A 72,089-nucleotide genomic window follows, 5' to 3' on the forward strand; every position below is an offset into this window, starting at 1 on the left:
GCCTTTGATTTTATAACAATTTCAGAATAAAAATTATTTTGTAAAATATATATTTTGTATAAAATAAAAAATATTTAGTACAGTATTTGCTTTACAGTAAACTAAAACTTCTATAACTTTTTTACACTTTCAGTTTTTGAAGTGCTTTCACCGCATTCATGAATTACAAGTTCGGATAGTGCATGTTCACGTCTATATGCTCAAAAAGGGGGTGACAGTTAAGGGGTTAAAAATTCTGCGCAAAGTTGTGCAGAGTTGACGTTCGTCAATCACATCATTTCGTCACACGGGTCAAAGTGTAAAACTCCGCCTTAAACAAACTTGCGCTATATATCATCATCATTACAACTAAAATCTCGCTTTTCGCCTGTCATTTAGCTGTATTCGCAGTGTTTTTGAAGTAAGGCCGTGTCTGAAGAGTCTCTGCACTAGAGGAAGCGCACTGGTAAGTGCTCTGTCATGGATGTGACTGTGTTTGTCTCGCCATGTGTTCGGAAGCGTGCATGAAGTGCCGGTGTCTGCTGTAAATCTACATCTCAGATCCATTAATGTATGTGCGACTGAATGTTCAGAGGACCGTGGCGTGTCTGCATTGTAGTCCTGACGATTGTAGTCCTAATAGTTAGTACAGAATTTTTCTGAGAGTCTGGGATCAATCCTGAAAAATCTCAGTGGGAATTTTTATGGGGATTCCAACATAATAACACCAACACTAGTTCTTCTACACACTTAGTTCCCAAAAAGACTGTGAAGGTTAGCAATAATTGGTCAAGAAGGACATCAGGGTAAAGCTTCCCCTTAATTATTTAGATTAAATTGTAATATTTAAATATTAAAACACACATGCATGTCGCATACTCTCTTGTGCAGGTATTGTTTCGAATAAGTACTTCATGACCGTTAAAAAAAGGTATGTTCTATATATATATATATATATATATATATATATATATATATATATATATATATATATATATATATATATATATATATATATATATATATATATTTTTTTTTTTTTATTATTATTTTATTATTATTATTATTATTGCAATTGCAAACAATTCAAAGATGACATTAATGAAATACAACTTTTTAAGAACATAAGGAAAGGCAGGAACAGAACAAAAAAGAAAAGAGGATAAAAAAACAAGTATTAATCACATAACATGAAAGATCTCTTCATATCTTTTCAAAGAAGATTTTTTTTAAACATTTTTTGTTATTAATTAGTCTTAGTGATTTGATTAAATGTTCTACTTCACATAAGAAGTCTATAAACGTGGGTATTTTCTTAAGAAACCTTTGTTTGTGAAACTAGGATTTTGCCACAAGGATAAGAAAGTTAACAGTAAAGATTTGTTTTGGTTTTCATAATAGCAAACATCATCCTTAATGTGTAAATTACAGTTCATATTAACTTAATAGGGACTCAAATCTTTCCAGAAAAGTGATGAAACATTGCATGAGAAAAATAAAAGACAAATATCATCACTTTCTTTTTTACAGAAGGTGCATATATCAGCTACATCACAAAATTTCGACACAAGAGCATTACAAGGGTATATATTATGCAAAATTTTAACAGGTTTAACAGGTAATTTACCAGTGGAGTAAATACTTTTCATCAAAAAAGAGAGGCACCTACCCTATTAAATATATTATTAGGAATAAAATACCACAATCTGACCCAAGCAAACATTTTTTTTTTATCCAATTAAGTTTAGTATCATCAAAATTTAGGACTTAAAGACCCCCATCACTCCTTTTGTTTGCTAAAACATATTTTTTCAATTTGTGAGATTTATTACTCCAAATAAAATCAAGAAAAATCTTGTCTATATTTTTGGAGTTGTGATTATCTACCGCTAAAGATAGGGAAGGGAACACAAATCTGGATAATCCTTCTGTTTTGGATAAGAAAACTCTGCCTAAAATTGATAAATCTCTTTGGAGCCAATTAATAAAAATATATTTTGTTTTCAATAACCGTTGAGAAAAAATCAGAAACTGTCTACCAATTACATTTTTCATTATATGAATCCCCAAATATTTCATTTAGTGTTTATTTGGTATATTTTCAATTTCAGTTTCTACAGTGTCAAATAAGCAAATAATTTCACACTCTGATAAATGAAGTTTGAGTCCAGAAGCGTTAGAGAAGGCATTAATTGTAGTTAAGACTGGAGAAACTTGCTCTTTATCCTTCAAGAATTGGGGTTACAAGGGGGCGGAATTTTGAAAATATTCCAATTTGGAAACTCTTAGATCAAAATCTCAATAATGGGTAGAATATTTGTAATTCCAGTCATCATTTAAGAAACGGGCGTCTCAACCCCTGTGATGTGTGGCAGCAGCAGCGCGAGGCCTCGGGAGAATGACCAAGCAGACACAGATCAAGTGTGGTACAAAGCATTCTCAGATTTATTCCGGAAGAAGGGTCATATTTATAGACATAGGTCAAACAACAATCTCCAGGATGGCTTGAGCATGCAATCATACGACTTAAGAATCAAACCTTACCATGTATGGCATTTCAAGAAATATAATAACAAATAAGAAATGTATGTGCGTAAATGTGTGTGTGTCTTCAACTTCTGGTTGTGTGTGAGAGTGTCGGTGTGGTCAAGGACTGCTACTGTTTGTTTTGTCTAGGTAGGTACATGAGCTGCACAATGGAAAATTCCCAAGACACAGAGAAAGTCAAAAAGTGAAGCCCAAGAAATAAGAAATGATTTAACAGAAACTTAACAGGAATATATGGAAATTTGTAGGAATTTACGGGAATTAATTGGAAATTTATATACATTTATAATATTTATATAAACGTATTATATAAATAATATATAAACATTTTGTTTGGTCATAACATGTAATAACAGTTATTTATTTTTCGCATTCAATTAATTCTAATTAAGTACATATGTAAAAAATATATTTTTATTGCAGCAATTGTTATGTGTTATTTATTTCAGTGTCACGTGATCCTTCAGAAATCATTCTAATATGCTGATTTGATACTCAGTTATTATCAATTTTGGAAACAGTTGTGCTGCTGAATATTTTTTTGGAACCTGTGATGCTTTTTTCTATGGAAGCCCGTTTCCGCCACTAAAAAAAAAAATAAAAAAAAAAATAAAAAGATGAATTGCGACTTTTTATCTCAGAATTCTGACTTTTTAACTCGCAATTGTGAGATATAAACATGCAATTGCGAGTTAAAAAGTCAGAATTCTGAGATAAAAAGTCGCAATTCATCTTTTTTTTTTTTTTTATTGGCTTTTTTTATTGGCTTTTACGGGCTTCCATAATTTTCAGGATTCACTTATTAATAAAAAGTTAAAAAGAACAGAATTTATTCAAAACAGAACAATATCACTTTAATATCACTTTTTATCAATTTCACACATCTTTGCTGAATTAAAGTATTAATTTCTTTCAAAAAAAGAAAGAAAAAAATTACATTTTGAATGGTAGTGTATATTGTTACAAAAGATTTCTATTTTAAATAAATGCTGTTCTTTACATTTTTATTCATCAAAGAATCCTGAATAAAGTATCACAAGTTATAAAATAATATTAAGCAGCACAACTGTTTCCAACATTGATAATAAATCATCATATCAGAATGATTTCTGAAGGATCATGTGACACTGAAGACTGGAGTAATGATGCTGAAAATCCAGCTTTGATCACAGGAATAAATTATATTTTTATGTATATCAGAATAGAAAACCATTATTTTAAATTGTAGTTATGTTTCACAATATTATTGTTTTTTCTGTATTTTTGATCAAATGTGCATGTTATGGAATGCACATTTCATGCAGGGGGTGTGGCCTCAATATCCCTGCAGTAAGTAGTGTGCTGTGTGACTGTGATTGAGGAATGTGCAGGGGAAAAATTCAACTAAAATTGCATTAAATATGGTTGTTTTAACCAAAATTACGCTGCAAGAAGGTTTTTTCAACTACATTTAAGTACCCTGTTATAGGCTAACCTGCAATTTTGCAAATTCCCTGTTTATTCCCATTAATTCCCGCTAAATTCCCATATATTCCCGTTAATTCCCATATATTCCCGTTAATTCCCATATATTCCCATGGAAAGTTTCCAGCTTTGAAAATTCCCAGAATTTTACAACCCAATCAAGAATAAAGTAGTATCATCTGCTAATTGTGAGATTTGATAAAGATATTCAGGCCAGCAAAGTTATTATTGTGCAAAATATCTATAGATAATGTTTCTACAACAAATAAAAATAAAAATGCGCTCAAAGGACAACCCTGATGTATTCCATGAAGAATGGGAAACCTTGGTCATGTACGTGAATTTAAAATTATACAACTATCTATTTCTTTGTACAACATTTGAACAATATTTATGAATTTTGAGGGAAAACCAAAAGCCTCTAAAGAGTTTAGAAGGAACTGGTGATTTACAGTGTCGAAGGCCTTATAAAAATCAAAGAATAAGATGATTGCATCAGACTTGATTTCATCTCTAACTAGTGTAAATAGCATTTGCCAACAAGGAACGCTATTTGCACTTAGTGTAAATACACTCCAAGTATTCTTATAAAATTCTTTATACCTCCCCTTAGCATTTGAAATGTTGTATTGTATTTATATTGATTGTTTTGTTATTTTCTTCAATAAAAAAGGGAAAAAACAAAAAAACAAATCTACTCCCATGGCCTCATGGGATAGTAAAGGCTACATCCGAAATCGCATGCTTCCCTACCATATAGTAGGCGAAAAACATTATGTGACAAAAAAGTAGTAAATCTGAATTTACAGTTCTCACAATAGAGTACACAAAAAGTACACAGATGACCTACTACTTCCTACTAGGTACTTTTTGCCTACTCTCTTATGAGTACTGTGAATTCAGACATGCTTCTTTTATCAGATACTGTTTTCGCCTACTATATAGCAGGGAAGGGTGCGATTTCGGATACAGCCTATAATTATTGTAATTACTGTAATTATTTTTATATGCTTGTGAAAGCATGTGGCATTTAATTGGCATATTGAGGTTTGGTAGCATCTCTTTTCCAGGGTCAGTGAGAATGGACAGCTCTGGTGACCCCAGTGGGCCTCCACGGACGCCGCAGATAGGGGGAGCCAGAGGGTTGCCGATGGGCCGCCGGCTGCCCGCGTCCATCTCTCCGGGACGCCTGCCCACAATGCGCTCCAGAGACCTCACGCTAGGAGGCGTCAAAAAGGTTACCATTCATAGCTGAACATGGTAGTCACTACTAGACATTTCAGATTTGATTTCAAGTGTGTTGTCCTTTCTCCTGCAGAAAACCTTCACCCCCAATATTATCGGTCGAAAATCAAAAGAGGAGTAAGTGACGGACTCTTTTATAATTAGTGTCTACTTACCATCAATTCATCATCATTGTTGATGTGATGAGAGCGTCACTGTTACTTACAAGTAATGCTTTGCCACAGATTAAAATCTGATGAAGTAAAGAGACGAGATAAGAAGGATGTGGATCGAGGTCGGCAGCGGGACAGCCGAGGCAGGGGCCGAGGTCGCCCTGAGGTCATCCAGTCTCATTCTATTTTTGAGCAGGGTCCTGCTGAGATGATGGCCAGGAGGAAAGGTAAAGATGATGTGAGAAATCGTTAGGCCGACTGCTGTGATTTGAGTCCTCCTCACAGCTTTGAGAGGTTTACTGCTTTTAAACGTCAGCAGCAACAGTGATTGTTGATGAATAATTATGTTGACTACTACAGCAATAATAATCACAATCAACAGTTCTTCTGCTAATAATATTCTTAATTAGCCTAAAAGCAACATAACATTCAGATACCTTCAAATATCTGTGACACTGGGGAGTTAAAATAATGAGCAGTAATTTATTCTGATGTTCAGTCACAAAATTATGTGCACCACCATTCATTTGAGGTTGGTAAGATTTTATGTTTTTTAAAGTCTTTTATGCTCACCAAGGCTGATTTAAAAAAAAAAAAAAAAAAAAAACAGTAAAAACTGTAATATTGTTAAATATTATTATTATTATAATTTAAAATAACTGTTTTTTTATGCAAATATATTGTAAACTGTAATTTATTCCTGTGATCAAAGCTGAATTTTCAGCATCATTACACCAGTCTTCAGTGTCACATGATCCTTCAGAAATCATTCTGATATGATGATTTGCTGCTCAAGAAACATTTCTGATTACTTTCAGTGATGAAAACAGTTGTGCTGCTTCATATTTCTGTGAAAACTGTGATACATTTTTTTTCCAGGATTCTGAATATAAAGTTCAAAAGTTCATTAAAATCTTTACTGTCAATTTTGATCAATTTAATGCACCCTTGGTGAAGATAAGTATTAGTAATGTTTAGTAATGGTAATGTTTAAAGCAACAACAAAAAAATGTAATATTTTTGTGGAAAGCGTGATACTTTTTTCAGAATTCTTTGATGATGAATAGAAAGTTCAAAAGAACGTCATTTATTCAAAAAATGAATATTTTGTAACATTTTTAAATTTCAATTTAATCTTTGCTCAAAAGTATTAATATCCTAAAAAAGAAAAATCTTACTGACTGCAAGCTTTTTGAATGCTCATGTAAATATACAATAAGTTTTAATGTTCATGGAAAACCTGGAATTATTAGGGAATTTTATAATTCTTTTCAGGCTTGAAAATCATGAAAGTAACTAAAATCTTTAAAAAAACGTGAAAAAGTATTTCATTGGACACAAATTGCTCTTCAAGAGTGAATTCTCTATAAAATGATGTTAAATGCTAATACAGTTATCAGTCCATGTAATATGGTACGTTTGACTCCAGAAGCCGAATATTTCAGGAATGTGGTGGAGAAATTTAAGAACTAAAACAGCCATATTGATCATTCCGTAATCAAAATTAGGGCTGGGACAATACATCGATCCTCGAAACAATGAATCTGGATCGATTCTGATATTTTCTCTCTCGAATCGATTCTGAGCTTAGTTTTAACAGCAGATGGCGCTCTAGGCTATTTTTTAACCACACACTCAAATGCTCATGAAGAAGTGTACTAGAGAGCACTCATGTAAGTGGTTAAATATACTTGCACCTCAGCTCAGAATGCTTTTATGATGTGAGATTAATGAATGTTGCGATCCTATCAGATTTATGATAGCAACCTGATTCGTAACAAAGCACTGTTCGCCAGAGGAGAACTGGCCCCCCGACTAAGCCTGGTTTCTCCCAAGGTTCTTTTTTCTCCATTTTAACAACTATTTGCCACTTGTTTGCCACCTGATGTCACCTGTTGGAGTTTGGGTTCCTTGCCGCTGTCGCCTTTGGCTTGCTTGGTTGGGGACACTTGACATTTGACTTGACATTTGATATTCAACAGTATTCTTGACATTTATTCAACAGTGCTTTGATCTGCCTGCATTGACACTATTCTTGAAGAGCTGCTGTGCAGCAAAAACTATGTACCAGTTATCAATGTAAAGCTGCTTTGATACAATCTGCATTGTAAAAAGCGCTATATAAATAAAGGTGACTTGACTTGACTAATGTAAACACAGCCCATTGCAAACACCCTTGTAATTCACTTCAACCTTTTCCAACTTGAACTCGAGGTTTAAATGGTGTGTGTGTAAAGGAACTGGAAGCAAGCAGAGTACGAGTGTTTCTAAAGCACGCAGCGTCATCTGCTGTTAAAAACTAAGCTCAGAATCGATTCGAGAGAGGATTGCGATACATCGGAAAATATCAGAATCGCTCCAGGTTCTTTGTATCGATGTATTGTCCCAGCCCTAATCAAAATGTTGGGATTAGTGTTAATATCTAGGGCAGGGGTCGGCAACCCAAAATGTTCAAAGAGCCATATTGGACCAAAAAAACAAAAAACAAATCTGTCTGGAGCCGCAAAAAATTAAAAGCCTTATATAAGCCTTATATGAAGGCAACACAGGCTGTAAGTGTATATTAGCTATATTAGCCTATCAAAATGACTAAGTAGGCTACAAATACATAATGAGGTATTCCCGAGGTATATATTTAAAAACTGCTGAAAGCTACAGAAAAAAGAAGCAAATGGATCGGTGCAATTCACAGAAACAGCTGGACTCCAGCAGAGAAACATGGATTTGCAGTTATCATTTTGTGTCAAATTGTCGGATTTTGAGGTAAAATCATTCCATATATATTGTATTGTTATATATTATGTTGACAAATCATCTAATAAATATTTTCCATCTTATATTCTGCATAATTGTGTGTTTTAAAATAAACACTGACAAAAACTATAGGCTACTATAAAACTATATGTTTTAGGGATGGGCAATATGACGATATAACATTGATATAAGTGATTACGCGGATTTAAACCTACCTATATTGTAGTTATTCACAGGCAGATTTGCTTTATGTATTTCCCCGGCGTCAAATCAGGCACATATAAATGTCAGGAAACACGACTCCTGGCTACATGTCAATATCCATGGATTAGGTTTATTTGACAAGTTGTAAGAAACACTTTCGAGTCCAACCTTTAGTGTAATTCGTTTGTTTTTACTCGCGTTTTCGCAGTTTCCTCTATTAAATCCAGTCATGCAGCAGGTTCTTTTGCCAATCAGTCCAGCTGAGGGAGCGTGTTCCGGCGGGAAAGTGATGTCGATGGCTATGACGCAAATTTTCGTTGACAGAAATGTTGAAATTTAATATTTAGTGTACACACATTTTTACAGCATTGGAAAACGTTAAGAATGTTTGTGTCATGTTTGTCCTCCTACAGAAACCATATGAAAACAAAAAAATATATTTTTTCCATTTTCATACATTTTTTAAAAAGCTCCAGGGAGCCACTAGGGGGGCGCTAAAGAGCCGCATGCGGCTCTAGAGCCGCGGGTTGCCGACCTCCGATCTAGGGTGTTTACAAGTCTGTTCAGTGATTTATAAAAGAGTTTAATGTTAAATATAATTCACATTTTCTTGTCTTTTTGTCTCTGCACTGTCTATTATTTTTTCTATATTTGATCAGGTGTATACGATGACACCAGAGAAACAGCCAACACTGGCCCGTCACCCATCATCAACATCAAAAAGGAGAGAGAGACCGAAGAGGAGACTAAAGAAATCCTGCGCAAACTTGAGAGGGACAATGTATGTTTTCAAAAACACAAATGGCAGCTTATTAACTAGGAATTAAAAAAATCAAACCTGTACCTGGTCATATTACAGCCCAAAATCAAAAGGAAGAAATAAGAAATTCAGTTTTACTTTTAGAAAATAAAGCTTATTTTAAGTCCATTAAGCATTGAGACATTAGTTTTAATAATTAATCATATTTTTCATCTGAATTCTCATTACTGCATTGCAAAAAATGGTGCATCTGAAATCGCATACTGAGTAGGTACTACATTTGAATTTGCGACCGTTAAAAATGTGCATTCTATATAATATGAAAATAGATAGTATGAATGAAATTCGGACGTACTACATCCGCCATGTTTTCATTGTCATGTGACTTACCGGTGTCAGTTGCGTCGCTTCACTGCCATTCACAAATCCTCTTAAATGAATTAATTAACCTTTTTTGTATTTTGATTTTAATGTGAAATATGACCTGGGTCATGTTTTTATGTGATTCTCTCAAATGCAAATATTGCCAATTGCTTAAATGAGAAAATTATGTCAAGTCTTTGTTGTGTGTCACCCACAAGACTTTGGTTGTGTTGTAGTTTGTGGATGACCCACACCTGAGAGGTGAGAGAGGAAGCTGTCCTGTGCAGCTGCCGCTGGCCGTGTCTGGATGGGTCTTCAAACAGGAGTTCAGTGAGAAGACCCCGTCAGATCCTGAACCAATCAGCACTGGAGCTGAAGTCAAGGGTAGGAGCGACCGCACAAACTAGCACCTGTCTTAAGGTGCGGTCTAGTGGTCGACTAATGTTGATTTGTTTGTGGCCAATGCTGTTTGCTGTATGTGCAGATGTAAAGCCGATATATATTATCACACTATTTAATTTAAAGGTCGTAAAAACACATGCATATTAATTGCTGAAATTAAATAATTTACTTTACATATTTACTAAATTAGAAATTATTTAAAAATGAATATTTAAAAAATAATTTAAACTTGATAAAAATATTACTTTTATATATTATTTTTTATATATATATATATATATATATATATATATATATATAAAAAATATATATATATATATATAATATAAAGCCTATGATGCAATCATAGAAAAGATTGCTCTAATTCACAAATGAATCATTCTGTGTGACTTGCAAACAGATTAAATAATCATCTTGCTCATGAATCGGACACTTTTTTGTTACTTTTTGTACTTTGTTATTGTCAACCACTGATGACTATACCTGTAGACAAGAAATTTGGGGGCTCGTCCGGGATATTCCCAAGAAATTGAGAATCACATGAGTTTTTAGTTGGGCATTGAGGGATTTATTAGGAAAATGTGATTCTATCGTAGTTTATGCGCATGGATTCTAATTAAATGAAAACATTATCCGCCTCAATTGAGCACATAAGCTTTTTATGCACATTTTTTAGTATTTCACTTCACGTCTTTCTTTCTCTGTCCAGCAACCTTGAGTTTGGGAAAGGCACTTTATAAATAAAACATTATTATTATTATTATTATTATTATTATTATTATTATTATTATTATTATTAATTGTAATGAATGCCAAGTGTGGTAAACACTTGGCATTCATTACACAGAATTGAAGAGTGACACAACTTTCTCTTATCATCCATCCCACCTCGTCTTCCCTCAGTCAAGCAGGAGCCATTGGATATTCCTGAAGCAAAGAAGGCGGAGCCTACGTTCAGACTGCCACCCTTGCCCAAACCTGATTTGCTGCCTGATTTACTGGAGGTGTGGAATCACTGCAAAGAGGAGGAGCTTCTCTTCATGCAGCTCCCTGATTCGCTGCCAGGCCAGCCGCCCACCAGTGACGTCCGGCCCACCAAAACAGAGGTGCAGTCCAGTGATGGACAGACCATGATGCAGAAGACCGAGACACAGGTGGCCACTAGCTAGGTTTTGGGTCACATGGCCATGTGAGTTTTTGCATATGCTCATGTTTTTTGTTCTCCTGTGTGTGTGTGTGTGTGTCAGGAGGAGTCACAAGAAGAGAACAGCTGTTGTCTCAAGGATCTGCAGGAGGGTTTGGTGGGAAAGATGCTCGTAAGGAAGTCGGGCAAAGTGCAGCTGATTCTGGGTAACGTCACCCTGGATGTGGCCCTGGGAACGCCCTGCGCCTTCCTGCAGGTCAGTTACACACACAGTAGGTCTAGTGTATGTAGATTTTCAATGGCTATGTTTTCATCAAAGTTGCGAATTTAACTTAAGCGCAACATTGGAATATTGCTTAAAGCATTTGCAAATAAAGCAGCTTCCTGGGAAATTGGTGCCAAATTTCTGTAATAAAAATGAAAGTTGCTGCAATCAGGGAAGTTTTTTCATACATCATTAATGACTTAGAGCGGCAGACGAAACTTATTAAACGCTGTCATGTTCTCTTGCGTTCGGATGCTGGTGTTTGTGAACACAATCATGAGAGGGATTTAAACCAAATCAATCTGATGACAGGCTTTGGCTCCAGCGTTTCAGAACCACCAAACCAACATTTGAGATGCTGCGATGCGATTGGTCTGCTGGTTAGTCCAGTTATATCCTCTGTTGAGGCAAAGTCACATGAGTTTTTAGTTGGGCAATGAGGGATTTATTAGGAAAATGTGATTCTATCGTAGTTTATGCGCATGGATTCTAATTAAATGAAAACATTATCTGCCTCAATTTTTTTAGTATTTCACTATTCAGTGTTTCTTTCTCTGTCCAGCAACCTTGAGTTTGGGAAAGGCACTTTATAAATAAAACATTATTATTATTATTATTATTATTATTAATTGATTTGCATTTGGAGTTTCCATCCATCATTTTTTAATATGATATCCCAATATTTGCATGAAAGTAGGTGGATAGAAACAGCTATTCATTGTAAAATGCCTGATAAGGTGTGGTCAGTGCCAGTCCCTATGACTAAAACGGCATGGGGAACAATTGCAAAATGTCTGATTGCATGAAAATGAAATTTATCCCATGATTTACTCACCCTCAAGCCATCCTAGGTGTATATATACTGTATATATATCTATCTTCTCTCAGACAAACACAATCTGAGTTATTTTTAGAAATAATAGGTTTTTGTTAGAAAAATATACATATTTAAAACTTTATAAACTAAAATAACTGGCTTCCACCAGATGACCATATGCATACTGCACAAGTTGACTTGTGCCATGGATCATGGAATGGACTAAAAGAAAGAGGTGCCGTGGTTTGCAGACCTTCGCACACTGGATAAGAAGCGGCATTATAATTGCACCAAATTCTTCTTAATGTACTACATATTATAAAGACTTCATCCTAGTCTGTAAGATTGTACATCTTAATATTAGAAACAGTACTAGGCTAATAGTATTAGTTAAATGCCTGATATTTTTTTAAGCTTAATTTATGACTTTATTTTTTTTTTTTTTAGAATAGAGATCACTGTTCTTCCATTCTGAAAACAAAACATTAGACAAACAAAATATGTAGGCTAATTTACTTGAGTTTATGACAAAATGATTTATTTAATCTTATTTAATTTAATCTTATTTTATTTAAAAGTCTATTTATAAATGTCTAAAATGTTATAAATGACTAAAAAATATTTATTAATATAAATGAATTTATTATAAAAATATTTATTAATATAAATGAATTTATTATAAAAATATTTATTAATATAAATTAATTTATTATAAAAAAATCGTTTGAAATAAATGAATGCGTTTTTGAATGAATCTCTTTAAAGGGTTAGTTCACCCAAAAATGAAAATTCTGTCATTTATTACTCACCCTCATGTCGTTCCACACCCATAAGACCTTCGTTCATCTTCAGAACACAAATTAAGATATTTTTGATGAAATCCGATGGCTCAGTGAGGCCTGCATAGCCAGCAATGACATTTCCTCTCTCAAGATCTATTAATGTACTAAAAACATATTTAAATCAGTTCATGTGAGTACAGTGGTTCAATATTAATATTATAAAGCCACGAGAATATTTTTGGTGCGCCAAAAAAAACAAAATAACGACTTATATAGTGATGGCCGATTTCAAAACACTGCTTCAGGAAGCTTCGTAGCATAATGAATCAGCGTGTCGAATCTGCGGTTCGGAGCGCCAAAGTCACGTGATTTCAGCAGTTTGGCGGTTTGACACGCGATCCGAATCATGATTCGACACGACATGAGGGTGAGTAACAAATGACATTATTTTAATTTTTGGGTGAACTAACCCTTTAATGATTCAGTGATATATCAAATACATTTTAACAGTCACTGGTCGCCACCTAATATAACTTATCTTTATTTGAAGCGTAACATTAGTTTCAAAGGTCAATTACTCATTTTGATCGCGGCTGCAGCGACATCAGAGTCTATATCTGGACTACAAACTTTTATCCCAGTACTTTCATTATTATTTAATGTTTGCAACACAGATATGTAGCCTACTGTGTAGTTGAAAAGACATAGTTTCAAGCATAAAGCTTACAAGATGAGGATCAGCAGAGGCGTGAAAGCAGTTCCCGGGCGGCCCCTCTGCTTCTGCAATCCATGACTCGCGCCAAAGGAGTAACCTCTGACGCGATGTATTAAATAGGATGTAGGAGTGCTGTAAGCTTAGACGCCTCTCACGGTTCAAACAAATATGGCTGAGCAACAAACTCAAGCTCCTCTTCTCTTATATCGAAATCCTCCAACATTTCTCTTGATGGTTTTAGACTTCTAATTCATGACCGGTGTTTTGTTTTGATCTGTCCTTCTGTGTTCATCATAACGTAATGCGTCGGGTCACTGTTTCGCCGCAAATCGATGTGTACGGCAAAGCTAGTTATTATAGTTAATAAAGTTTTAAATATGGATATTTTTCTCTTAAACCCATCACTTCTCTTCAGAAGGCCTTTATTAACCCCCTGGAGCCATATGGATTACTTTCATGATGGATTTTTTTTGGGGGCTTCAAAACATGTCATAATAAAAAAACATAATAAAAGCTCCCTGAGATGATACGAGAGACCAGACATAATAAAGTTCTCACGCTATTCAGTTCAACCTACAATGCAAAAACTGTGTTTTCACATTAATCCACTTCTAAAAGCTTGAGGACAAAGTAAAGGGGGAAAACATGCATTTTCATGATTAGTGCATATCTGATCTGAATGTTTGTTTGGGAAGCACTGCCAGCTGCTGGGGTGAAGATGTTATGACATCATTTCTGGACCCAAATTTCAAAGGCCCAACCCTGTACTTAAATTGGTGACACAAACACCATATAAGCACATGACCAATATATCTCATCATGGGACTTTCTGTACACACAATCTATACACTATCTAGCTTCTGATCACATGCTTTTCTTGTGTATTTCTATTATTCTCTCTGTGTTTGTAGGAACTGGTCTCCGTGAATACCGAGGGCAGAAGGGGAGACCTGTCTGTGCTGGGACACGTTAAACACAAGCTGGTTTGTTCACCGGACTTCCAGGCTCTTCTGGAAAACAGAGTTTGAGGAGCGGCTGCTGGAATCGCCAGTGTTTCACTCGAGTGCTGTATATGCCTTTTGTGAGGAAATATTCCCACGTACTGTCAAGGATGGAGAACTCGGAGTGAATGAACGGAAATTATTTATATATGCAAGAAAATTTATTTAGAAGAATTTATCAGTTGTCATTCAGGAGACACTATTACACATGTAAATATCGTGGGTTAGAATAAATAATTCATTTATAAAAATCTGAGTTTGAGTTTGAAGCCTTAAGTTAATAAAAAAAAAAAGTGCCATAAATACCAATTTTTTTTTCTTTTCTTTTTGATTAATTTATTGAATCAGCCCTCTAATGGTGGATTGGCACCTTTCAAAAACATTAAACTTTGACTACATGTAGCAGATATTGTTTTCTTAGGAAAAGGGTGTTTTTGTGGCCATAATTTTGATACATTTTAGGACACAATTCCTCAAAAGTAAATATTCACTGTCTGGATCTCTTATATTGCTTCATGACTGTATTTCTGTGACATTAGGGGCTGTTATTGTTTAGACATCAAGTGCTGAGTGTGCTGTTTGTCATAAGTTGGCACTATGGTAAAATGTATTGTTTGAATAAAATACACTAGAATTAGACAATTAACCATTTAAGCCACAAATAGGTCATTTATACAGTATGATGGGGTGTTTATACTAACAGCAGTTGTTTTACTGGTTCTAGAAGGCATTTCTAACATTACTGGCAGTAGGGGTGTGCAATATGACCAAAATCTTATATCACAATATGAATAATTTTATTTAATGGTATCAATATACATCACAATATAGTTCTTTTTTGCTTTAAATGGGATTTTTATGATTTCAAACATTCCATTGAAATTTCATAATTCTTGTGACCATTTTCAATATCAAAAATTACTAGCTTAAGTAGGCTATAAAAATCTCAAGCTTACTGAAGACATAGAAACAGTATTTAAAAAAAAGAAAAGAAACGAATTACAAGCATATAGAAAAACAAACTACAATAGAACAAAGATACAAATGAAATAGACCTATCTGAAAAACTTCAGGCACTAGAAATAAGAAATACTACATAAATTGTATAAAGTAATCAAATGTACAAAAGCATTGCATAGTCTTCACTGTAAATTAAACACATTCTTATTAAAAGATTCAGTCAAGAGCAGTAAGAGATGTTCTCTATTTTGTTGTTTGATTAAGAAAATAGAGAAAATCAACAGACAGCAGCAGGTTTATTAGGCTGCTGTCACTTTAAGACCAAATGCACTGATCCAATATACTCGTGCATTTTCTTTCTCAACTGTTTTCGTTCACTTAAGACATGAATGGCTGTGTTTACAGGGGTGCTTGCAAAGATGGGTGTTTTGACACATACATATGTGTATTTAACCATTCAAGACAAATTAGGCTTCAAAAAGAACTTGGTTCTGTACTCGCATGCTCTATGAGCAGCAGCTTCATGTGTGCTCGTCTCTCAGTGCACGCAAATGGCGAATTGAGTTCTCTTTTGCTGCTTGCTGTGCTTCAGCAGTTTAAAATCAGTTATTTTTAAATTGCAATGCTTAAAAACAGATGTAAATGATAAGCTTTTGTGACCGCGCAGCACAGCAATGTCACATGAGCGTAATAGCGATAGAGACTATAGTCCAAAAATGATACCGGTTGACAAATTTCTATCAGTTAATCATATCTAACTGGCGATGTGCATTATTAAAAGTTGAATATCTGACCACAAATGAAATGTCATGCTGGTGAAACTCCATCTCACACTCTAAAAAATAAAACATTGGTTCAACAAAAAAAAAAAATATGTTAACGTTTTCGACTAGAATTTTTAACTTAAGCCAATTGGGAGAATTACATTAATTCAAAGCAATATTTTGAGTTGATCCAACATAATGTTTTAAGTAAGGTGAAGACGCTTTTTTGCCACAATAAAACGCATTTCTAAGTAACATGAACTTAATAATTGTCAACATGAATGCAGCTATTTAAGTTGATCCAACATAATGTTTTAAGTAAGGTGAAGACGCTTTTTTGCCACAATAAAACACATTTCTAAGTAACATGAACTTAATAATTGTCAACATGAATGCAACTATTTAAGTTGATCCAACATAATGTTTAAAGTAAGGTGAAGATGGTTTTTGGACACAATAAAACGCATTTCTAAGTAACATGAACTTACCAAGCACCGCTTGTCACCATGATGGTAAATCTCCAAAAACCCACATTAACAGAAACTCTTCTAAATTAGCATAACAAAACACTAATTACTGCTAAATCTCCCTTACCATTAATCTTGTGCAAAAAACATTATATAACACTTAATTTTAGCATTTACTCTCCCTTTCAAGTGCCATGGGCAAAGCATGATGGGAAATATAAATCCCAGCCCAGTTTCACTTAACTTAAGTTCGTCTAAATTAAAAGAAGTGTTCATACAACTCAAAACAATGAAACACGTTTACATGTCATCAGATTGTATTTTACATTAACAGAACTTAAAATTAAATACATTTTTGATTAACTGAAAATGTTAAACTATGACAAGTCATGATAGTATATCGAATCAATAGACATAATTTGTGTGTCATCCAAGCTCAATAAAATAACAATTACAAGTAAAAAGTCTAACAGCATTTCAGAACTTGATTTTTTATTTCACAACAATATATATATTTAAGTAATGACTTAAGGTCCCCTGAATTAGTTTTTAGAGTGCAGTGGCAGTTCCTTGGCTGGTTCTGAGCATTAACTTTAGTGTCAAAACATTGACATATGGCTTCTGCCCAACTTGAGTACAGGATGCACAGAATATCAGTACAATATGGCTTATTATTTTTATTAACGCTATTGTTAAATTGTTCATGCTCTCCATCATCTTACACTCACTTACAGCTGGCCTTTAAAGACAATTTTAATTTGGTAAGTGTTAAATATAATCTCTAACCACTCAAAATAAATTCCTATTGTTTATACTGTACATTATATTGTTATTCTGTAAATGGCTAAATTTGCTTCCTACATTAATTTTAACAGAAGTTGACACATTATGTTCTTGCTCCATCCATGTTAGAAATGCACACCCAACGAGAGTTGAGAACGAGATTTCATTGAGACTTTTCTTGGTTAAATAAAAAAATAAAACCCACAAGACACAAACAACAGTTTCTATATTATTTATAGATATATTATATGATTTATATATATTATTTTAATTGTTTAATCAAAATTATTGGATATTATTAGGGACATGTATAGAGTCTCTACTAAATTCTATGCCCTTCTGGAGCAGAGCTTGTTGGGATTCGTGGTCCCATTTGCATCAGAGAGTGAGGCAGAGCAAACACTCCACAGCAGCTTCACGAAGATATGACGTGGCTGGTCACAGATAAAGTTGTGTCCTTATTCTGGATGCTGCTGCTCCTGTTTAATGGCTTGAAATGGCTAAAAATATGTGTAATGCCAGCTGGGGCTTGTTGATAACATTACCTTCGTCAATTCCTGCCTCAATCCTTTCCTCTATGCATTTAACCACGGTCACTCCCAAACCCGCGGTAAGATCCAGCCGTCGAGCCACATAATACATAATCATGTAGGAAAAATTTGTAAAATAAGTTAAAAATGTTCCTCAAGTGGTAACATTTAAATTAACTGGTCTTGTTCAAGACAAAGAAATGTACAAACCCGATTCCAAAAAAGTTGGGACACTGTACAAATTGTGAATAAAAACAGAATGCAATGATGTGGAAGTTTCAAATTTCAATATTTTATTCAGAATACAACATAGATGACATATCAAATGTTTAAACTGAGAAAATGTATCATTTTAAGGGAAAAATAAGTTGATTTTAAATTTCATGGCATCAACACATCTCAAAAAAGTTGGGACAAGGCCATGTTTACCACTGTGTGGCATCCCCTCTTCGTTTTATAACAGTCTGCAAACGTCTGGGGACTGAGGAGACAAGTTGCTCAAGTTTAGGAATAGGAATGTTGTCCCATTCTTGTCTAATACAGGCCTCTAGTTGCTCAACTGTCTTAGGTCTTCTTTGTCGCATCTTCCTCTTTATGATGCGCCAAATGTTTTCTATGGGTGAAAGATCTGGACTGCAGGCTGGCCATTTCAGTACCCGGATCCTTCTTCTACGCAGCCATGATGTTGTAATTGATGCAGTATGTGGTCTGGCATTGTCATGTTGGAAAATGCAAGGTCTTCTCTGAAAGAGACGACGTCTGGATGGGAGCATATGTTGTTCTAGAACTTGGATATACCTTTCAGCATTGATGGTGCCTTTCCAGATGTGTAAGCTGTCCATGCCACACGCACTCATGCAACCCCATACCATCAGAGATGCAGGCTTCTGAACTGAGCGCTGATAACAACTTGGGTTGTCCTTGTCCTCTTTAGTCCGGATGACATGGTGTCCCAGTTTTCCAAAAAGAACTTCAAATTCTGATTCGTCTGACCACAGAACAGTTTTCCACTTTTCCGGCCTTGACATTTACGCACAGAGATTGTTCCAGATTCTCTGAATCTTTGGATGATATTATGCACTGTAGATGATGATAACTTCAAACTCTTTGCAATTTTTCTCTGAGAAACTCCCTTCTGATATTGCTCCACTATTTTTCGCCGCAGCATTGGGGGAATTGGTGATCCTCTGCCCATCTTGACTTCTGAGAGACACTGCCACTCTGAGAGGCTCTTTTTATACCCAATCATGTTGCCAATTGACCTAATAAGTTGCAAATTGGTCCTCCAGCTGTTCCTTATGTGTACATTTAACTTTTCCGGCCTCTTATTGCTACTTGTCCCAACTTTTTTGGAATGTGTAGCTCTCATGAAATCCAAAATGGGCCAATATTTGGCATGACATTTCAAAATGTCTCACTTTCAACATTTGATATGTTATCTATATTATATTGTGAATAAAATATAAGTTTATGAGATTTGTAAATTATTGCATTCCTTTTTTATTCACAATTTGTACAGTGTCCCAACTTTTTTGGAATCGGGTTTGTATATTGTATATGACTGAATCAGCCATTGGGTTTATAAAGGTCAATTCAAGAGAGATAACTGCACATAGTCTGACTGCATCGTGTTACTAAATTACATAACAAACATTTGTGGGGTTAAAGCTAATGAATACATGATGAATGAATAAATGTACATTGATTATAACCACTGAACAAACTGATATTTGATCATATTGTCAGTGATTCAGGAGAACAGAACAGAACCGCTGCATAAAATATGATTTAAAAGATCTGTGACTTCTCATTAAGGGATTGTTAACCTTAAAAACTTAAATCTTTGAACAGTAGTGTGTATTTGTATACGTAATGTATGTAATGTAGGTGGCTGAAGAGAATGCGCATGATGTGGGAATGGAAATCAGAATAGTCTTTAATAACTCTAAACAGAACACTCACTTTAATACAAAGAAACTGAGAACACACAGGGCTTAAATAGACGGGATGATTAACGTAACTTGGTAACTCAACGAATAACAATAGAAACAAAACATTAAAGGGAACACAGGAAAAACGGGAACAGAAGACTAAACCAAAACAGAACTACATGCAACAGTATACTGTATAAATATAAAAAAAGAATTACATATTTTTAACAGCTCTTGCACTACAGGTAGTCAAAACTGTCAATTATATATTTTATGAAATATATGAACATACATAATGGGGTCATGAAAATGCACTGCAGAACTGTGCAGCACTGTGCAATCATTTATTTATTGACTTCTTGGTACAGTAAATAACCGGTCTAATCATAAAGAGACCTATAAATACTCTGCTCGTTATTGTATTTTATGGCTCCTGCTGGTGTTTCAGGTTGATTTCCTGCTGTCGTCCTGTTGTGGCTGCTGCGGTGACTTTTTTCTCTGCCCTCAGCTATCAGATGAAGCCCTAAATACATGGATATAAAGAAAGATTTAATGTCAAATGTATCTTTGTCTTTTCGTTGAATGCACACTGCCTCTTAACTGATGTGTGACATTTGATTTTGAAATGTGATCATTTAAATTGTGGATGGGATTTTATGGTAAATGCTTTGTTCAGTTGAGTTATAATCTGACTTTGTAATAATGTCAAATTACAGTTTTTACATTAAAGTACATTTTAAGTCATATGTTTTAAAGAAGTACATTTAATTTGTGTTGACTAACATACTAAAGCACATGTACTTGTTTATAATTTTAACTGTTGTAGTATGTTATTCAATATTATATTAAAATTTAGTGTTAATATATTTCAAATCTACTAAATTACAACATCATACAAGAATGAAGGTTTGGTTGACGTCATTCAAGGCAGACGACACATCATAGAAGGAAACTTTTTTAAGAATAACGTGGACAAATTGTTTAACCCGACGGCCAGTCAGGAATGACAAGTTGCTTCAGAATATCTATCCATTCCTTCTAGGAGATATTCCTTCCAGAATATCCATCCATTCCTTCTAGGAGACTCATGCAGGTAAAAAAAAAAAGTTATAGCATCAAGTATCATCTAAGGAGTCACATCATTATTACATCTTCCAAGTATTGATTTTGATTGGGAGGAAATTCTGATTAATACATTAATACATTACAAGTAATGTGCGTTACGTAATCAGATTGTTATGTAATTGCAAATTACATAACAATCTGATTACGTAACGCACATTACTTGTAATGTATTACTTGTTACATCAGAAAGGTAATCTGATTACATAAAGCACATTACTTGTAATGCGTTACTTTACTCGTTACATAAAAAAGTAATCTGATTACATAATACACATTACTTGTAATGCGTTACTTGTTACATCAGAAAAGTAATCTGATTACATAATGCACATTACTTGTAATGCGTTACTTTACTCGTTACATCAGAAAAGTAATCTGATTACATAATACACATTACTTGTAATGCGTTACTTGTTACATCAGAAAAGTAATCTGATTACATAATACACATTACTTTACTTGTTACATCAGAAAAGTAATCTGATTACATAATGCACATTACTTGTAATGCGTTACTTTACACATTACATCAGAAAAGTAATCTGATTACATAATACACATTACTTGTAATGCGTTACTTTACTTGTTACATCAGAAAAGTAATCTGATTACATAATGCACATTACTTGTAATGCATTACTTTACTCGTTACATCAGAAAAGTAATCAAAATGTACATCAAAAAATAATGTACATTACTTGTAATGTGTTACTTGTTACATCAGATGATTGTTATGCACATTATTTTTAATGCATTACTTTACTTGTAGTGACTACATAATGCACATTACTTGTAATGCGTTACTTTTTATATGTTACATCAAAACATTAATCTGATTATGTAATGCACGTTACTTGTAATGCGTTACTTGTTGCATCAGAAAAACAATCTGATTACGTAATGCACATTACTTGTAATGCGTTACACCCAATAATGTTCATTTCAGATGAGATTGAAAACACCTAATTGCAAGTTTTTCCACAGTTTGAAAACATCAACAGATCAATGAAGATTTCAGTCTGAGGTTTTCTCAGAGAGAAGAGCTACAGTAGAAATGTGTCCATTTTGAACATACTCAGAATGATCAACTATTAAGGGTAAATCGACATACTCTGGTAGACTGAAGGGAGTGTGAGCATTTCATCAGTTAAGTTCTTTGATGGAATCACATCCTTATGTTCTGATATCAAAGATATTCAAAGTTCAACTTGTATGAAGTTCTTCTCTGTCTGTTGGTCAAACGGGAACAAACTCCATTGCGTTTGCAATAATTGAAGCAGTATTATACATTTTTTGTATATATTTTATAGTTTTCACATTATTTAATTTAACTCATTGGTTTGTGAAATATAGTAGTCCTGTGTTATTATTGTATTATGTTTAATACAGTATATCCTCAGTAAAAAAAAAGTCAAGTGGAAATATGAAAATCTCTTTGAAAAAACGTGTTTAAAAAAAGTTGTTTTTCATGCCCTAAATAGCAATAAAAACATATAAGAAAAAAAAAAAAAATCTTTTCTGAGGTTGTCATAGTTCATGCATGAAAGGACACTAAACACGGAGTCGAAAGGGTTTGTTTTGTTGTCAAGTTGACTTTAAATATGCATTGTAGGTAAATACGTTTTGTAACCGGTACCTACTTCCTATTGTAAACTACTGTGTAGCTACAGGTGGAAATGGCAAGTTGGTTTGCGTAAAGTACAACTGTGTTTGTGCAGAAGGAAAACAACGTCTTGAAGAAGAAGTGCAAATTCCAGCACCTGTTCACTCAAAAAGTCCTCAGGATTGAGTTCATTTGGAGACAGTAACCCTATAAAGCTCAAGCGTCACTGTATTACAGTTCGTGATCAACACTTGTGAGAACGTTTAGGAAAATACAAGTTCCTTAAACCTTCAGGAACCTCTGGTCTGATGTGTGGAGAATGCGGCTGATGAACTCGCCCAACACAGCGTTTTCCCAAACTAACTGGTGTGAGCGGTATTTACTGGTGTCAACCTTCATTTGTTTTGCTTCCTCCAGAAAGTACAAACCCCGCCCATCTCATGACTTCTCTCTAGCTTTCAGTTCGCACACACTATATGAAACAGATTACACAACTGAATAAGCACACACTGTCAGCTGTCTTCATGTCGCCACCGGGTCCGCGCGCAGTGAGGATGGGCTTCAGTGCGCTCGTGTGCGCGTGTGTTCTCGCGTTCTGCGGCGCTGCTCCGGTAAAACACCTGCAGAGGAACGAGCCTGAGAACAACAGACCGATCATCGGTAAACCGCTCGTCTTCATGCTATGTGTCAAACAGATGGACCGAGCTGTGCACTAAAGCATTGGACGCAAAATGTGATTCATTTCTCGTTTGGCTAACAATCTAAATGTGATCCTAACATATTAAACTTCATCTGTAGGTATTCTGACGCAAGAGGTTGACAGTGAGGCTATGAAAATATTTGGGAAGACCTACATCCCTTCATCATATGTGAAGTACATCGAATCCGGAGGAGCTAGAGTTGTGCCAATCAGGTAAGTCTAGTTCTGATTCGAGTCATTTCGAAAAGCGATTCATTGATTCGTTCAACTTATTACAGCAAAGTGTTCCCTTATGAAAAGAAGTACACTTTAGCACACTTTAAAAAAGATATTATGGAAATAATAAAATAATATACTTGCAGTAAGTGCAAACTTTTTCCAGACACTTAATTGGATTTTATTAAATGAAAATGTATTATAGTTTAAATAGGCCTATTAAATGCAGTTAGTTGAACTTAAAGTGTTAGTTCACCCAAAAATGAAAATAATGTAATTTACTCACCCTCATGCCGTTCCACACCCATAAGACCTTCGTTCATCTTCGGAACACAAATTAAGATATTTTTGATGAAATCCGATGGCTCAGTGAGGCCTGCATAGCCAGCAATGACATTTCCTCTCTCAAGATCCATTAATGAACTAAAAACATATTTAAATCAGTTCATGTGAGTACAGTGGTTCAATATTAATATTATAAAGCGATGAGAATATTTTTGGTGCGCCAAAAAAACTAAATAATGACTTATATAGTGATGGCCGATTTCAAAACACTGATTCAGGAAGCTTCAGAGCGTTATGAATCAGCATATCGATATGTCGAAATATGTTTTTAGTACATTAATGGATCTTGAGAGAGGAAATGTCATTTCTGGCTATGAAGGCCTCACTGAGCCATCGGATTTCATCAAAAATATCTCATTTGTGTTCCGAAAATGTACGAAGGTCTTATTTGTGTGGAACGGCATGAGGGTGAGTAGGCTAATAAATGACATTATTTTAATTTTTTGGTGAACTAATCCTTTAAGAGTGCCTTGTCAACTCATTTAAGTACTTATCTTAAGTACGTCTTTATATGAAATTTCATAATTCTGTTGTTTTTGAAATATGGTTCAAATGTAGGTATAGCTGAATGTACTATTACTGTAAATATAACACTGTATACATACTTTAGTATGTTAAAAGGTATGTATAAGGGAAAACATTTTTTGAAAATTGGCCGTTTATTTTAGTAATATTATTATTATATCTCCAATTACATTTTTTTTTATATATATATATATAAATATACTTATAAGATTTGAAGTGTACATTCAGGGTTCAGAGTCTCCATGCCATTTATGTTCATTATTAAGTCAGGAAATAATATACCAAATACGAATATACAAATAATTTCAGCCATAAATCAATAATGAAGACATGTACATTAAAAGAGAATCACACACTGTTGAACTTAATGAATGAAATCAGCAAATCAGTATCCAAAATGTGCTATTTAAACAATCATACTAATAAATATATGTTTTATGTTACAGGTTAAACCAGAGTTCAGCAGAACATGAACAAATCTTCAACTCAATAAATGGGTTTGTTCTCCATCTTTTGTCACAGTATTTTCAAACTAAACTCAAAATAAGGCTGTCACACCCAGAGTTCCTCATTTACCTGAAGTATTCGTACATGATCGTCATCTTCTCAAGATTTAGGTGTCTCGTAGCACTGAATACATGATTGCAGTAACCCAGATTTCACCAGTAATACCAGTTTATAAATGTTTATCTGAGCAGATCTGATTTTATACCCTAAATACAGTAATAACACCTCTCATCATGTCTGAACGAAGCTTACAGGAAGTAAACAAAAGCGAATACATAGACAAATTTTCCATCTGTCTGTCAATCAGTCTCATTCTCATCGGAGGCTCTGTGAACCTGGAGACATCTGACTTTGCTCACACAGCTGGGATTTACTTCAGACTTGCGCTTAAGGTTGGTGAATTACAGTATATGCCGTGTGTGTAAGTGAATGTGAGATGCTCCTCATGTCTTGAACAGTTAGTTGTCTTTTTTTCAATAGATTTCCTGATTCACCATCTTACGAACTAAAATGAAGGAAATGAACTACCAGAAGCAGGTTGTTAATCTTTTTTTTTTGTGCCGTTCTCAGGCACATGATGAGGGTGAGTACTTTCCCATCTGGGGAACATGCCTGGGATTTCAGCTGCTCACTGTGCTGGTGGCCGGAGAAAACCTGTTGAGTAAGACTACAGCAGAGAATGTCACTTATCCACTCAACTTCAGCGCAGGTACTTGTGCATACTGTAGATTTAAGGCCCATTTACACTATAGTAACTATAACGATAAAGATATCGTTCTAAAGATCATCATCAAATATAAAAGCAGAGTCCACACCACAACTGTAACAATAACGGCACAGAGAAACTGTATCGTTGAAATCACTTTCAGAACATTTTTTTCCAGCTGAGCTGATGAATGATAAAAATATGAGCAGCCTGTCAGAATCCATCCAGCTTTAAAGAGCTCGAACATTTAAAGCGGCAGATGACAAAACTGTGGAGCGTGCTTAGAATAAACAGAACGATATCGTCCGCTCACAATTGTGAGATATAAACTGGTAATTGTGAGTTATAAAGTCTGAATTGTGAGATAAAAAGTCTAACAGCAAGATTTCAAATTAATGATTGGATCTTTTCATCTGGATGAATTCATTTACTCATGTACGGAAGAGGATTAGGGCCAAGCAATAATAAAAAAAAATAAAACCATCTCGAGATTAAAGTTGTTCAATTTCGAGAAAAAACTCGTTAAATTTCGAGAAAAAAGTCAAGATAAAATGTTGAGAATAAAGTCATTAAATTACGAGAAAAAAAGTCGTTAAATTACGAGAACAAATTCGTTAAATTATGAGAAAAATGTTGTTAAATTTCGAGAAAAAAGACGAGATAAAATGTTGAGAATAAACTCATTAAATTATGAGAATAAAGTCATTAAATTACGAGAAAAAAGTCGTTAAATTACAAGAACAAATTCGTTAAATTATGAGAAAAATGTCGTTAAATTTCGAGAAGAAAGTCGAGATAAAATGTTGAGAATAAACTCATTAAATTATGAGAATAAAGTCATTAAATTACAAGAAAAAAGTCGTTAAATTACGAGAACAAATTCGTTAAATTATGAGAAAAATGTTGTTAAATTTCGAGAAAAAAGTCGAGATAAAATGTTGAGAATAAACTCATTAAATTATGAGAAAAAAGTTGTTAAATTACGAGAACAAATTCGTTAAATTATGAGAAAAATGTCGTTAAATTACGAGAACAAATTCGTTAAATTATGAGAAAAATGTTAAATTTCGAGAAAAAAGTTGAGATAAAATGTTGAGAATAAAGTCATTAAATTATGAGAAAAAAGTCGTTAAATTACGAGAACAAATTCGTTAAATTATGAGAAAAATGTCGTTAAATTACGAGAACAAATTCGTTAAATTATGAGAAAAATGTTACATTTCGAGAAAAAAGTTGAGATAAAATGTTGAGAATAAAGTCATTAAATTATGAGAAAAAAGTCGTTAAATTACGAGAACAAATTCGTTAAATTATGAGAAAAATGTTGTTAAATTTCGAGAAAAAAGTAGAGATAAAATGTTGAGAATAAAGTCATTAAATTACGAGAAAAAAGTCGTTAAATTACGAGAACAAATTTGTTAAATTATGAGAAAAATGTTACATTTCGAGAAAAAAGTCGAGATAAAATGTTGAGAATAAAGTCATTAAATTACGAGAAAAAAGTCGTTAAATTACAAGAACAAATTTGTTAAATTATGAGAAAAATGTTAAATTTCGAGAAAAAAGTCGAGATAAAATGTTGAGAATAAACTCATTAAATTACGAGAATAAAGTCGTTAAATTATGAGAAAAAAGTCGTTAAATTACGAGAAAAAAGTCGAGATAAAATGTTGAGAATAAACTCATTAAATTATGAGAAAAAAGTCATTAAATTATGAGAATAAACTCATTAAATTATGAGAATAAAGTCATTAAATTATGAGAAAAAAGTCGTTAAATTACGAGAACAAATTCGTTAAATTATGAATTTGTTTTCATAATTTAACGACTTTTTTCTCGTAATTTAATGACTTTATTCTCAACATTTTATTTCGACTTTTTTCTCGAAATTTAACGACTTTTTTCTTGAAATTTAACAACTTTAATCTTGAGATGATTTTATTTTTTTATTATTGCTTGGCCCTAATCCTCTTCCGTACTCATTCAACTTACATGCTAAAATGAATAAATATTTGCAGGAATTTCCCACATTATAAATGTGGAACTTGCACACGAGTATAATTATTTTGCATTACCCACAATACCCACAAAATTCAGGCCCTAAGCAGAAGATATATGCATTTATATGTTCAGGATTTATAAATATATATTCCAACATAAATATACCTTTATATACTTATAACTATATTTTTTGGATTTATAACTGTATTTTTGGATTTACATTTATATATACACAATTTACATTTATATATTTAGATTTTTATATATATTTGATCTATATATGTAATATAACTCAGATTTACATTTATATATTCAAGCTTACAACTATATATTTGGAGTTGTATCTATATTTGGACTTATAAACCCTCATAAAAATGGCATGTAAATTTTAGTGCTGTCAATTCGATTAATTGCAATTAATTGTATCTAACATAAAAGTTTGTAAATATATATGTGTACATATGTATACACACACACATATTTACAAACTTTGATGTTAGATGCGATTAATCATGATTAATCGATTTGACTAACTTATATATATAATTAAAATGTAATAGTTACTGTGGTTGCATCAACTGTGCACCTGTGATTGTGTCCACTAACAGAGGCTCAATCCAGTCGTATGTTCGCAAACATTCCACCTGACCTCCGTAAAGCATTGTCCCAGGAACCACTCACTGCAAATTTCCACCACTATGGAGTGACTAAAGAGGTACATGTTTTATAAACACACCATGCCTTAACTTTGCAATTTCTAGTATTGCATTAGTATTGCATCCTTGTCATGTCCATTTAATTATTTTTGACTTTTCAGTCTGAGTTAAATCTCTTTTTTGACTCAATTTGCTTGTAAAAGAAAAGCTGCCTAATAATTATGTGCACCTCAATGTAAGGCATTTTTCATTTCCAGCCTTCATGAACAATTATATATCACTTATAAATGATTAAATACAAAATTAATAGTAGTTATTAAGATCGATGTGGTTTGGAATTGGTAAAATATGACTGGAAAAAAAATATGATCAGAAAATAAACTTGCCTAATAATTCTGCACACGGTGTATATGTTCATTTAAATCATTCTAATCTAAATAAGAAAGAGCGAGCAATGAACTCTTCCTCTTTCTCAGGCATTCATGGGTAATGAGAAGCTGAAAGACTTCTTTTCAGTGCTGTCCACAAACATAGCAGAAAACGGCCTTGAGTTTGTTTCCACCATGGAAGGTAAAAAAACATTTTTCACATTACAAATCACCATATACAAGCAGCAGTGTGGATGAAATGATGTGGGTCTGCAGGCAGGAAACACCCTTTCTATGGGGTTCAGTGGCACCCGGAGGTGAACCGCTTTCAGTGGGACCCTCGTTACAACTTTCCTCATTCCAGCAACGCTGTGCGCGTCTCATCCGTACTGGCTGAATTCTTTGTAAATGAGGGTAATTACACTCTCTCACTTATTTACTTATTAGCTTGTGATGTTCCACATCTGTGTAAGTTTAAATGAACAAATGCATCTGTCTGTTTTCAGGAAGGAGAAGCTCCCATCACTTCAGTGACGCAGCAGAAGAGAGCCTCGCGCTTATATACAACTACAACCCTGTTTATGTGGCGAATATCTCTGCATATGAACAGTCTTATTTCTTCTGAGAGACACATAATATTTGAGGATGATGAGGAAGAAAACCATTCTCAGGAATTTATAGATTGTACTGTAATAATTATCACGCTCAGACCTCATATTTAAGAATATAATGTTTTTAACAGAGAGACGAATGAAATCATCAGTGTTTTCTTGAATTATTTTGTGATTTTCGCTTACATATATCATTGTTTTAATTAATGTTATTACATATTCAGTTTTTTAAACTAAAAAAATACACATGACTAAATATAAAAGAGCCAGGAGGCCTTTCTCTGTTTCCTTTCTCTGAGTTTGCATGAAACATCAAAGGCATGTTATGCTTTTTGTGCCAGAAGAGGGCAGTATTGTCTCACATGCATGTTTATTCACAATTTGATTTGATTGTTCAATTGTTTTACAAAATAATCTAAAGAATTTGTTTTACAATAATGATAAATATACTGTAGTGCATTATTTAAACTGGATTTTAAACTGGTTTTTATATTTGTAATGTAATGTGTATATATATATACAGTACAGTCCAAAAGTTTGGAACCACTAGATTTTTAATGTTTTTAAAAGAAGTTTCGTCTGCTCACCAAGGCTACATTTATTTAATTAAAAATACAGTAAAAAATGTTAATATTGTGAAATATTATTACAATTTAAAATAACTGTTTTCTATTTGAATATATTTCACAAAGTAATTTATTCCTGTGATGGCAAAGCTGAATTTTCAGCATCATTACTCCAGTCTTCAGTGTCACATGATCCTTCAGAAATCATTCTAATATGCTGATCTGCTGCTCAAGAAACATTTAATGTGTACAATTGTACAAAATATTTGTGTACAATATTTTTTTTTCAGGATTATTTGATGAATAGAAAGTTCAAAAGAACAGTGTTTATCTGAAATCTAATCTTTTGTAACATTATAAATGTCTTTACTGCCACTTTTGATTGATTTAATGCATCCTTGCTGAATAAAAGTATTCATTTCTTTAATTTCTTTTCAAAAAAATAAAAATAAAAATTCGTACTGACCCCAAACTTTTGAACGGTAGTGTATAATGCTACAGAAGCTTTGTATTTCAGATAAATGCTGTTCTTTTGAACTTTCTATTCATCAAGGAATCCTGAAAAAAAAAAAGTACACAACTGTTTTCAACATTGAAAATAATCATAAATGTTTCTTGAGCAGCAAATCAGCATATTAGAATGACTTCTGAAGGATCATGTGACACTGAAGACTGGAGTAACGATGCTGAAAATTCAGCTTTGCCATCACAGGAATAAATTACTTTGTCAAATATATTTAAATAGTACACAGTTATTTTAAATTGTAATAATATTTCTCAATATTAACGTTTTTTACTGTATTTTTAATTAAATAAATGTAGCCTTGGTGAGCAGACGAAACTTCTTTTAAAAACATTAAAAATCTTAGTGGTTCCAAACTTTTGGACTGTACTGTATATATGTGTGTGTGTGTGATATTATATACACACACACACACACACACACACACACACACACACACACACACACATAAAAGAGAAAACTGTGTATTATTAAATGTGTTATTCATAGAAATTAAACTTGTGCCACACTGTAAAAAAAATCCCAGTAAAATTTACGGTAAAAAACCGGCAGCTGTGGTTACCAGAATCTTTCATTTTAAATTTACGGTAAAATAACATATTTCATTAACTGATATTAATGTTAATTTACCAACCTAATGAAGTACTAATATCTGTTTTGTACCTTTATAATACACTGACAGTCACCAAACACAGTGGTGATGAGAGTCACATGATGAATCAAAATTCATCACAATCTGAGAAGGACAACACTAATATATAGAAGGTGCACACAGTGTCATTCACACACACACAATAAACACCATCATGGTAACATGCATGAAATTTTAAAAATGCAATAAACATTAATTTAACAACATTAGGTGTAACATAAAACCCTAATGTACATAACTGATTAGAAAAAAATGAGAAAAACTAAGAAGAAACTGAGTTATTTCAACAAAAATATATCAAATGTGAAGTGTCACGCAGGGAATTGTGGGAATGTCAATTTACGTTTTTTCACTGTAAATTTTTACAATGAATTGTTATTTTCACTTCCAAAAACTGTGAATTTAATGGTATTTTACCGTAAAATTACATTAAATGTACCGTTAGATCTATTACAGTTATTCACCGTATATAGTACGGAAACTTTCTGTAAACCAATTGACAGTTTTTCACCGCAGCATTTTTACAGTCTTTTACTGTTAAAATCACGGTCATTTTTTACAGTGCAAGTTCCCTCCTGTATCTCTCCATTTTTTGGCCCTAAAAATGATAAGTAAAGATAAAAATAAAGATATAGTTCTAAAAATCGTTCTAAATATAAGAGAATAGCAGAGTTCAGACCTCAGCTATAACGATAATGATATAGAGAAACAATATCATGGGAATTACTTTCAGAACAATTGTTTTCCAGCTGTTGAATGATAAAACACTGACAGCCCATCAGAATCCGTTATAATTTAAGGGCTCATGCATTTAAAATGGCGGACGACATTGCGGAGAAGTTAATGGCTGAGGTCTAGAAAAAGCCACCACTGTTTGACAAGTCAATCCCCGTTTTCAAGGATACTTGAAAATGGATATATGGAAAACAATCTGTCATACCCTCAGATTAATTGCTGAGAAGTATTAACGTTGAGATCTTTATGACAGGCTAGCAAACTGTGTAACATAAAATTACCTCAGGTATCCAGCGCTAGTTTCGACAACATTAGCTGTGTCTCATTTCATTTAATTTCAAAGGCTGCATCCTCCAGAGGACACATCCTATGAAGTATGCTGTATACGGAGTGTCCTTATAACCAGAATTAAATGAGACGTCCTTCGTAGGACACACAGGCAGGAAAGGAAACAGGAAGTATATAAAAGATAAACAAGCTTGAAACTACTTATATTAAAACACATCTTCGCTTGTACATCTGCCGATGCAGCCATTTATATTTTTCCCCAAATAAATGATGGTTGTAAACAGCGACGCAAAGAATTGTGAGCTATCTGCAGCAGCGAAGGATACACCTCATGCACAGTGTTGCCAAGTCTGCGGTTTTCCCGTACAATTGGGCCACTTTTACACTGTTGCTGCGGGTAGTTTTTCATGTCTGCGGGCTAAATCATATTAATAACGTGATATTTAGACCTTGTAATGCGAATTTTACCAGGGGAGTCCCGCCAAAAATGAGAATTTTAGCCTCGGAACGCGATTATTACAGTCGGACCCCCCTGAAATGCGATTGGGTTAGTTTTGGGCTATTGAGGAGCAATTGGGCGGGTTTTGTTGTGAAAACCTTGCAACCCTGCTCATGCTTTCTTCGAATTCGAAGGGCCAATTCAAATGTACTTACTTTTCTGAAATGATACAGACTCAATGACGTATGCAACCTTCGACCTCCGGAGGACGCAGCCTTTGAAATGAGATCCAGCTATTGTCTTGCTTCCTTTGACGTTGCAGTAAAAAAGATTAGGTGTTGTTTTTATTCCACCATTAACAGTTAAATTCACTGTTAGATTAGATCGATTTCACTAGATATTCACTCGAAACATAGCATGCTGAGGACATCTGCTGGTTAAAGCCGTGTAAATGCAACAAGAACAGCAAAAACATGTTATACACACTTTGAAACCGCAGAAACAGAGCGTTATCGTTCGTTGGTGTGGACGCAAATATAGTTATCTTTATAGTTATCGTTCTTGGCGTGAACTGGCCTTTAGGGGCCCCTGCCATCTTTCAGAACCAGGCATGAAGGTGGAGGTGGGTACTTTTGACTCATGCCATCATCATACCCATAATCCCAACATAACCCCAGCTAATAGCTATAACTTCTTGACAACGAGCAAACATTCTTCCAGTACCATTAATAGTTATGGTCTTTAATAATGTTCTCAAAATGTTAGCACAAATACATTGCTTTATGAAATGTTTTAGTTGGATGTTCGTCTGACATGTTTTTAATGTTATTACTTTTTTTTTTTTCAGAATGTTCATAATAGTAACGTTTCCATAATGTTATAAAATGGTCCCAGATAGCATGGTGACATTGATACAATGTTGAGTTTTGATCCAAACCATCATTTTGGTTGAGATTGACATTTCAATGTTTAAAGGTGCCCTAGAATCAGAATTTGAATTTACCTCGGCATAGTTGAATAACAAGAGTTAAGTACATGGAAAAGACATACATTGAGTTTCAAACCCCATTGTTTCCTCCTTCTTATGTAAATCTCACTTGTTTAAAAGACTTCCGGAAAACACTCGGATCTCAACATAACACCGACTGTTACGTAACATATCATTAATATGTATGACCCCAATATTGGCATAATGCCAGCCCATTCGACGCATTAGACAAGGAAAGGCAGTATTAACGGCTGGATCTGTGCACAGACAAGGTAAGCAAGCAAGAACAACAGCGAAAAATGGCAGATGGAGCAATAATAACTGACGTGATCCATGATATCATGATATTTTTAGTGATATTTGTAAATTGTCTTTCTAAATGTTTCATTAGCATGTTGCTAATATACTGTTAAATGTGGTTAAAGTTACCATCGTTTCTTACTGTATTCACGGAGACGAGAGTCGTTGCTATTTTCATTTTTAAACACGTGCAGTCTGTATAATTCATAAACACAACTTCATTCTTTATAAATCTCTCCAACAGTGTGTAATGTTAGCTTTAGCCACAGAGCATAGCCTCAAACTCACACAAAATCAAACGTAACCATCTAAATAAATACTTTACTCACATAATTCGAAGCATGCATGCAGTATGCATGACGAACATCTTGTAAAGATCCATTTGAGGGTTATATTAGCTGTGTGAACTTTGTTTATGCGATGTATATATAGTCGAGAGCTCGTGGGGCAGAGGGAGCGCATCTCTTAAAGGGGCCGTGCTGAAAAAATCAGTGCATAGTTAATGATGCCCCAAAATAGGCAGTTAAAAAAATTAATAAAAAAAAATCTAGGGGTTATTTTGAGCTGAAACTTCACAGACACATTCAGGGGACACCTTAGACTTATATTACATCTTGTAAAAAAACAATCTAGGGCACCTTTAATGTATGTTGGATCAACATTGATATTTTGATGAAAGCCGACAGCACACATGGGTGGAGACAGTGACGTTGAACTAACAGTGATTTGTAATTGATGACCATAAGATCATGAAAGTGTGTGTTTCTGCAGAACACTAGTGGGCGTTTCTCAATCAGTGGGGCGTTCTCAAACCACGATGGGCTTTTACCCGGTTTGCTCTAATCCACTGGGGGCTTGGTTTGGGGTGGGCCTTCATGATTTTAGCAAATCTATTGAAAAATGGTTGAAAAACATCCATTGTAGTTTGAAATTGGCCACTGAATGGAAACCGGCCATTTTGGTTTTGCATGTGCACTTCTCAGTAGTCTAATCAATTCCTCCTCAGGTGCATCCTATACAGTAGTGTTTGTTGAACCACCTGACTTCTCTGGGTTTTAAACAAAGGTGCATCTTTCTTATTATTTCTCTGTTCTTTTGTTTGTTTTTGTGTTTGCTATTTGCATTTCATTTATTGTTACTGAATCTAATAAGATATATTTATTTGAATAAATGAATAAACCATCCATTTTCTAAATTCTTAAATAGTGCACGCATCTTGCTTTAGTAATATTTATTAGGATATATTTATTTATTAATGCAAGTCACATGAACATGAGCAAGAATATCATATTTTACACATAACCCATATTGCATCTATTACTCAATGCTTGCAGAGCACCTTGACTTCTTTCCTTTAATAGGGATGAAGGCAGATGAGGATGGACAATTAAAAAAAAAAAAAAAAAAAGAGAGAAGCACACTCTTGATTAATGTAACTCTGATAATACATTGAGTTGTAGTCGATAGGATTATCACCTGGGACTTGATGCTGTCCTGTACCTTATCTCCCTCATTACTGCTTAATCAGGTAATCATTCATATTCCTGAATCTGTATTAAATTAGAGGAATGTAACTAATCTCCATTCTGTTTAGCCTGTTTCCACTAAAGCACAATAATAAATAAATAAATAAATAAAAGAAAGAAAAACAACATCTTGTGTTTGAGAAAGTCACTGACATGGCTATTGTGATATTTAAACAGATTAAGGTCTACATAAGGTGAATCTGTAGCTTTAAATTAATTTTTGTTTTAAAAAAAAATCTAAACTCTTTCATTATAAACTTGTTACTTGAATGCCATGCAGTTTCACAGAAATGAAGATTTATGTAATGGCCATCGATCAGAGGTGTTATTCCTCTTCATGAGGAGTTTAGCCCCAACACACCTGCCTGGAAGTGTTCATTGATCCTAATGACCTTGATTAACTGCTTCAGGTGTGTTTAATTAGAGCTGGAGATAAACTTGGGTGGAAAGATTGGACATTTTCCCATAGTTTTATTTAAGTGTTGATAAATAGATTAAATATACATGATTTTACAGTATTATAACTATAGTTAGAATATTCTGTTTAGCAATTTATAAAAAGTGAATTATATTGTGTTTAGCACATTGTTGAATGTGACTATGTATGACAAGTGAATTGACTTGCTTTTAAATAACATCATGCTTTCTCTTTCAAGAGGCAGCAGTCTGATGCAAGCCAGATTTTGAAAACTTGAGCCATTTGACCACTTGTAGTAATTACATAAGACTTCTGAAAGTAATGTAGTTTTTAAAGGTTAAAATGTTTTTGTCCTTTTTGCCCATTCTTAAAGAATTTAATTTTCTATCTCTTTGTCATTTATTGTGTTAAAGGTGCAATATGTAAGATTTATGTCCAATAGAGGTCGCTAGAGGCCTATTCAAAACAAAGGCGTAGCTTGATGACGCCAAGTTTGAGCGTGGAATCTTGGGACATGTGGTCTCCATCTCACAGCCAGTGGAAACAATCAGGATTGGACTCGGGAAGAAATCATGTTCATGGATGTGATTATTAACGTTACTGTAGTATGAAGCAGAGCAGGACGAGTGTTGTGAAGCTGAACGAGGAGCTGGAGCGATTGATCAACACACGCCTCACGAGCAGCAGGACTTTTATTATAATACAGTCGCCGGCGTCGCTTTTCCGGTCATGAGTATGAGGTAACGCAGCTCTGTTGATCAGATTAGATACATTTGAGTGTGTTGAAAATGATGTTATAACGTTACTCTGTGCGTTCACTCGGCGGCTGCTGTGAGACACTGTTACACACTGCAGTAAGATAGATCGATTTTACAATATCATATTAAATGCTGGATGGCTTGTGTTGATAAATGCCGTGCAATTAATTTGAAAACGTATTGTATGATGGAGAAAATGTTGTGTTACTGTTAATAAAGCTGCATCTGATTATGCTATGTTAGATACTTCACAAAATAGTGTTTTTCTCTGAGGCGTGGTAAAGCATGAGACTCGCAAAAAATCAAGAAAATTTGATTTAAACAATAAGACTAAACGTGTTGAACGATATAACAATAATTCGTTTTCTGTCTATAAATATATCAAAACAGTTGTTCCCTTGTCTATTAAAACATGTAAATATTAAAGCGTCTTTGGTGTTTCATGGTTTCTACAAAATAAAACCGGAAACCGAGGGTAACGTGGGTATGACGCAATTGACAGGCGACTCCTCACACGTCCCGGAGCCTTGGTTAAAATTGCAATTTTCTCACGATTTACAAATAGTTGGAAACATTTGGGATACGTGCTCAAGTGAACAAAATATATAACGCTGGCCTAGTGGGTTTTGGATATTTTACTAGAAAAAATCTTACATATTGCACCTTTAAACTGTCAAATAAATAAAAACTGACTCCACTGCTGGAAAGGTGTCATTTGTTTTAAAAGGTTTTCCCAAAACTTTGAAATGGTCAGAAATTTGTTGATGTACCATTGAAGTGTAGCTGAAATATTAACATTGTTCAGAACATTATTTTATGTTGACATTTCAGTTCAATCAACATCACATTAACATTAAGCAAACAATAATACAAATGATGGTTTTTAATTTCAATATTGATTCGACAACAGTGATCTAGAATCAACATCATAGTGTAATGTTGATTCAATAGCATTACCGTTGATTTCACCATTGTTTCAACATTAAATGCAGGTGCAAACGTGATATTGAACCAACATCACCTCATAATGTTGATTCAATGATATTATCATTGATTTATTGTTGAAATCTCAACATTGTTGCAACATTAACTGAGGGTGCAAAAGTGATGTTGAAAAAATCACTTCGTAATGTTGAATCATTGTTTTGAGGTTGAAATCTCAACATTGCTTCAACATTAACTGAGGTTGCAAGAGTGATACTAAAGCAACATCACTTTGTAACGTCAGTTCAATTAAATTCAATGCAATTATCGTTGACGCATCAACACCGACTCGCATTGTTTCAGCGAGTACATGCTGTCTGGGGTGTGTTTTTTGAGCATTGAAGTAAAACATTCAGAAACGTTTTCATAACTTAATGGGAACGTTAGCCAAACGTTCTTAACATAGTTTTGTTAGCTGGGATGGTATAATAGCCTACACCAAAGAAAATCTAGTTTGTGTAATTATTTAGGAGTCGTTTCTAATTACACGTGCTATTGAATTTCTATAAATGCGTTTCATTTCAACGTGTCATACGATACGAATGTTCCAAAACGACTTGTTTATGTCTTCATAAGTGAGTCACAGATGACAGCGGAGATGTGTGCTGAAGAAGATTGGCTCGATTTGGTGCCCATCACTCCCAATAGGGAGGGACTTTAATTCGCTCTTGTTTAGTTCTCAATGGATGCCAACATCAGCCACGACACGCGATCAGATGAACAACGAAGCACGCTTTCTGATGCGCGTCGGACCTAAACGCGAGCGAGCGACTCGAATGTCGTGAATGTGAACGTGTTTACTGACTCGGACCGCCATGAAGACGCGTGAAGGCTGTGTTTAGTCAGATGAATCCAGATGTGCTGTATGGCCTGACAGAGCGACAGACAGACAGAGGGCATCATCTCTCTGTTTATAAACACACATCCGTTCATATATAAAGGAATCACACGGGTGGATTGATGCACCCTTTCCAGTGGTGCAACGGTAAGATCACCTTTATCCTTCCTGGAATACTGTGGGATTTTACAGGCTACTATATTAAAAGATGGGAGAAGGTTGAGGGTAGACTGGATTTAGGCTACACAAACAATAAGATTCTGCTATATGGGTCAATGACAAAGGATGTCTGAGATGATGATGAGGAGGAGGAGGAGGAGGAGAAATCTTTTACAATATATTTCAAATGCAACTGTCTTAGAAATGTAATATTTCTATCCACATAGGTTTTATACTTTTAAAAATATGTTTATTCCACATTTTCTACAAAAAAGTTAAATTTACTGAGGAGAAATGTCAAGTGGTGTAGCCATCAAATACTAAAATACTTTGTACACTAAATACACTGAGTATTTTCAGGTATGTTTTTGCAACTATCATCTTTGAGACACATCTAATATCTAATAATAGCCTGTTTATGAAGATTACTTAGGGTGGTTAGTCCATTTGACCTGAACAAAGAGTGTCTTTTCACTAAAAAGTCAAAATATAGGATTTTTAAGGACAAAATAGTTTTTAACTTATAGTTTTCTTGTCATATTACATGGCTTCCTGCTTAGTTACATCACGCTGACTTTGATTTAGTGGACACAATTAATTGTGATTCATATATGATTCATTTATTTAAAATAATATATTAGAATTAAATCAATAAATAATGTAAAATAATAATATTAATTCATAAATTGAAAACGTTTATCATTGTACGGGTATTTTAAGCATTTTTTAAATGTGCATTTGTATTTTTTAATAACTTAAAGGTGCAATATGTAAGAATTTAGCAGTAAATTATCCAAAAACCACTGGTCCAGTGTTATATATTTTGTTCACTTGAGCACTTACATTATCCCAAATGTTTGCAACTATTTGTAAATCGTGAGAAAATTGCAATTTTAACCAAGGCTCCGGGACTTGTGAGGAGTCGCCTGTCAATTGCGTCATACCCGCTTTACCCTCGGTTTCCGGTTTTATTTTGTAGAAACCATTTTTACTTGTTTTAATAGACAAGGGAACAACTGTTTTGATATATTTATAGACAGAGAACTATTTAATGTTGTATAGCTCAACACGTTTAGTCTTATTGTTTAAATCTAATTTTCTTGATTTTTTTTGCGAGAACCATGCCTCAGAGAAAAACTATATTTTGTGAAGTAGCTAACATAGCATAATCAGATGCAGCTTTATTTTTAGTAACAGTAATACAGTATTTTCTCCATCATACAATACGTTTTAAAATTAATTGCATGCCATTTATCAACACAAGCCATCCAGCATTTAATATGATATTGTAAAATCAATCTATCTTACTGCAGTGTGTAACAGTGTCTCACAGCAGCCGCCGAGTGAACGCACAGAGTAACGTTATAACATCATTTTCAACACACTCAAATGTATCTAATATGATAAACAGAGCTGCGTTACCTCATACTCATGACCGGAAAAGCGGAAGGACCTCACACCCACTTTTAATGCAGTGTCATGAAGATTTCGACACTTAAAGGATTAGTTCACTTTTAAAGGAAAATTAGCCTAAGCTTTACTCACCCTCAACTCATCCTAGGTAGGTGTATATGACCTTATTCTTTCTGATGAACACAATCTGAGAAATATTAATAAATATTCTGACGCATCCAAGCTTTATAATGGCAGTCTGGCAGAAGCTAGATATTTTACTTCCTAACTTGTTAAATATGGATATTTTTTACACAAAAAATATCTTTTAGATCTGATACAGATCTACTTCTCATTCTGTCTAGATTCTTGAGATTCATTGAGGGCTGCTGAAAATATTTCAATTACACCCTTGTTTCATATTTATAGGTCATTCCTTATTTGTCTTGAAAGCGCTTCACAGATGAGAGCACTGTAATCTTGTGGGGTTGTTAATATTTCATGTAAAAGTCAATGAAAAAGCTTTGAAAGAGCTGAAATGCACATTTTCATTTTCAGTCTGCTTTTTTGTTAAAGTCCCCCTGTGGTGAAAATCAAGTTTTTAATGTTGTTTATATGTCTATGTGGTGTTTTTAATATGCTTTAAGACAAACCATGTGCAAATTCATAAGTCAACACCATTGCTGAGTATTTTCTCCTTAAAACTGCAGTGAACCAAAAACATGTTTTTTTTTTTTCCCTACCGTCACAAACACGTAACCAATCCCGTCATTGTGGGGGCGGGGCTTTTCTTCACCGACTTTCTATGATGTTCAAATTCACATGTAGCATTTACAGTTGACTGAGTATTCTAAGCTTGTGTGATTGAGTGGGGGGCAGGGACTAATTTACATATTCATGAACCCATGTATACTAAATGAAGCAAGGGTGTAGAGTTACATTCAAGCTAATTTAACTCTTTCCCCATCAGCAATTTTTATTTTTTTAAAGTTGCTAGCCACCACTAGCGTTTTTAATCATTTTCACCAAAATTTCATGACGCCCAAAATATTTTGTTATGTCTGAACATGCAATATATCAAAAGAAAGAACAGACCCTCTGCTTTAAAACAACAACAAAAAAACATTTTATTCTAGCTTCGTGCATTCTTTTTTTTATTAACACTTGGTGGGTACGTTTCATAAAAAAGCAACATTTTGAGCAAAAAGCTGAGAAAATCGCATTTTTGTCAAAGACTACGTCTGGATCGGATTCAGTGCGATGATCAAAACACAGATGCAGCAGATTGAGTCCATTAACACCCCTGATGCTTGCACAGTCCTGTAGCTCATTCTGGGTCGACATTTCATTCAGTTTTGATTCATATGCGGTTTAATGTTGATGATCGCATGATGTCGCTTGTTTCTGCATCTTCTTCGCCTGTGTTTTGATCCAGTGATTCTGTATAACAGTGAAAACACAGAAAGCCGGAAAATTCTGTCAAGGGTGGGGAAAGAGTTAAATGGCCCTATTTTAACGATCTAAGCACATCAAGCGCACAGCGCAGGTGCACTTAGGGTGCGTCCGAATCCACTTTTGCTCGTTTAACAATGGGAAAAATGGTTGGGTTGTACCTATTCTCTTAATGAATCATGGGTGTGTTTTGGGCGTAACGTGCAATAAACCAATCAGAGTCTCATCTCCCATTCCCTTTAAAAGCCTGTTGTGCTCGCGTCATGGCGGATTCGCTATTTACATGGCGGAATTTGCAAGCTGAAAAACTGAATGCTTCTCTAGCGAGGAAACAAATCTGCTCGTGCGCGAGGTTAAAATGTGTGAGCAGATCATCTACGGGAAAGGCCGGATTCCACCAAAGCATTTTTATCTTTATGCACACAAAAAATTATCTTTTAAATTGTAATCCTTTTATTTTTAATATTTGTCATGTTTGTGTGCTGCTGCACGTCGCGTTGTGCACCCGCCTAAAGGTGCGTATTTAGACAGCGTGTTTTGACTTTAGACAAGGTTTCAGTTGGTCAATGGCGCAGTCATTTTCAGTTGCCTCAAAATAGCAATACGCCAACAATGCACCTGAACACACCTCGTTTTCAGACCAGCACGCCTATTGGCGGACAAATGGGCTTAAATGCATTTTCTATATAAACAACGTGGCGCAGAAAGTGAAAATGATAACTGCGTCAGGCTGAAACTAGTAAAAAAACACTTGTCGCGTCTGGCGCCGCATTGCGTCAAGTGGCATGAAGAAATTATTTGCACAGATTATTTTTTTTTTTTTAAATATGTCATTTTGATTATCAAAGATGAGTTTTAAGGGATAAAATTATTGACTGCAGTGGGACTTTAACTCATGTAAGAAAGCAGGCATTTTATTATTATATATATTATCAAATGTAGCCAGTACATTTTTCAACATGAATCCTTATCTTTTGTGTTCCACAGAAGAAAGAATGTAATAAAAAAAAGGTAAATAATGACAGATATCAAAATACTTTGCGAATTATTCTTTTAATAGCAATTAAACATTCATGTAAATGTAAATATGTACTTGCATGATAACAGTAATCAGTCATTTTAAGCTATTTATGGATTTAGATGCATTGAAAAATGCTGCTTTCTGATATCAGACAGGAAGCAGCCATCTTTCACTCTGCACGCCGTCATCTTGGAAACGCACCGGTGCGCCTTGCAATAAAAGTCAGCAGGTTTGAAAAGATCTCCGCTGGCAAATGCGTGGTGTGTTTAAGGATCTGGTTTGCCAACACAAAAAAGCACAGTTTAAATCCCAAGAAGGGGTGACTCAGCCCTGAGCCACTGAGAGACTCCCTCACCCTGCGGCCGCTCCTGCGCGACGGCTTTCTCTAGTGTTTTCTTACTGAAGCAAATGGGCCTGTTAAATGGCAAGCAACTAGTGACCTAGTTTTGCTTGTGCATTTTTACACTTATGTTTGTCTCTTCCACACACCCCCTCATCTTACCTCCTGGTTTTTTATTTATTTATTTATTTATTTATTTATTTATTTATATTTTTTGTTGTTGTATGTGTGCTTACTTGTATTACATGTATACTCGTGTACTTCAAATCTATATTTAAAAAAAAAACACCTATTATAATATTAATGTAATAAACACTTGAAGAGAGTACACTTTCATCATGTTTCTTAACACACTTAAATTCACTTTTAAAAAGTGCACTTTGTAATGATATGTTCTTTGTAATAAAAGTTTTTACCTTAAAGTTTGTAAATCCTTCAAATCTTTTGCTATGCTTTAAAGTACACTTATTTTGATGTGTTGACTAACATACTAAAGCACATGTAAAGTACTTTTGTGTAATTTAAATGTACTAAATTGCAACAAATACATACAAATTTGCATTGAAACTTGTATGTATTTGTTGCAGTTTAGTACTTTTAAATACAAGTATATTTTAGTTTACCATAAATGCTTGTCAGTAGGGTGGGTTGAACTCTTAAATCATTTATTATAAAAATAATTCTTATAAAATAATTAATAAAAGCTAAATATTGTGGTAAATATTGGAAAAAATGTTTAACACAAACTGTGTGAGACCAAGAAACATAATATGTTTATACAAGCAGATATATAAGGAAAAGAGCACATTGATAATCAATTACTAGACAGTTGACTGGGAATCGTCTGCCAGCATTTTGTTCACATTTAACAGAAGAACTGGAACTGGGGAAAAGCCTCCTTTTTAAATCGGTTGTCAATAATACATTTAAAAGACTTGATTCAAGTTCTTGAGGACATTATCGGTTGATTTGGCAGGAGGGAGTGAGAATGAAGTGGAGAGACTGAGACTACGGCACTGCTTTGATATCGATTTCCTCCCTGCCTGACTCTACTTGAGGGAGACGTGTCTCGCTTTCGGCAGAAATGATGTTAAATGACAATGTTATTGATTTCCATTGGTCCAAACAACTTGTGAAGAGATGGCAGAAATGAAAGAGCTGCTGTTTATTTGTTTCATTTGAACAAGAATACCAAGTGCCATTATTTATTTAAAGGGACAGTTCACTCAAAAATGAAAATTCTGTCATTAATTATTCAATCTCATATCGTTCCAAACCTGCAAAAACCTGCAAGACCTGCAACCTTGTAAGACCTCATCTTCAGAACACACATGAAGGTATTATAATGAAATCTGAGAGCTTTCTGTCCCTCCATTGACAGCTATGCAACTGACACTTTGACGCTTTAAAAAGCTCATAAAGAGATTGCAAAACTAATCCATATGAATTGAGCGGACTCGATCGCTTTATATGATGAACAGAGGCTTTTATTAAGTGCAGTTCTTTTTCATGATGAGAGGTTCAAGGGTCACTGGATTCTGCAGGCTCATAGTCTCTCATAGATCTAATGATGCACAGACTGCGGTCAGTTAACCTCTTATGGAGTATCTAGACATATGACTCATTGAAAGTCATTAAGGTTTACTGTTTTTGGTCAGTGAAGGGTGGAATCAAGTCTTATTAAACACTTCCTATTATGCCCCCTTTTACAAGATGTAAAATAAGTCTCTGATGTCCCCAGAGTGTGTATGTGAAGTTTCAGCTCAAAATACCAGACAGATCATTTTTTATAGCATGTTAAAACTGACACTTTTTGGGGTTGAGCAAAAATGTGCCGTTTCAGTGTGTGTCCCTTTAAATGCAAATGAACTGCTGCACTCAGCCTAAGAGGGCGGAGCTTCAAGAGCTGATTCTCTGGTGTCAGGAGTCAGTCAGGACGCACTATAATGTCAGAAACTGTGAATATATGCTGCATGGAGATAGAACAGAGCAGTTTAATTACGGTTATAACTTGGTTATATATTGTCTTCTTGTTTTTATACACTATATTACTACAAGCCCGTTTACTGATGAGTTTTATAACGTTTATTGTACTTTACACAAAATATGAAGAGTCTGTTTTCACTCTAGAAAATCACTGTAAGAGTTTAATAAAACACAGTGCAAGTGTGCATTAAAATATTATCCATAAACTCTTTCTCTCTCTTATCCTTGCATTATCATCAACATACACAGCGAAGTACACAGAAACACTCGTTACAACTAACAGTAAACAAATATATACAGACCTTATGCCTTTTCGGGTGGCGCTTAATAAACTGGTAAACTTTATATCCGTAAATCAACTCCGATGAACTGTAATAAAGTGCTCTCACCTTCATTACTGCCGTATCCAGTATCACTCTGGAGGCTGTAAGCTGGATCACGAACAGTTGGTACTGATCCATCCTTGAGTAACAACTTTTTAGCACAACCTCTGTTTTGTATTTTCCCTTTGTATTGACATTCGTTCACAAAGCAGTCCGGTGTGAAATGAGTCGAGCAGACATAAATGAATTTCAGTAGAGTTGAGGGAGCATTTTCTTGAAAATAAAATGAATCCACCTCGTCTTCAGCAGCTCAGATTTAGGGAGTAAATGGAGAGAGCTCTGTGGATTAATCCATCCAGCTACAGAACACCTAAAACGCTTGGGAGACAATCTCGTCAGTGCAGAAATGGCGGACTGTGTACAACTCGCTGTGAACTCGCTCAGGGCGGTTCTATGTTAAAACGGCAGTGTCTGTCAACATTCGTGGGCTAATGTGACGTCACACTGCCAGGCATCTGGAAACGGCTTGTTCTGAGACACTGATTATGATTTATGGGGATTAAAAAAAAGGAGTGGGTGGATTTTTATCATTATAGGGTGGTTGTGTTCACACACTGCCAACACACATTTATAGTCAAACACCATGCAAAAGTGAATTTTGCATAATAGGTCCCCTTTAAGATTAGTCATTAAATGGGTCATGAACTGTGTTGTTTTATAGTTTTCTAATGTTTCCTGGGGTGCACTTATAATATTAGTATGCTTTTTACATCAAAGATTGTCATAATTTAGAAATTAAAGGCAATTTACCCTGATTTTAACCCTCTGTTTTAAGGGGCATGTCTGCTGTGAGACTTCAGTGTAAACACCCACTGCTATGATTGGCTGACATCTTTGCATATGAAATAGCTAAGTATTAAGGTGCGTTCACGCGGCCTTGAAATTCCTGTAGTTACGAGATTCCTGCTTGTAAAAAGCGTTCAGGTCCTCGTAGAGCTCGTAATTACAGCTTGTAAGCTGGGAGTTTTCTGAAAGCTCCCACATGTACCACATGACCGCTGTAGATTCATAGGCGTTGATAGTGGTGCCATGGAAACGCATAATTCCCAGTCAAAGGACGTTAACAGCTCCGAATATAACATCATCACGTGTTGTCATCTCAAAATTTCGGTAAATATGAGGTGGCGTGAACGCAGCATTACACTCTCGAAAACTTTTAGCACATTTTTACAGCTGTCATGGTTAACTAATCGTGAAAAGCATTACATTTAGATCTATGGCGTTATATTTAGATCGTGGCATGAAAGGTTGCAGTGATGAACATTGTAGCCAATCACAGACATGTTGTTGAGCGCATGAAAGCAGTGATCTCGTCAATCCAACTCAATTTCTGCACAATAACAAATGCTTTCATCATAACTAACAGTGCAAATGCACTGTAACTAAGAGATTTGTTGAATAAAACGGGAGTTTTGGTCCGAGTCAAGAACTCAGTCACTGATAAACTCATGCTGTTTGATTGACAGCTCCAGCGATTGTAAAGTGAGCGTTCTTTGAACGCTTCATATAATTGAATCACTGTTTAAATAACAGGTTATTTTCATCCTACTAAGAGAAACAATGTGAAGTTGTCCGTTCGTCACTGGTTTGATTTACTGACACATAGACAAAGAACATGTAACTGTACATGAATCATTAATATCAGATCAGACAGGCATTAGAATGAACACAGTTACTTACATGTTGTTGCATTACTGTCGAGTCCATATCGTAAAAGTCAGTTTGAAAAGCCTGCACTGAAATGCATTAGATTTACCAAAGAATCCACAGAGAAACACTGAATACAAATAAATAAAGCTCAACTGAGACATTCACATTGCTGAAAATAAATAACCATATTCCTAGCATTAGGATCCTTTGTTAATATTAGTGCAGCGAGTGATCCTGTGCTCTTCTCTCTCCCTCATCTCACTAATGCCAGTGGGCAGAGCCAAAGTTACAATGGTGAAGCAGTGTTGATTTTCATTTTCTCCTAACCTCTCTATTACATACACATTCCAGGACAAGTTGTTCGCTGGGATTGGTAACATTACTAACAAGGAAGTTTTCAGTTCTGAAACTTACAGGATATTCTTATAGTGCGATGACCTCTTATACATCAAAAGCTCAAGGAAAATTTGATTTCTCAGTTCATGACCCCTTTAAACCTGTAGTCAGACGAGGAGAGGGCTATATTTGTGTTCTGTTTGAATGATATGTTTTGAATGATGTTATACTGATCAGATTTCACTTGACTGTGCGCTCTGAATCAACTATACTTGCGTGTACAGGGTGCTTCTGCGGTTTGGGACTGATCTACTCCAATAAGACCTGCACTATGCCATCCGTCACCTTCCAGGACCTGCCTCTCAATATCTATATGGTTATCTTCGGCACAGGCATCTTTGTCTTCGTACTCAGCCTCATATTCTGCTGCTATTTTATAAGGTAAATCTGATCTCATGCACACACATAAACATACAGGTGTACAAGCATATATATATCTTATGAGATCATTGATAGAACAATAGTGTTGTCAGGAAGGTGGTGAAAGTCAACAGGAAATTGCTGTACTCGCAGCACACATGCGGGCGTCAGTCGGGCGGCTCATGTCACAGACACATTTGATTGGTGTTAATAATGAAACGATTGTATTACAGGTCAATGCAACCGCTTCAAATACCTGAATCGAAATATGCCTGTGTCAACATGTCAACACTTTTTACAAGTCTGTCCTGTTTTGTTTCTTTTCTTTACTGTCCAGTTATATGTTATGGTATTGTAGTCCTTTCCTTTCCTTTCCTTTCTTATGTTTGGTTTCTTTTTTCTTTCCTTATCTCTCCTATCTTATCCTGTTCATTTCTTTTTTGTTAGCTTATATCTACCCTTTCTAGTTTTTTTCCCTTTCCTTTCCTTTCCTTTCCTTTCCTTTCCTTTCCTTTCCTTTCCTTTCCTTTCCTTTCCTTTCCTTTCCTGTTATCCCTTTTGTTCCTTTCCTTTCTACCCTGTTATCCTTTTTCTTACTTTCCTTTCTCTTTGGTTTCCATTTTCTTTCCTTATCTATCCTATCTTAGCCTATCCATTTCATTTTTGTTTCCTTATATCTATCCTGTGCTATCCTTTTAGTTTATTTTCTTTTTTCTTTCCTCATCTATCCTATCCTTTTCTTTTCTTTTTCTGTCCTGTCCTATCCCATTCTATGTTCCTTTCCTATCCTTTCCTTTCCTTTCCTTTTCTTTCCTTTCCTTTCGTATTATCCTTTTTGTTTAAAAGCCTTTTAAGGATTAACCCTTAACCCTTAATAAGGATTGCAGACGCTGAAGAGCTTGTGTCGTGATCAGCACACAGCGTCCGATTCTGCTGCCGTGCAAATCAGTGATTCACCAGTGAAACTGAACTCAGGTTTAATCCTGGCTCTGAAAATGACTCATGCCATGATTCATTTTGCTGTGTCCATGTCATACTGTAACCCGAATAAGTAGGGCTAACTCAGAAAATTAAACTCAAAAAAGTTATGATGTTTCCAATTTTAAGTAAGCAGAACTATCAGGTTTTGAGTTTGTTGTACTCATGCATGTTATTTGCTCCTAACTTGAACTACTGAGTTAGTTAATGCATACATTTTGATACAATTAACAAAATATTTAATTAATGAGTTATTTACTTCACTGCAAACCCTAATAACTTGTCAGAACTCAAAAAAGTTGAATGAGATTTTTTTAGTGATATTTCTAAATGTTTCGTTAACATGTTGCTAATGTACTGTTAAATGTGGTTAAAGTTACCATCGTTTCTTACTGTATTCACGGAGACAAGAGCCGTCGCTATTTTCATTATTAAACACTTGCAGTCTGTATAATTCATAAACACAACTTCATTCTTTATAAATCTCTCCAACAGTGTGTAATGTTAGCTTTAGCCACGGAGCACTATCAAACTCATTCAGAATCAAATGTAAACATCCAAATAAATGCCATACTTACGCGATTAATCATGCTGCATGACGAACACTTTTTTTAAAGATCCATTTTGAGGGTTATATTAGCTGTGTGAACTTTGTTTATGCTGTTTAAGGCAGTTGCGAGCTCGGGGGGAGGGGAGCACGAGAATTAAAGGGGCCGCAGCCTGAATCGGCGAATATTTAATGATGCCCCAAAATAGGCAGTTAAAAAAATTAATTAAAAAAAATCTATGGGGTATTTTGAGCTGAAACTTCACAGACACATTCAGGGGACACCTTAGACTTATATTACATCTTTTAAAAAGACGTTATATTTTAAATATTTTGCTAGCAATAACAAACTAGCTCAGAAAATGCTAATTTGCTAGCATGTTAACAATAGCATGGTATAGCACTTACTGAATGAGTACAGCAACTTAAAACATGTAACTTACCTGCTCTTAGGGTGGCCGTACGTCCGGATTTTGGCCGGACAGTCCGGATTTTAAGCCCCCTGTCCGGTGTCCGGCGCAACCTCAAGACGGACACTCATTTGTCCTCCTTTTTGGAGTTGCGCTGAATCAGCCTAAAAAAAACCCGCTCTAGAATCTTTATTAGGACGCAAATGCCGTAAGATCTCTGGTCAAACAGACGATTGGCTGAAAGCGATGTCAAATAAATATCTGATATATCATTGGTTAAAAATGTAAACAAGCCTCCACGTGCTGGCTACATCATAACATCACGTTAACATGCCGAAACTTCAGACCTTGTTTAATCCGAAATGGACAAAAGAGCACAAATTTATATTTGTAAATTCATTCATTGTTTATGTATTTCTGTTATTTCCAGAAGTCCCGAAATGTTATGTTTTCTGGCACTGTGACAGTCTGCCAGATTATTTTATTTATTTATTTATTTATTTTATTTCCAGAAGTCCAGAAATTTTATGTTTTCAGGTACTGTGCACTTTGCAAGACTTTTTTGAAACAGACATCACAATGTCTTGAATAAATACAAATACTGTGAACAAACACTTTTTTGCCTCTTCTGTTACACATAGGTCTACATCAAATTGTCCAGCAATGAATAGAGTAGGCTTTTTCAGAATCACTGTATCATGATACCGTCGATATAATGGACAAAATTGCATTATGAGTACATTGTAGTTGCGAGTACACCAGAGTCATATGCAATTATTCTTGCCTCACTAAATGCCGCAAAGTGTCCTCCTTTTTGGTGTTATGGAAATGGCCACCCTACATGCTCTCAAACCAAGCTGCATGAGCCACTTGTCACCACGATGGTAAATCTCTTGTAAATTAGCATAACAAAACATTAATCACTATTAAATCTTGCTTACCATTAATCTTGCACAAAAAAACATTATATAACACTTAATTTTAGCATTTACTCTCCCTTTCGAGTGCCATGGGCAAAGCATTCCCAGCCCAGTTTCATTTAAACTTAAGTTAGTCTAAATGAAAAGAAATGAGTTCATACAACTCAAAGCAATGAAACAGTTCAGTTTACTTGAAATATATCAGTGCTGTGAACTCAAAAGAAAAAGAAAGTTCTTTCAAAGTTCTTTCACTTTCATTTCATCCTGAATCCCTCTCCTAATGTGAATGTGAAGACCAGAATTCACATCAGACCATCTGATTATTCTCAATTAAATAATCAATCCAATTACTCAAATATCAAATAATGTCATTTCCAAAAGAAATACTCATTTTTCAAAACTTTGCACATATAGCAAACCTGCTAACCTTTACTTCAACACTCAAATTCAGAATTGTACACCATTGCTCATGAAAATGTTAAATTGTGTGAATTATATTTCTTGTCATTTTTCAATAATTGTATGCTTTATCTTTCCTCTGTCATTAATAGTAAATTGAGACATCAAGCCCAGAGCGAGCGCTTTGGATACAGAGAGGTAAGAGAGAGTAAGCAGAAGCGCTTTAAAGAGCTCATTCATGACATCTTTATCATGTTAGTCAAGGCTAATTGTACTAACTGTCAGCATTCGTGTCGATTGCAGGTTATATTAAAAGGAGACCCGAAGAAGCTGAATCTTCATGGGGTAAGGAACTGCCTTGTCTAGAATACCAGGATTTCCAAAGTAATTGAAAACCTGGAAATATCAGGGATTCATAGGAGCAGTCATGGACATTAATACAATGTATTTAATAGAAAATATATTTTTTTCTACTTATGCTCAGCCAGATTTAATAACCGCTTACACCAGCACAAACCCTCTTTCGGCATTAAAAAACTACTGTCAGGATTTGCTAATGACACACAGTAAAAAATGTATGATGAAAAGGCGTGGTTTTTGCAGCTGACCTTGTGCATTTGTAGGAGTTTCCCTGTTAGATGAAAAATGTATGGGAGGACAGTATTTACTGTAAACAAATCATGCATGGTGATTTACTAAGGGATGTGGTAATCAGTTAACTGGTAGATTACATTTGTCATAATGGAAATGATCTGCTGCATCTGTGCTCTTTCATTTTCACATCATCAGTAGATTCACCCACAGAACTTTCCACTCCCATCAGCGCTTTTATGGGATTGTTGTCTCACAAAGAAAATCTGACCCTTAATCAACAGGAAATTGCTCTCGTGAGAGAGTGTAGTCTATATCAAATAATTGTAAAAATCTGACAGGGACACTGTATTGACTAATCAATCAAGACTGGAACTATTTGCTTCATAAGTGTAACTTCATTACACCAGTTTTTTATGCTTTTGAAAGAAGCTCTCTTATGCTTTATTTATAGCCATTACTCCAGTCTTCACTGTCACATGATCCATCAGAAATCCTTCTAAAATGCTGATTTGCTGCTCAGTTTAATCAATTATTATTGGTGATGCATGTTTTTCAGGATTCTCTGATGAATAGAAAGTTCAAAAGAACTGCATTTTTATTTGAATTAGAAATGTTATGTAACTTTATAAATGCCTTTACAGTCACGTGTTATGTATTAAAGTTGAACAGTTTTTTAAATTGTAATAATTATTAAGGGTGTAATGAGACATTTAGCTCACAAGATGATACATGATATTGGGTTCACAAGAACATGATGAAAAGATATTTTAACACTATTTTTAAGAAATCTTTAATGAAGAACTATTTGACTGGAAAAATAGCAGGTACAATTTGAAATGTTTTAACTAATCATCTTATAATGAATCTCAAGATAGCTATAATATATATATATAGTAATAATAGGTCAAAATGACTGCTTTTACTGTATTTTTGATCAAATAAATTCAGTCTAGCGACAGAGCAATAGAGTCTCATATATATATATATATATATATATATATATATATATTATGTATGTATGTATGTGTGTGTGTGTGTGTATGACCCTGGACCACAAAACCAGTCATAAGGGTCAATTTGAGATTTATACATCATCTGAAAGCTGAATAAATAAGCTTTCTATTGATCCGAGATACAACTATTTGAAAATCTGGAATCTGAGAGTGCAAAAAAATCTAAATATTAAGAAAATCGCCTTTAAAGTTGTCCAAATGATATTTATATTTCACAGAAATACATTTTTGATATATTTACGGTAGGAAATTTACAAAATATCTTCATGGAACATGATCTTTACTTAACATCCTAATGATTTTTTGCATATCATTTTGACCCATACAATGCATTGTTGGCTATTGCCACAAACATACCTGTGTGACTTACGACTGGTTTTGTGGTCTAGTATCACATATATATACATACATATATATATAAAATGAGGGAATGTCACAATATTATAAATAATAGATATAATACTTTGGAACCCCATAATTATTACTTTATTTCCATCCATTTGTTTCCACTTTTCCTCCTTGTTTGTGGCATGTGTGATGTCCCTCTGCAGCAGACGTGTGCCGTGTGCCTGGAGGACTTTAAGGTGAAAGATGAGCTGGGAGTGTTGCCGTGCCAACATGCCTTTCACAGGAGGTGAGTAATAAGCTGGCGTGAAACAGCTGGTGTTCATAAAGCAGCAGAATCCTGCTATTGTTAGCAGCACTGTGATGCTGATGGGAGATGGGCTGATCTTTAGGTACCTTATGTTTAACTATACTGGTCTGTTTCTTTTTAACATTCTCTGTTTCCCTTTGTATTCAGGGCCCTTTGTCTGTTGATGTGTATTTAGATATTGCCAGATCAGGTGCAGATAATTATAAATCAGATCAATTCTGAAAATTAGATCACAAGGGATACGAGCAAAACAGTTGGAATAGAAACGGCGCAATGCAAGATACCAGTAACTTTGATATTACCATTTGTGATATCATTTAAAAAATTGTCCGATCTACACAATAATTGTCTTTTTTGCCCCATATATCTTGAATTTTGGGGGTATTTTTATTAGTTTTGGTGGCATTTTTGCTCCAAGACCCCCTTAATTTCTGACCCTGGAGTGTGCACAGCATTATGGTGGGGGACGGGCTCTTTTTTAAGCATGAACCGAGGACCCTTCTGTTGCTAGGCCTATTTCCAGTAAATGCTACTGACCGAGAGCAACCCACAAGCCTTGCCATTTCAGAGATACTCTGACCCAGTCTCCTTGTCAGAACAATTTGGTCAAAGCTACTCAGATCTTTATTCCTGTCCATTTCTCCTGCATCCAACACATTGATTAAAAGAACTGATTGTTTGCTAACTATCTAATCTACCTAGTGCTTAATATGTGGCCTTGTTAGGACATGATCAAAGATATTCGCTTCTCCTGTGACTGGACATAATGTTTTGGCTCATCAGTGTAGTACTTACTATGCAGTATGCAATTTCTGACCAGAGATTGATTACAGCAGTCAGAAGAGAGAAAGATGTCAAATTTGCCATCACTCCACATCAGTGGTAATTTGTTTTTTGATTTTTGTGTATTTTTTCTGCCAAGGTAATATCCCAGCTAACCGATTTTTGTTCTACATATGTTTTCCTAACATTCAGTTTTGGTTATGATAACGTTAAAATGTCCTGTTTTCTTTTTTTTAAGGTTAGTATGATGTTCCTGAAACATTCTTTCAACTTAATTTTTATTAACAACTCAACATTATAGGAATATTGATTTGTAACATTCTAAGAACATAAAAATGTCCAGTTTCCTTAATGTTAATAGAACGTCACTTAAAGGTTTGTATGTTCCTGAAACATTCTTTCAAACATTCGAACACCTGCTGTAGAATCACTGAAGCTGTTTTCTGAAAATAAGTTTCATTTGATGTCACCATTATGGTGATCAGTGTTTGTTTTAGTTGGGCTCTTGACCCTTGACTTTTGTTAACTTATTTCTCTTTCAGTAATTGCAAGTAATAAGGAAAACTAGCGAAAAACTAACAAAACAATCAAGGGTCAAGTGCCCGACTACAGGGAATATTGATCGCCATAATGGTGACTTGTTCCAAATGTTTGCTCCTTTTTCTTTCAGTGTGTCATCACTAAGAGTCAGTCATCACATAATTATCGAATAAACTCCAACACTGTTATATTTTAACACTCTGCACTGTGAAAACTGAGCAGTGTTTATTAAACACAGGGGATTTTGTGTAGCATCTAACATTAAGCCATTTTTAAGCCAGAAAGTTAGTGATCATTAATATTTAAAGGACATTCAAAGAATAATTTTCAAAGAATGATTTCTGCCAACATTATCAGAACAGTGATCAAATACTAATGACAATATGTGGTAATTTCATGAACATTGCTTTGAAAGTGTTTACACCGCGTTCCAAATTATTATGCAAGTGACATCATTCAGTACAATAAACATTCCGATTTTAGTTTTTCTAAGAAAATGTTTGTTTATTTATCCATGTCTTTTTAGATAACTGGTATTAATCTCAGACAAAATAATTTGCCAGATCTATGGAAACCCTACTTAGAGGTTGTTCCACATTATTAAGCAAGTCACAGTTCTCATGCAATATGGGGAGGAAGAAAGATCTTTCTGAAGATGAAAAGCATGAAATGGTGCAATGTTGTGCAAAAGGCATGAAAACAACTAATATTGTGTGAAACTGAATGCAGATTATCGAATTATCGTAAGATTTGTGAGTGATTTAGAGCACAGCAGAACTTGGTCAGATAAAGGCTTATTAAGGAAAGTTCCTGTCAAAAACATTTATTGTATTAAAAGAGCAGCTATAAAAAAGCCAGTGTTGAGCAGCAAACAGGTATTTGAAGCTGCTGGTGTCTCTGGAGTCTCAAGAAGCTCTTCATGCAGGCTGGCAGTTGTGCGTAAAGATGCATTTCAGCCATCACTAACCAAACCTCACAAAGAGAAACATTTACAGTGGGTGTAGAAATACATTTTCAAACAGTTTTATTGCTGTGGTGTTTTTTTGCAGCATGGGATAGTGCATAGTGCATTGTATTTCAGAAGGTACAATCCTCCTTTTTATACCATAGCTGAAAATGGCCAGTTATGAACTCCGCATATCTTGCAAAAGTCATTTTAATACCCTCCATCTCACTTCCCAGTATTCCAGCCCAAATCATCACCCACCAGCTCCTTGCTGACGTCGCAGTCTTGTTGGAACGTGGTGGCCATTCACCAACCATCCAGAAATCCATCCATTTAGACCATCCATTGTAGTACAGCATTAGTCAGTGAATAAAACTATTTAAAAATGAGTCTTCATGTATTTCTACACCCACTGTAAATGTTTCTCTTTGTGAGGTTTGGTTTGGAGTGGCTGAAATGCGTCTTTACGCACAACTGCCAGCCTGCATGGAGAGCTTCTCAAGACTCCAGAGACACCAGAAACTTCAAATACCATTTTTTTTATAGCTGCCTTTTAATACAATGAATTATTTTGACAAGAACTTTTATTAATAAGCCTTTATCTGACCAAGTTCTGCTGTGCTCTAAATCACTCACAAATCTTATGATAATTCGATAATCTGCATTCAGTTTCACACAATATTAGTTGTTTTCATGCCTTTTGCACAACACTGCACCATTTCATGCTTTTCATCTTCAGAAAGATCTTTCTTCCTCCCCATATTGCATGAGAACTGTGATTTGCTTAATAATGTGGAACAACCTCTAAGTAGGGTTTCCATAGATCTGGCAAATTATTTTTTGACACCAGTTATCTAAAAAGACATGGATAAATAAACAAACAAACATTTTCTTAGAAAAACTAAAATCTGAATGTTTATTGTACTGAAATCTTACTGATATGTCACTTGCACAATAATTTGGAACTCGGTGTAATTCTAACCTTTACATAAATTTAAGAGAAAAGTTAGGAACAATAACTATGGGACAGGCTACAAAACTTTCCCATGTTCCAAGATAGTCTTTTAAAGCCTGAAACGATGAAAGCAGACTGGGGGGTTGGCTCATGTCGGCAGCGTCTGGGTCCAAAGTTGCCCTGACACACCAAACCGACGCTTAACACCCGACGGCCAAGTAGCACGTCCGTTCTGCGCCTGCGTAAGAAGAAATGCCTTTCCGTACCAGCAGGTGGCAGTAGCTGAACAGCCAATCAGAATGATCAGATGGCCCAACTGACCAACAAGCTCCGATGCCGATTCAACATGTCAGATCGGCCGAAAAAAAGGACCAAAAACTTAGTTGGCCGATGAACAAAAACTGCCCGATGGCCGACCGTCGGCTTGGTGTGTTCCAGGCTTAAAATAGCACACAGAACCTTATTCATTTTAAGTTAGCTGTTATACTAAATGTTGAAAAGATGTTCCAAGAATGTTGTTCTAATAACGTTTCTCCCAACATTTTGAGAACATTTGAAAAAAAAAAAAACTTCTACAAACAATGTATAAATAATGTTTTTGTGCTAACTTTTGAGAACACTATTGAAGATAACGCTGAACAACACTCTATTTACATTACTGGACGAACGTTTGTTCATAACTTTTGAGAGAACTTTGCCAGAACGTCATGAGATCGTTCCCTGTTAGCTGGGATAATACAAAGTATAGTGTTTTAAATATGAAAAACTAAAAAAAGGGTCCATAGGAAGTACATCAATACAGGAATGAGATCACAACACATGTGTTGGTGGACTAAATGCACAACGTGTGTGTTTGCAGGTGTGTGGTGAAGTGGCTGGAGGTGCGCTGCGTCTGCCCGATGTGTAATAAACCCCTGGCGGGATCGTCGGAGCAGCACCAGAGCATAGGCACCCTGCTGGACGAGCTGGTGTAGTGCTCAGAAGCAAGACTGACAGCAGACTCTCTCTGGAGTTTTTTACAGACATAAACAGCCTGATAACTCTGACTGTGACTCTCACCTTATTCTGAGACTGAACCTCACAGATCAGCTCAACGGGCACATTTTCTCAGTAAAACGCAAGGGAAACCATAGATGCTCGATTGAAGAAATTTTCAGGATAAGGCTTTGTATCTTTTGTGAAAAAGGCCTTTACTTTAACAACGAAGGCTAACCAAGCTGTTCAGTCAATGTCAGTTTGTATGCCGATCTAGAAGGCTAATTCTCAGAGGAATTTACTGTATAAACGGTTTTTGATTTATGAGTAAAATAAGGTCTGTGGTTAAGATTGTTTATGATTCATTTGAATTAGGAAACACTTGAGTGCTTTATAAACTCAAGCTGCTACATAAGAACTACAACTACCACTAAGATGTGAGTTTACATGCAAACAACCATTGTAGTCTTTAAGTAGAAACTTTTTTAAAGCACACAATAGTTTTACAATTCTCATTTGAGGTATCAATATGTGTAATTTGTGTTGTAGAACAAACTGTGCCAAAATAAAATCTAAACACAGACCTTATTTTACTCCAAAACCACTAAAAACCCATCTGAAACTCAAACCTCTCAAACCTGCTAATTGTCTTCTGGGTTTTAGGACTGCAAAAAATTGAACATCTTTACTGTAAATGCTCACAGGACCGGCTAAGATGGAGGAAACCGCATTTACAGCATTCCAGCAACAACAGCACAGTGCATTGGGCCCAAAGAACTTTATCACTGAGTGTGTGAGTGTGTGAGTGGATTTTACATTCGTCAGTAGTAGTGACAGATGTCTCGTTCATTCTAGATTATATGTGCACAAATCATCGACTGTCTTAAGAGATTTTAAGCAAACACTACCACAGAAATGGGCTGCCAGTGAAAACACAAGTGACTTTCTTTTTGTATTTCAAGTTTTTTGTGTTTGTTCACTGTAATCTGGTTGCCATTGTTATCTGCAGTGTTTTAGTCAATGTTTTCACACCAAAAAAAAGAAAAAAAAAAAGAACATTTGACAGCATTTATCTGCGAGTATGTTTCTTTCTCTGTGTGTGTGTGTGTGTGTGTGTGCTCTGTCTTAACCTGTTACATGTGGAGAAAAATCTGAATTTAAATGGTTGTAATTCATGAATGCTTTGGAATACAGACCTAAAGCAGATTGTTGCAGAAGTGAAAAGAAGTGTAAGTTTAAAGGGTTAGTTCACCCAAAAATGAAAATAATGTCATTTATTACTCACCCTCATGTCGTTCCACACCTGTAAGACCTTCGTTCATCTTCAGAACACAAATTAAGATATTTTTGTTGAAATCCGATGGCTCCGTGTTTAAACACTGACTGACAGAGGTGGGGTGGGATGTAACACATCTTTAAAAAGTGTTAAAACCACCCCCTTACATACTAAGAATATTTTCTTTTTAATAATTTTACAGAATGCCTAGACAATGAAAAAGAAAGACAGACACAGGTGTGCCATCCAGTGCTTAAAAAAGGACCTCATGAGGTTTCAAAGAGGGCAGAACAGTCAGATCAGTTGCGTATTAAATGTTGAAAGCCAGTGGTGAGGATTATGAGACTTCAGACAATGAAATTGTTTGTATGGAGTAGGGCTGTCACGATATCAGATTTTTCACTACACAATTATCGTGGCCAAAAGAATTCACAATAACAATATATCACAATATCAATAGAAATCTTGAACAAAATGCTATCACTTTCCTTCTGCTGTGATCAGCTCTTCACAGCACCTCTGGACAGCACACACACACCAATAATGTGATTCGGATATTGAACAAATGAATATGGACATATTATGTGACCGAAGGATTTTCAGGTGAAAGATAAGCTGCGGCTGTTGCTATGACAACAGCACTTTCACTGGAGGTGAGTGTTACCATAGATACATAATACATATCTATATGAGTTTTGCATCCAGACAACAGGTTGGCGAGGCTGAGCTTTGATTCGTTCAGGTAATTCATTGATTCGTCAATGTTTTTTTTTAGAGAGGTCCCTGATGCATTTTACTTGAGAAATATTTAGTGAAATAGGCTACTGCTGTTGTCACTATGTCTTTGATTAACTTACATAGATTGTGTCATATGTTTATGATTGTTTATAATTCAAACATTTTGCTGATCTCACAGAAGAAATAAACTGAATGAGGCAAATATACAGGGCTATGGTGCAGTAGAGCGCAGGAAGTGAACGCTGATTGAATTCATGGTGAAAAACTACATTACCCATGATGCTGTACAGAAAATTCCACCAATCAGAGAGTAGCGATGAGCAAATTGCGCAAAAAGTGCTTGCAGGGAACGCCCACTCCCATGAAGCTCCGCAAATGACATTATCGAGTCGCTCTTGCTACGCTCTCAAAATGCATATTTTGTAATAAACTTAAACTATACAGTTTCTAGATATAATCAACTTCTTTGAATGAATAGTTTTGTATTTCTCCATCGTTTTTAAAGTCGCCATGAAATCAAAATTTACAATTCTTACTTTTTTTTTATGGAATATTGCAGTTTTTATTATAAATGAATTCTATTTATTTATGGTATATTTACACAACACTGTTTTTAACTAAAAACCTAAAACTTTTTATGCGTTGTGGTTGTTCATTTACATGAGAACTGTGTTTTGGGGGCCTGAAAACACAAACTTCAGTTTCAAAGTACAGGTTTTTGAAAACGACACCGTTATCGTCTCGATGTAAACTACAAAAATGCAAATTTGTGAAAACTGTGACATCATACATATGCGTATTACGTGTTCAATCTACAGGCGCGTAGTGTTTCTTTACAAAGACATCTTTGACATCGCCATCTACTGGCCTGGCAGCAGAATACAATGTTTTTAGTCATCTTCATGGATCCGTGTAAACAGGGATCGTTTTAACATCATCTGTACACGAAAAATGCAAAGGAAAACCTTTTCCATTACATTGTTTTTGTGTAAATGTACCCTTAAATTCATGTGCTTCATAATCTTTAATCAAAATAAATTCCCCTTCCTCTTGCAGTGACATCTCTTTGATGACGTGTTTACTGGTGCGAGGGCGGGGTAACCTGTCACTCACATGAGACCCACCAATAGCAAACCACAACCATCCAGTCAAAACACACGAAAATTGCATCAGAAATAATTCATTTTATGGCACTTCGCATTTACCTTTGTAGGTTTTTATTATTATTAAATTTACAGTAGAGGAATACAGTCATAAAAAATAAATCCATTTTCAATCTATAAATCTTCAATCTATCTCATATCAAAAGTCAGTCAGTCTATCTTTTTCAACAGCAAATATGTCTTAACAACTTTACGACTGTTCTTAATCGAGATTAAAATCCCTGTAAAGTCATTTTAAAGTATGTGTTCTGAGTTTGTCACACCACAGAAAAATGTGTTATTAACCACCCAGCAAAATTTGAATGATTAAAGGTGCCCTAGAATCAGAATTTGAATTTACCTCGGCATAGTTGAATAACAAGAGTTCAGTACATGGAAAAGACATACATTGAGTTTCAAACCCCATTGTTTCCTCCTTCTTATGTAAATCTCATATGTTTAAAAGACTTCCGGAAAACACTCGGATCTCAACATAACACCGACTGTTACGTAACAGTCGGGATCATTAATATGTATGACCCCAATATTGGCATAATGCCAGCCCATTCGACGCATTAGACAAGGAAAGGCAGTATTAACGGCTGGATCTGTGCACAGACAAGGTGAGCAAGCAAGAACAACAACAGCGAAAAATGGCAGATGGAGCAATAATAACTGACATGATCCATGATAGCATGATATTTTTAGTGATATTTGTAAATTGTCTATCTAAATGTTTCATTTGCATGTTGCTAATATACTGTTAAATGTGGTTAAAGTTACCATCGTTTCTTACTGTATTCACAGAGACGAGAGTCATTGCTATTTTCATTTTTAAACACGTGCAGTCTGTATAATTCATAAACACAGGGATGTGACGGTGAGTATATTTCACTACATATTAATTGATGGAGGGGGCGTTTGAATCGCTAATTCAAAAGCGAAAGTAAAATGCTCACGGCCACACAGGCATTCATAAAGGCACCGCGCCAGTGGACACGCATGGTTATGAACGCCCGTGAATGCATTTTAATGATGGGTTCATTAATGATGAGTTTATTATTATTCTTAATAAAAAACACAACAACAAAACAGTACAATCAATGACAAACTCTCTTAAATAGGTGCTTTTACATTATCTTTGAAACCAAATGTTCCTCCATCATCTTGTCAGTCAAAGTTGAGGCGAAATGGGCAAGTTTGGTGCGACTCTCGTTCAGCCCACTTTGAATTGAGCAGACACGTTCAGTTCTGTAACTGAATGGTCACATGCAGAATAGATTTTTTTTTTGTTTAGATTTTTTCATTTGAATATTATTTAGTCTATTTGTTTGATTTTTAATGATTTCATTATAATTTAATTCATTGCTTGCCATCAACTTGCAATTCCCTCGCGAACCCACGTTTGGGAAACCCTGTTTTTTTAGAACATTATTTTAAATTCATTCCTTGGCGACGCGTCATGCAGCCAAGCTACAGGTATCGCGTTTATTTTGTTTTTTCTTTTTTCTTTAAAATATTGCAAAACTTGTTAACTAGGCTATATCATGAATTATATGATATTTTCTGATTGTCAAATATGTGGAAGTGAATGTGTTTTGTTAAAACACCTTTACTGATCATGTTATTGTCAGGAAATGAACACGGAGAGAGAATCCAAGTGCAAGTAAAACAATATTTATTGACAGAATACACTGTACAATAACTTCACTCCAAATGGGCAGACGTTGCAGTGACTGAGGCGTGCTGAAGCAATGGGGTGCGGAGGCAGATGAACAGGGTGGCGCGGGTATCAGAAACCAAGGATAATCCAACCCAGACGCGGGCACAAGACGACAAGACGATAGTCCAGAAATCCAGGAAACGGGAAGTGAAACACGGAACACACGACACCGGGACAGCCTGCAACGAATTGACAAAGACACCATGTAGACACGCACAAGATATAGTAAACACAGAACAAGACACGGCTGGCAGCACATCACAATCAAACAGGTGGGTGACGCCCACACAATCAGTAACCACAGGCAACACACCACAACCACAAGAGGGCGAGTACGTGAACCCATGAACCGTGACAGTACCCCCTCTCCTACGAGCGCCTTCTGGCGCTCCCAGGAGAGCCTACCTGTTGATAGTAATCATCAATAAGAGAGTGATCCAGGATGTCTCTGGCAGGAACCCAACTCCTCTCCTCCAGACCGTAACCTTCCCAGTCCATCAAGTACTGGAATCCGCGTCCCCTCCGCCTAGCGTCCAAGATACGACGGACCGAATAAGTAGGTTCCCCATCTACGAGTCGCGGCGGGGGAGGAACCGGAACCGGCGGATTAATGTTAGAATGAAAAACAGGTTTAATTCGGGATGAATTCTGCGGTACGCTGGTGGCAATTTGAGGCGGACAGTCACCAGCTCAGCTGGTCAGCAGCTGGTCAGTCAGCAGCTCCCTGTTACCAATGTCGTAATTGCGTTCGGCAGCGGTTAAACGATGTGAAAAAAATGCGCAAGGATGCATCTTATCGTCCGCTGCGGAGCGCTGGGATAGAACTGCACCTACCCCCACCTCTGACGCATCAACCTCCACCACAAACTGACGTGAAGGATCAGGGGCGACAAGAATGGGAGCCGAAACGAAGCGGCTCTTGAGGTTGGAGAATGCAGCCTCAGCTGCATCCGACCACCTGAACGCCGTTGCGGGGGAGGTCAAGGCAGTCAGAGGAGCGGCTAGTTGACTGAAATTGCGAATAAAACGCCGGTAAAAATTGCCGAATCCCAAAAACCTCTGCAGGGCCTTGCTGGAATCTGGAATTGGCCAATCCACCACAGCCTTAACCTTGTCAGGATCCATGCGCACCCCCTCGGACGACACGATGTACCCCAAAAATGGAACTGACTGTGCATGGAAAACGCACTTCTCAGCCTTGACAAAAAGCCCATTCTCTAACAGCCTCTGGAGCACTCGCCTGACGTGTTGCACATGTTCCTGGAGAGAAGAAGAAAATATCAATATGTCGTCCAGGTAGACATATATGAACTGATCGACCATATCTCTCAACACGTCATTGATGAGTGCTTGGAAGACGGCGGGCAAGTTGGAAAGGCCGAAAGGCATAACCAAGTATTCAAAGTGCCCTCTAGGGGTGTTAAAAGCCGTCTTCCACTCATCCCCCTCCCTAATGCGGACCAAATGATAAGCGTTGCGCAGGTCCAATTTCGTGAATAGAGATGTGCCCTGCAACCGTTCAAAGGCAGAAGACATCAACGGCAAAGGATAAGTATTCTTTACCGTGATGTCGTTCAATCCTCTGTAATCAATGCACGGCCGCAGGGACCCATCCTTCTTACCCACGAAAAAAAAACCTGCCCCCGCGGGAGACGAGGAAGGGCGGATGATCCCAGATGCCAGAGAATCAGAAATATATTTCTCCATGACCTCCCTTTCAGGACTAGAAAGTGAATATAACTTGCCTTTAGGCGGAGAAGACCCTGGAACTAAGTCTATGGCACAGTCATAGGGACGATGCGGAGGAAGAGAAGCAGCCCGGGACTTACTGAACACTTCCTTTAGGTCGAGGTACTCCTGGGGCACGTTTGACAGGTTCACCGACTCCTCCTGCAACACAGAACGAGACACAGAAGAACACGCAGACAACAAACAAGACGCATGACAATGCTGACTCCACTCCGCCACGGATCCCTGGCCCCACTCGATCCTGGGCTTGTGTTCCACCAGCCATGGATGCCCCAGGACGATGGGATGATGAACAGATCTGGAGAGGTAAAATGACAACAGTTCAGTATGATTACCGGAAATGAGGACGGTTATGGACTCCGTGGCATGTGTGAAGGTGGGTAATTTCTGTCCGTTGAGAGCGAAAACAGATATGGCGCAACCCAGAGGGCGAATAGGAATGTGCAAACGTATCGCCAGATCCCAGTCCATAATGCTTCCCTCAGCGCCTGAGTCGACCAGAGCCTGGCAGGTGTGATGTCCCGATACCCACTGCAGTCTCACCGGGAGGAGCGTCGCAGACGAGGGTTTATCCAAGGTTAGACCGCCCGACAGTAACCTCGGTCCTACTGCCGGGCTTTGTCTTTTACTGGGCAGTCTTTAAGAAAATGTCCAGCTCCACCACAGTACAAACAAAGTCCTTTCTCCCTCCGGTGTGTCCTCTCCTCCCGGGAGAGCCGAGCTCTCCCCACCTGCATGGGCTCAGGATTGAACGGGAGACCGACCGTGCTCTCTCCGCTGATCCTCATAGCAACCAGCTCTTCGAGACGCGCTACAGGCTTCCTGCGTTCAGCGCGTTTGTGCAAACGGCCATCCACTCGCAGCGCGAGCTCAATCAGTCCGTTAAGAGTGGTGGGTAAATCCAGTGAATAAATTTCTTGTTGAACACGGTCAGCCAGCCCATGCAGGAACACATCCCACTGCGCCTCCTCGTTCCATTTACACTCCGCCGCCAGGGTGCGGAACTCAATGGCGTAGTCGGAAACAGGTCGAGCTCCCTGCCGCAGGTCCGCGAGCTTGCAGGCAGCCTCCCGTCCCGCCACCGAACGGTCGAACACTCGCCTCATCTCCTGCGACAGGGACTGGAACGAGGAGCAGCACGGATGGCTGTTCTCCCACACCGCCGTTCCCCATAACGCCGCTCGTCCAGTCAATAACGTCATAACCAATGCTACTTTAGACTCCTCAGAAGAGAATGTGTTAGGTTGCAGAGAGAAATAAATAGAGCATTTAGACAAAAAAGCTCTACAAGTATCAGGTTCTCCACCATACCTCTCAGGTGCAGGAATGCGAGGTTCCTGTTGCGTGCTGGCGGATGAGTGGGGAACAGACGGTGGTGCTGGCGCAGTGGGAGATGAAAGATGTACTACCTGGGTCGAGAGCTCGGCCACCTGCGCCACCAACGCTTGCACGGCACGAGCAGTGGCCATCACCTGCTCGTCTTGCTGATCCATCCGTTGAGCGCTCTTGCTCAAATACTCCTGAAGATCCGACGACCTTGCTGGATCCATTCTAGGTCAGTTCGTTCTGTCAGGAAATGAACACGGAGAGAGGATCCAAGTGCAAGTAAAACAATATTTATTGACAGAATACGCTGTACAATAACTTCACTCCAAATGGGCAGACGTTGCAGTGACTGAGGCGTGCTGAAGCAATGGCGTGCGGAGGCAGATGAACAGGGTGGCGCAGGGCTGCAGCGGGTATCAGAAACTAAGGATAATCCAACCCAGGCGCGGGCACAAGACGACAGTTCATATAATCCACCCAGACACGGGCACAAGACGATAGTCCAGAAATCCAGGAAACGGGAAGTGAAACACGGAACACACGACACCGGGACAGCCTGCAACGAACTGACAAAGACACCATGTAGACACGCACGAGATATAGTAAACACAGAACAAGACACGGCTGGCAGCACATCACAATCAAACAGGTGGGTAACGCCCACACAATCAGTAACCACAGGCAACACACCACAACCACAAGAGGGCGAGTAAGTGAACCCATGAACCGTGACAGTTATAAAACAGAGGATCTGTCGGATTTACATTACATAAATTCATTCATTTTTCCCAAAATAAACGTAAGTGGCTGGTGAACTGGGATAAGAGAGTAAACTTTGTTTCATACGCATTGTATCTGATATAAATAAACAACTTTGTCAAATTATAATTTAAAGGAATATCGCAGCTTCCATATGAGTGTATGGAATCTGCATTTAACAAACTATAAATGTCTTTTTTTATATATAGCCTAGACCTCATTCAAACGTCTGAAACCTCAAATAAACGTGGTTGAAAACTGAATAGTTGTGAAATATGAAAAGCACAGAGCGCGTCAATCTCTGGCTCAGCACCAGCAGCGGGAAAGCAGGTTTGAATTTAGCGTATTGAACGTTCTCATCACACCGGTGTTATCGTACACGTTAAAAAGTTAAAATCGATCGGGTGAATGGGGACAAATTGAAACTGAGGGGGCACAAATCAGATCTGAGGGGGCAATGCCCTCTTTTGCCCCCTCGTGGCGCCGGGCCTGCATTCAGGGGACACCTAGGACTTATATCTTGTAAAAAAAACGATCTAGGGCACCTTTAAAAATATCTGCAAGTAAATGAAATAAGTTATCAAAATCTCGAAAAAATAGGCAGCGCTCTCTGCTCTCAAACGCTGGGGGCGTGTCCGCTGTCGGCGCTGAAACCACACCCACTCGCGAGAGCTGCCGTCTCAACTGACTTGAGTCTAATGAGTCAAACATACTGATGCATATAAACAAAAGAATCACGTTAGAGGGTTGCACATTTTAGTAGAGTTACTGTGGACTACCTACTAATTATAACATAAGCACACACGACAACTTACACTCATTGGGCACGTACTGCCGACTGTTGTCGAGTCGAGAAATGACGGTGCCGCGAGACGGGAGGATGAAGGCCGGGATGGGAAAGACTCTGTCCGGCCCCATATATAGTATCGGTTATCGTCGGGACGGTAAGAAGGCCGAGGCGGGAGGGGGGTCGAGGTCTGTTCAGTCACATTCACCAAAAACAGCGGATTATCTGTGAATCCCAGCTGTCTGATGAAAGTTTGTAAAATTATCCGGTGTAGAACGATCACTTTAGTTTAGAATCCTTCATATCATCTTTTTAGGAAATTTAAATAAGGAGACCGAGCATATTGTATAGTGTAACAACCATGTAATATGCATTTGCGTGACAAAGCATTACTAGCTAAATGTGCAAAGGGCTATGACTGTAATGACACTCGAGATTGAGCGAGTGAACCGCTGTAGAGGCGGCGCCACGCTCGGTGTTAGGGGAGGGGCTATGCTCGGGGGACGATGTACGTCATCAGACCCCTGTTATATACCCCAATATATTCGGTTCCTGAAATATTCTGTTCCACTGGGTGGCGCTTACGCGAATATTCATGATATCCTGCTATTGTGGGCGTGTCCTTGAGACAACGCGCTTGTGAATGGAACTGAAAATATTAGTACACGCTCCTCAAATTGCAGCTGTTTAATAGATTATTTCGAAATGTTAATAAAATATTCTTTTGAAATATAAACCTTTGGAGCTTTGTTTTGATGACAGTCTTCATGCCAGCAGCTACTTAAAGAATGTTATTTTTGTTTAAAATATTATAATTATGATAGGAAATTATAGTTTAGTTTCGTTTTATTTAAAGTTTGACAAGGCAGGATATTGCAGCACAAAACCCTGAAATGTGTCAAACATAACACATACTCAAACAACCTTATGTAGCCTAATTTAAAACAATTTCAAAAGCAGTCAAATAAAATAATTCTGATAATAATATAATTTATTTCTTTGAGGTAATGCAGCACAAATGCACAGAAAAAAATAGACAGCTACTTTACAAGATGACGTTATAGCCTACTTGTTATTATCAACAATGTCATAATATGATCTTGTTTTGCTTTTGTGATTCCACATTATACTCATCATCTTGAAAGTCGCTGTCTGTTTCAGATTGGATGTGAGAGCTGAAGTCTTGGCAGTGTGTGATCTGGACATGCATGAAGGCTGTTCCCAAGTGTCAAGGCCCTGTTTAAATATTTACCTCAGAAGCTCACATTTTGCATTGCTTCTTTTCACACATTGTTTTGAATTTCAATTTGAGTTACATTCATAGAGTAATTACTTCTGTACTTGTTATAATATTTAATGTGATTAATATTTATAAAGGCTACAACTGGATTTGTTGTTTTAAAAATTGAAATAAAAAAACTAAGAAAAAAGAAAAAAAAAAAGTCAATTTTCAGGATAATATTTTAAAGATAATTTTGTACAATCCAAATAAGCTTTACAGATCTTCAGTTTTAACAATGTTTGTCATGTTTTTCAACTGCACATGCACCTATAGGTCAATCAAGGTCAGTTACAATAACTTAGGACACTAAAGAGACCTTTCTACTGACTCTGAAAAACACCAGAATAAAGATGCCCAGGGTCTCTGATCACCTGTGAACGTGCCTTAGTCCTACTGCAGGAGGTATGAAGACTGCAGATGTGAACAGAGGAGCAATAAACTGCAATGTAAGATACCTGAGACAGTGCTACAGGGAGACAGAAGGACAGCTGATTGTCCTTCCAGTGCCAAACCATAAGTCCCACCAGACATGTTTGAGAATGTGAATTGCCTTGATGGAAGAGTGGAACATCTCACAACAAGTTCTAGCAAATCTGGTGCTGAGGATGAGATGCTCTGTAAAATAGCTGGTGCCACATCAGACTTTCAGATGTTCATCGAACGTCTATGAAATTTGTTCAGTTTATGTCTCAGTTGTTGAATCTTTTTGTTTGTACAAACATTACACGTTAAGTAATTTGCTGGAAAACAGTTGAAAGTGAAAAACTCAATGTGCACCAATATTGATTGAATAATAATCAAGAAATTAAGGTTGCCATTGAATATTCACACCAGTCTATACCTTATTTTTATTAGGACACATACATTTGAGGTTTATTTCAAGTTGTCAACACTATGCAGTACTGTAGTCACAGAATGACAACGAAGAAAGCAGACTAATCAAAAAAAAAAAAAAAAAAAAAAATTAAAGCCTCAATAATAATAAAAAAGCTAAACATAAAACACATCAGTGCAAAACAAGGTATTGGCTCATGTTTGCTCTGTATCCTTAGGTTAACCGTTTATCTGAATGCCTGTCCTGTACTCAATCAGGCAAAATAGCTTAGACGATTTATCATATTACACAAACTATGCATTGTTTTGAACATGCGAACTGTTGACTAACATTGTATATTTTATTACCTTTTCGAAATAATCTATTAAACCGTTGCAATTTGAGGAGCGTGTGCTAATATTTTCAGTTCCATTCACTTGCGCGTTGTCTCAAGGACATGCCCACAATAGCAGGATATCATGAATATTCGTGTAAGCGCCACCCAGTGGAACAGAATATTTCAGGAACCGAATATATTGTAACACCCCCGTTATAGCTCCGCCTTTAAAGAGTTACGAAAGATCGTTAAAGGATTAGTTCACTTTCAAATAAAAATTTCCTGATAATTTACTCACCCCTCATGTCATCCAAGATGTTCATGTCTTTCTTTCTTCAGTCGAAAATAAATTCAGGTTTTTGATGAAAACATTCCAGGATTATTCTCCATATAGTGGACTTCAATGGGCACCAAATGGTTGAAGGTCAAAATGACAGTTTCAGTGCAGCTTCAAAGAGCTTTAAACGATACCAGACGAGGAATAAGGGTCTTATCTAGAGAAACCATCGCTCATTTTCTAAAAAAATACAACTGTATATGCTTTATAATCACAAATTATCGCCTTGCACATGCTTCCGCTTTCCGTATTCTTCAAAACGCTTACACTGTATGTCCTACGCCTTCCCTATTCAACTTACAGAAAAAATGGAACTGGCGCCGCATTCGTAAATTGAATAGGGAAGACGTAGGACATACAACTTTTTGAAGCTGCACTGAAACTGTAATTTTGACCTTCAACCGTTTGGAGTACATTGAAGTCTACTATAAGGAGTGGAATTTATCCTGGAATGTTTTCATCAAAAACCTTAATTTATTTTCGAATGAAGAAAGAAGGACATGAACATCTTGGATGACATGGGGGTGAGTAAATTATCAGGAACATTTTATTTGAAAGTGAAGTAATCCTTTAAGTCAGTAGAAAACAGCCTACCATTTGGTACAGTTGACATGTATTTTGCTTTGTGTATATATTTCCAAAATAAAATATCTCTAATAAACCAATATCCCATTGCATAAACAAGACCATTGTATGTTTATCAATCTTGTAAAAACAACAAAAAAACATAAATAAATAAATAAATAATAAAACTTCGGGACCAAAATACATCTGAAAAATAAATCTAGTATTGTTTGACTGCTCTTTACAGAGACAATATAATAGCGAAAAAAACATTTTAATTCATTACCAAAGTCATTACAGAGATAATATCGACTTTTTAATATCATTTTAAATGCATTTTTTAAAGGTGACTGACTCAACAAGTCATTACTGATTGGCTCACGGGGGCGCACGTGACCCCAACGGATGTCTCGCGCAGGTCGCCATCATCTCCTCCAGTGTCGCGCGGGATGTTCGGCAGCAGAGGGCAGTGTCGCACAGGCAGAGCAGTGAAGCGTGCGAAGAACCTCCCTGTCCCTCCAGTGATGTTTATTTCAGGAAACGGGACACTCAGTAAATACAACTACATTCTCAAGCGGTCCAGGAATCGCAGACGAAGGAAAGCATGCTGATGGTTGTGTGAGGAGCGCGTAAAGATGGTGTTTGAGTCAGTGGTGGTCGATGTCTTGAACAGGTTTCTGGGCGACTATGTGGTGAACCTCGACAGCTCGCAGCTCAGCCTCGGCATATGGGGAGGTACAGTAAACGTGCCAGCTGTCAAATCCTAATGTGTCTGCTGCTAAAAACGTGTTTGTGTACATTCATAAATATATAGAGAACTATATGACTGTGTGTGTTAAGCGTCAGCTCGACCTTACACTGGAATCTGAGAGTCGTGCTTTGACTTTGAGGACAGGTTTGAACATGTAACCTATAAGCTAACTCACTACTACATGCATAATCTATTGTAGGGATGTTGATCTAGTATATTTGTTACTCTAAATTAGTATAGTGTTACCTTGATTGGGAGAGTTCACCCCACATGTACACTCATGTTCACTCTCATGTGGCTCTAAAATGTCCAGTTGCATTTTTATAATGGAAGTTACCTGGGAACTGTCCAGCTTCAAAGTTGTCCAAAAAGTACCACACAAGTAATGCATGAGACAGTTTTCACTTTTGGGTGAACTTCCTACTGTATAAAAGTGGAGACTGCTTCACTTTCATTCTGAGATCTTCTGTTTATATGCATTTCATTGGTCCTTGACTGTCAAAGCAAGAGCATGTTCACTTTGACTTTAGTCAGAGATTATGACTACAATGTCTTTTAACACGGATGTACCATTTCATTAAGTTTCTTTTATGAACATTATCAATGTTATGAAACATTATAAATACGTATCTTTTCAGAAACATTACTATATTCTGAAAAAACGAAGAGGTTAATTTATAAAATGTTCCTCTTTTATTAGTTTTCACTGCTCGATCCCTACTTTTTGTCCATACCATCAGATAATTATGAATGAATGAATGTCTGATTTAGGGCTGCACGATATTTGAAAAAACGGACATTGGGATATTGTTTTTCTGCTATATAAATGTATATTGCGATATGAAAACAACTTAACCAGATGACTTGAATAGCTCTAGAATGATTGGGGTGATTTTGTTGGGGAGTGAATCTGCAGAGCAAATTATAAACAATTTACAAGCATAGATAAAATATAATAGAACAAAGATACCAATGAAATAAACAGTGCTTTATGATTTTCAGTTAAGTCTAACAGTATTCAGGTACAGAAATTGAATAATCAAATGTAAAATAACACTGCATATAGTCTTCACTGTATACATTAAATATCATTAATCTTTGTTAAAGCTATTTTGTTGTTTAATTAACATTAATGATACAGACAGCAGCAGGTTTATTAGGCTGCTGTCACTTTAAGACTGAATGCACAGATCCAGTATGCATTAGCCATAAGCGACGGGCATGTTGAACCATGTTGCGTATA

At 36.1% G+C, this 72,089-nt stretch overlaps 4 protein-coding genes across 6 annotated transcripts in view; all 4 read left to right on the top strand.

Annotated features, from left to right (window-relative positions):
• Positions 1–275: 275 nt before the first annotated feature.
• Positions 276–15,240, top strand: polr3d (polymerase (RNA) III (DNA directed) polypeptide D). 2 transcript variants are annotated; one of them, XM_048210986.1, is made up of 9 exons: positions 276–445; positions 5,047–5,227; positions 5,309–5,352; positions 5,460–5,614; positions 9,005–9,126; positions 9,705–9,852; positions 10,774–11,024; positions 11,118–11,270; positions 14,505–15,240. In XM_048210986.1, exons 2-9 carry the CDS (start codon positions 5,072–5,074, stop codon positions 14,619–14,621), a joined length of 1,146 nt encoding a protein of 381 aa, XP_048066943.1. In that variant the 5' UTR covers positions 276–445; positions 5,047–5,071; the 3' UTR covers positions 14,622–15,240. The 2 variants fall into 2 exon arrangements, with proteins under 2 accessions (XP_048066943.1, XP_048066942.1); XM_048210985.1 differs by having other exon boundaries at positions 277–445; positions 5,061–5,227.
• Positions 15,241–23,221: 7,981 nt separating this feature from the next.
• LOC125280440 (gamma-glutamyl hydrolase) lies at positions 23,222–29,540 on the top strand. Its single transcript, XM_048210991.1, has 9 exons — positions 23,222–23,417; positions 23,556–23,670; positions 24,990–25,040; positions 25,358–25,442; positions 25,621–25,759; positions 28,366–28,472; positions 28,890–28,983; positions 29,058–29,195; positions 29,288–29,540. Exons 1-9 carry the CDS (start codon positions 23,234–23,236, stop codon positions 29,404–29,406), a joined length of 1,032 nt encoding a protein of 343 aa, XP_048066948.1. The 5' UTR covers positions 23,222–23,233; the 3' UTR covers positions 29,407–29,540.
• An 8,454-nt stretch (positions 29,541–37,994) lies between these two features.
• On the top strand, positions 37,995–58,329 carry rnf122 (ring finger protein 122). Of its 2 annotated transcripts, none has more exons than XM_048211007.1 (6): positions 37,995–38,554; positions 47,411–47,567; positions 50,953–50,998; positions 51,104–51,145; positions 52,962–53,041; positions 57,146–58,329. In XM_048211007.1, exons 1-6 carry the CDS (start codon positions 38,530–38,532, stop codon positions 57,258–57,260), a joined length of 465 nt encoding a protein of 154 aa, XP_048066964.1. In that variant the 5' UTR covers positions 37,995–38,529; the 3' UTR covers positions 57,261–58,329. The 2 variants fall into 2 exon arrangements, with proteins under 2 accessions (XP_048066964.1, XP_048066963.1); XM_048211006.1 differs by having other exon boundaries at positions 38,003–38,554; positions 52,959–53,041.
• A 12,197-nt stretch (positions 58,330–70,526) lies between these two features.
• Positions 70,527–72,089, top strand: part of vps13a (vacuolar protein sorting 13 homolog A) — a 41,112-nt gene continuing 39,549 nt past the window's right edge. Inside the window, exon 1 of the mRNA XM_048211011.1 lies at positions 70,527–70,830. Within this exon, the coding sequence (XP_048066968.1) occupies positions 70,731–70,830 (100 nt within the window). The 5' untranslated portion in view covers positions 70,527–70,730. The remainder of the gene's footprint in view (positions 70,831–72,089) is intronic.

This window comes from Megalobrama amblycephala, linkage group LG12 (genome assembly GCF_018812025.1).
Source record: "Megalobrama amblycephala isolate DHTTF-2021 linkage group LG12, ASM1881202v1, whole genome shotgun sequence".
NCBI lineage: Eukaryota > Metazoa > Chordata > Actinopteri > Cypriniformes > Xenocyprididae > Megalobrama > Megalobrama amblycephala.

Bases quoted from the DNA above. Each gene is read 5' to 3' on its own strand.
- rnf122 (XM_048211006.1), top strand. From the start codon at position 38,530: ATGCACCCTTTCCAGTGGTGCAACG. The intron at 38,555-47,410 runs GTAAGATCACCT...TTGCGTGTACAG, and splicing joins CCCTTTCCAGTGGTGCAACG to GGTGCTTCTGCGGTTTGGGA. The intron at 47,568-50,952 runs GTAAATCTGATC...TGTCATTAATAG, and splicing joins TTCTGCTGCTATTTTATAAG to TAAATTGAGACATCAAGCCC.
- LOC125280440 (XM_048210991.1), top strand. From the start codon at position 23,234: ATGAAACAGATTACACAACTGAATAAGCACACACTGTCAGCTGTCTTC. The intron at 25,443-25,620 runs GTTGGTGAATTA...TGCCGTTCTCAG, and splicing joins ACTTCAGACTTGCGCTTAAG to GCACATGATGAGGGTGAGTA. The intron at 29,196-29,287 runs GTAATTACACTC...GTCTGTTTTCAG, and splicing joins TGAATTCTTTGTAAATGAGG to GAAGGAGAAGCTCCCATCAC.
- polr3d (XM_048210986.1), top strand. From the start codon at position 5,072: ATGGACAGCTCTGGTGACCCCAGTGGGCCTCCACGGACGCCGCAGATA. The intron at 5,353-5,459 runs GTAAGTGACGGA...GCTTTGCCACAG, and splicing joins GGTCGAAAATCAAAAGAGGA to ATTAAAATCTGATGAAGTAA. The intron at 11,271-14,504 runs GTCAGTTACACA...CTGTGTTTGTAG, and splicing joins CGCCCTGCGCCTTCCTGCAG to GAACTGGTCTCCGTGAATAC.